This window comes from Leptinotarsa decemlineata, unplaced genomic scaffold (assembly GCF_025532065.1).
Source record: "Leptinotarsa decemlineata unplaced genomic scaffold, Ldec_3_MD MMD2_tig00078360_RagTag_RagTag, whole genome shotgun sequence".
NCBI lineage: Eukaryota > Metazoa > Arthropoda > Insecta > Coleoptera > Chrysomelidae > Leptinotarsa > Leptinotarsa decemlineata.
This window is the reverse complement of record NW_027412727.1, coordinates 2,134,585-2,206,673: the sequence shown is the minus strand read 5'-3', so window position 1 is coordinate 2,206,673 and position 72,089 is coordinate 2,134,585. Positions and strand designations below refer to the sequence as shown.

General features: G+C 36.6%; 1 protein-coding gene across 1 annotated transcript; it reads right to left on the bottom strand.

Annotated features, from left to right (window-relative positions):
• Window positions 1-33,870: 33,870 nt before the first annotated feature.
• Window positions 33,871-64,378, bottom strand: LOC141487070 (uncharacterized). The gene is made up of 3 exons (XM_074185873.1): window positions 60,467-64,378; window positions 59,710-60,403; window positions 33,871-33,912 (listed from the first exon to the last, which is right to left on the bottom strand). Exons 2-3 carry the CDS (start codon window positions 60,397-60,399, stop codon window positions 33,871-33,873), a joined length of 732 nt encoding a protein of 243 aa, XP_074041974.1. The 5' UTR covers window positions 60,400-60,403; window positions 60,467-64,378.
• Window positions 64,379-72,089: the final 7,711 nt, after the last annotated feature.

Sequence of the window (72,089 nt, the reverse complement as noted above, 5' to 3'; positions counted from 1 at the left end):
TACTCATCGTTATAAATGAACTAGTTTTAGAAGAATATATTGATAAATATCCGATAATGTCTCGAAGGTACATTAAAAAACATTGAGGAAATGACAAGAAAATCGAAAAAGTATACAGTCCCATATTTGATGAGGTATCTTCAAAATGGTACCTAGGCCAAAAGAAAAACGATTTTGACAAGCGTATCGGATACATGAAATTGGCTGGGTATCACTGTAAAGAAACACCCGGTATATAAGAACTGTTATTTCTCAACATGCCATAAAATTATAATGATGAGGATTTGAATGTATACAAAAAGATTTTGGATTTATCGAGGGCTCACAAGAATTCCGCTGGGCATCTAAAAGGTACTCAGAGATGCAAGTACACCAACATAATCAAACCATTGTTTCCTACAGGAGGAAATACTTGTAAAATTTGTACTGGGTTTTTTCAACCTAAAACGCCTCTTACTGCTGCGATGACATCATGCCTACCCAAAAAGTCACCTCTTGCAATGGCATTCAATACAAAACCCATTGAATACATTTACGATACCAACGAGCTATGCGAACGTCTCCAATTATTGATGCAGGAAATAAAATCATTGCCATTTTGAATGAACTCAATGAGGCAAAAATAATTCTTTGAAATACACTACGTTCCCCAATACATTATCATTTTGGACGTAGCGACAGCAACAGAAAGTGAAAATTGCCAACGCCCTCTGGAGGAGGTTTGCTGTATCACACCTCAGATAGTAATATTCGTTATGGTGATGTGAAATTGTGTCATGTGAAGAGCCCCACCACTGATTATGATGTTCCTAATAAAAAGTATGTAGATTGAACCGACAGAAAATTTGATTTATTTATATATCAGCTAGCTAAGCAACACGAAAAAAAAAATGACCCAAAAAATTTACAAACCGATAAATTTAAAACTTTCATGAAAAAACATGAAATGAATCACTTCAATACGTACAGCATCACTAAGGCTTCTATGGCTGAACGTACCATTAGAACGTTGAAAGAAAGACTTTTCAATTATTTCAGTCTTAATGGTACCTGGAAATGGTTGAATGTCTTGCCTGAAATCACAAAATCCTACAATGATACGCGACATTCGATGACGGGCATACAACCTTCAAAAATTACCAAAACCAACGGAAAACAAATTCTCAAATCAACATACTTCCATCTGAAAATAGGTGGACAGAGAAAATTCAAAGTCTGTGATGTTGTACGAATCAGTAGGGCGAAACACATTTTCGAAAAAGGCTATACGCCCACGTTTGTTTGAAGGTGATTGACAATGTTTCATGATGAATTTCACTAGTTTGGACTTCCATTGTCTAATATATAAAATGATTTGAAATCCTTGAAACAACTAAAAAAAAAAGAATTAAAAATGAATAGCTGAGAATAACAATTATTTTGAGCAAAAATAACCTGAAATGAATTAATGGCGGAATGAAATACAAGTAAAAATAGAGCGATTGAATAAAAATTAAAATTAAAGAGATAAAAATGCAAATAAAAATAAAAAATTGAGAGATTCCAAGCAAGGCACATTAGTTTACGACGTCTTGATTGTTAGTATCCACAATCGTCTTAGAGTGATGACTGGACTGATTCCTCCGAAGGATGACTATTTATGGGTCGTTCGAGTATTTTCACTTATCCCCTCTTTCCATTTTTTTCGCTTCATTGGTTCAGTGGGATGTGACCGTTTGGCGGGAGTTGGTAATTTTTCGCTTGATGATGAGTTTCTATATGTTGCGTAGTATCTCTACGCTAGCTTGGCTGAATACGTTGTTGGGCAACATGTATGGGGCTGTGTATGATTTGGAGTGCTTAGTAGATATACAACGTATGTTCTGGCGCAAACGGGAGTGGGGGTAACCTATCAGCGTCATCGAAATCGACGCAGGATGGAACGAGTATAGTAGCGATTCAAGCGTGGAACTCCGCCCCTCGGCCCCCTTGGTACTCCACCTAACCTATCGGCCCCCTTGGTACTCCACCTAACCTATCAGCTCCCTTAGTACTCCGCCCTTGGCCCCCTTAGTACTCCACATCACCGCTCAGGTCCCCTTGTGACTCTTCCTCACCCCTCAGCCCCCTTGTCACGTTCCAGTCACGTGATTTTAATTAAAAAAAGTTTACAGTTATGAGATTCGAACTTGGATCATCCGCGCCGTAGACATTGTCCTTAGCCTCTACACCATCGTAAGATATTGAAATTAACTGCGAATGTTGGGTATTTATAGCGTTAGTTTTGTCGGGACTGAAATTGACTCATTCATTATACTTGACAGCATTTTTATTTTTGATTTCCGTAGAATGTAATCATCATTATCATATTGAAGATAGGAAAATATACTTAGATTTGGGAAATAATTAATATTTCATGTAGAGATGTGTATGTGTGTGTAAGAGCGAGAGGCGCGTGTAACGTAATCGATGCAAAGAGAGATGGAGATCGAGGTTTCACCGGTTGCTAGTGCAAGCAGGTGTTGCCAGTTGTACAATAAATCAATGTGTATGAAGTAATGTAGCGTTGCTGGTTTTGGAATTAATCGTGAACTACTCGACGAAAATTGGAAGCGCGAAAGTGATATATTTTATAATAATGAATCAGATTTAAGAAAAAATATGTCTCAAAATACATCATTGGAAACAAACATGACGTCGAAGTGTACAGGGTGCGTCAAAATATACCATTTAAGAAAAAACATGTCGGTTCAACAGAAGTCTAGCATTCCAACATGCCAAAAGGGCACTACGTCTCGTATCTTTGTTAACCAAGTCAGCATCATCAGGAGAAAGAGGAGATCCAAAAGTGTCGAGAGGTTAAGCGTTGTGGACTCAACGTGAGGGCAATGGGAGAGCGAAGTATTCGACAATGACATTTCAAAATACGTTGTTTGCATAGTTTCGAAGGAAAACGATGTTTCGTATGTCGTTGGTAAACAAACATTAGTAATAAAATGGCATTCAGAGAATACAGACGTAAAGTAGAGGAATTTGAGAGACGTGTCCAACAAATAAGTAAAGATAATCAATTATATGAGGAAAAGAAAATGGTTCTCAAGCAGTTGAATAATTAACACATTCAAGACAAAGTGTTCCAGCCTCAGAGTGTAGAATATGTCGTCAACGATGCTGAAAAACAAATTTTGTACTTCCGACTACAATAATTTCTGTTCAATATGTGAACGTACCGAATGTGGGTGAAATTCCAAGGAAATATGCGTGAAGGCTAGTGTAAACAATGGAAATTGATTCGTTCGACATCAGTCAATGAGGGTATTTGCGCAGGCGCAATTCCAAAGAATACACCATTCAAATGTAAATTGAAAAAGATATTTCCAGATCTTCTTCATTAAAACACAAACTGTTGAATTTGTTCCAGAATACGCAACAAGGCTAGAGAAAACATTTGGATTAGAGTTGTACAACAATTATGAAATTTAATAAAAAAAATGAATATTTTTAATGAGTAAATGTTGTTTCATTTCAAGTTGGTAAAAATATATAATATAGGTATGCAGAATTATCGCTATCACTTATCGATAAAGCCAGACACGTGGCTCATAGTGACGAAACAAAGGCTCTTTGTTTGATTGCATAATATGTCATCACCTATTTTCCTATTCTTATCCAAGGTGACATTGATCACTGTCAATGCCGAATCAGCACCCAGAGATATGCAGTTCTCAAAGCGACGGAACAAAGGCTCTTTGTTTGATTTTGAAATATGTCATCACTTATTTTCCTATAAATACCTCCTGCGAGGTGAAATGATGGGTTGGTTGTATCAGTGATACAAGTGACAAGTGTAACGATTTTATCTGAAAGTAAGTGTTTTTCATGTTCACACTTTATGAATTTTTATTGCAAGATTTTTTAAACGTCTTTGACTTTTTCACAAAAAAAATATTAAAATTTAATGTAATTCAAAGGTGGTGAGAGTTGTTGTTGAATTATCATCAATTTTCCAAAATTTTTTTCAGATTAATATACTTGAGTGTTTTTCTAAACATACTTTTTGACGGTTAACGTTTTTTTCAATTATTTTGTAATACAAAACGGTTCAGAGGTATTTACGTATTCCTTAAGCCAACCCTGGGCAACTATTTTTATCCTACATACATCAGAAGATAAGGAATAACAATTACTGATATTTCTCAATCTTTAATAATGAATAAAAGATAAGAACCGGTAATTGCTGACATTCATTTTTCTCGAATACTATCTGTTACAGTAATTATTGTACCGCACAATTTGTTTTGATGTTAGATGGCAGCCTCATAACCGGGAAACGTGATTATGAATTTTACTCGAGAATCATCCAAGCTGAATAAGAGTTTTTCTCGTATTTTATCTATTTGCCTTTGACAATGCCATATCTTGTCTATATACACATTTATAATGTAGTAAACAGAAGCTCATTTTGTGAGCAGCTTTCTAGTTGAATAAAACGCATAGTGAGTTACGAATAACTTTCATTCATGTTGTCGTTTATTGAGAGAGTGTTCGTATAATTTGAAACATTGTTTTTATATTTTTGGTTTCTCGCAGGTGGATTTCCTGAAATTCAATTTCAGTCGTGGAGAGGAAACCAAATAACAAAATAGCAGATTCACCTGTAGAGACGCCGCAGAAGAAATTGACAGCCAACATCGTGAGAAGCATTTAGAAAATACGCTGTCGTGTTGTTTCATTTGAAATTGTACGAAATTAAGGTTAGTACTGTTTTTTTTCTCTGTTCAATATATGTATAGATTTTGTGGTTGTATACTATATTTTATGTTCGACTCAATTTTTTTTTCATTCATAGATATGATCCGCATAAAGAAGTGTTTTCAATATTTTTTATGTGTTTAGTACTTGCAGAATATGTGTTTCAAATTCGTTACTTTGAATGACACTTGATTTTTCCAATCATAACTGTAACTCGCTCATTTTTCACAATCACTCCATGAAAAACATTACCCCCACTCTTGAATTTTATTTTTCTTTGGTGTATGTTTCTATTGAAGATTGCATTTATTTCAGAACACTACATCAACGTGTGCAGAATAACTTCAGATTCATCTCAACAACTACATCCAAAATCGTCTTAGCAACCTTTTCCACATCGAGTTCAAATCACAGCAGCTTCCAGAACCATCTCAATAGTGTCCACAGAACGAAATTCAATTCTCTGCAGCTTCCAAAACCGACTCATAACACCTAGAATTTCATTTGTGAACAAAATATCGGTGAGTCATGTCAATAAATAAAATCCAAATGGTCGATTTTCCAAAAACCAAGTCGGTAATTGATAATTACCTTTCAGTCATTAGAGATAATTATTCAGAGTATATTGCCAAACAATCTATACAATTTATCAATAAACATATAAGGAAATGCGTTTTAGCTATGAAAAAAAAATAAATTTTCGGTTGGAGAAAAAAAGAAAATAATTACAAAAATTGGGGAATTGAAACGCTTCAAAGTGATTGTCAAAATGATGAATAATAAACATACAGGCTCGGGTTTGAAGCGACGAAGCTCCAGGGTAAAGTGGCAAACTGTTAACAATGTTTTCAATCGTAGAGTAACAACGGGTGTAATCAATCAATTCAACTCATAAAGATCCTAAAAAGTTTCTAGGCGATGCTTTTTCATTATTCAAACGTGAGATTTCCAAAATTTTGAAACAAATGTCATGTCTCAAAGTTAATTTTACATTTTCAGGGGATTTTATTAAGAAATCGAATGATGGGGAAATTATTGATCATAAATATTTCAGTACACCGAATAAAGTTATCGATTCAGGTACGGTCTTGGCTGCTTGGTACAATGAAAATATGGTGGATGTTATATTGAATAAATTAGGCGAATTTGAAGAACAATTGTCGGGGTGGGCTTTGAGTAAAATTCTTCTGTTGGAAGTAGCAATTAATAAATATGTCATTGGTGACGGTTCTTCTTTCATTTCATTGCCACAAGAAATCGCAAGGAAGAAGGCATGCATTAATGTACAAAACAATGACGAAATGTGCTTCTTTTGGAGTATTATTAGCGCCTTGTATCCTGTAGCAAGAGATCCACAAAGGGTGTCAAATATCCACACTATTCTACAGTTTTGAATACTACAGGGCTGAATACTCCAATGGATTTACATCAAATTTCCAAATTTGAAAAACTTAATAATATTTCTGTTAATGTTTATAGTTTGGAATTGAATCAAGCAAAGGAAAAATCATTTTTTGTAGTAGTACCTGCCATACTCACGACAACAAAACGAGACAGACATGTTAATTTGTTATTAACTCAAGACAAATATTTTCCAAAATTGAACGATTATGAGGCTCCACCCATTAATGACGATGACGAGACTGAAATTAAATTCCATTATTGTTGGATCAAAGACATGTCTCGATTATTAAGTAGACAACTAAACAAAAATTGCAAGAAAAAAATCTTTTGTGATAGATGCCTAAATTATTTTTCAAGTCAGCAAAAATTAAATGATCATACTGTTTTGTGCGAAAAAGTGAATGATTGTAAAATTTCCTTTCCTACATACGAATATGTGGAATTTCGAAATTATGTTTATGAACAAAAATGCCTGATGTCTGATATTGCAAAATTTGTTGAATCTAAAATTAAGAATATTGAGCCGATGACAGTGCCTTTGAATAATATCGGTGCTGCAACGACTTGTCATATTTGCGAAAAACCGTTCGCCCCCAAAGATGTTATTGTGTACGATCACAATCATTATATGGGGGCGTTCCGCGGTTTTGCCCACCAGCCCCCTGTAATGTCAACTTTCGAAAATTATTGGTGGTACCCATTACTTTTCATAATCTTTCAGGATACGACAGTCACTTCATTATCAGAGATATCGCAAAAAAGGCTGTGTGAGCATACATCCCTCAAATAAAGAAAAATACATTTCCTCTACACAGAACGATGCTGAAACTAAAATTAAATTTCGATTTATAGATTCTTTTTGATTCATGGAAACATCGTTGGATGAATTAGTATCCACATTGGATCAAAATGATTTGGAAATTTCAAAAAAAGAATTCAGTCATTTAGATGATGAGAAATTCGCTCTTCTCACCAGGAAGGGAGTATCACCGTATGATTATATAGATACCATGGAAAAATTGAACATCACCGAGTTACCATCACGAGAAGAATTCTATAATAAATTAAATGATGAATACATAACAGAAGAGAAATATGCTCACGCACAAAATGTTTGGGAATTATTCGAAATTACAAATTTGGGATCGTATGCGGACCTATATTTGAAAACAGATATTTTATTACTGGCAGACGTTTTTGAAAATTTTCGTCAAAAAAGCATGGCAACTTATGGGTTGGACCCCGCATGGTATTATACTATGCCTGGGTACACGTGGGATGCCATGTTGAAGTATACGAAGTGTAAATTACAAATTTCAAAAGACATTGACATGATTATGTTTGTAGAAAAGGAGATAAGGGGCGGGATATCGGTTTGTTCAAATAGATATTCTGAAGCAAATAATAAATATATGGAAGCATACAATCCCGAAAAACTTTCAAAATATCTTTTATATTTAGACGTCAATAATTTATATGGGTGGGCAATGTCAGAATTTTTACCTTACGACGGTTTTCAGTGGGTGGAAAATTTTGTCAAAGATGTAACTGAAATTCCTGACAATGTCTCAGGAGGCTACATATTGGAAGTTGATTTGGAATACCCTGAGAGATTACATGATTCACATGAAGATTTTCCGTTTTGTCCAGAGCATCAAGCACCACCAAATTCCAAACAAAAAAAATCAATGGGTACCCTGTATCATAAAGACAAATATATTTTGCATTATCGCAACTTGAAAGAAGCATTGAAAAACAGTTTGATTCTAACCAAAATTCATCGGGTTTTGAAATTCAAACAATCTGCATGGCTGCGTCCCTACATCGAGTTGAATACTCGTCTAAGGGCTGCAGCCACCAGTTCTTTTGGCAAAAATCTATATAAACTAATGGTAAATGCTATTTTTGGAAAAACTATGGAAAAAATTCGATTACACAGGGTGGTCAAACTTGTGAATTCCTTAACGGTCATTATGGCGCCAAAAATTTAATTGCGAGCCCTCGATTTCAGAGTCGAACCGTTTTCGATACAGACTTGGTGGCTATTGAATTGAAAAAGACTGAACTTGTTTTCAATAAACCTCTGTACATCGGAATGACAATTTTAGATATTTCAAAAACATGCATGTTTGATTTCCATTACGATTTCATGATGCCCACTCTAGGTTTGGAAATTTGCAAGTTAATGTATACAGATACAGATAGCTTCATCTACGAAATAACGTGTGAAGATGTATATTCAGAACTAATCAAAAATAACCTATTAAAATTTGATACTTCCGATTATTCGCCCGATAATAAGTTTCCAATTCCACTTGTGAATAAAAAAATTCCTGGGTTAATGAAAGATGAAGCAAATGGTAAAATCATCACGCACTTTGCGGGGTTACGTTCCAAAATGTACACCTACAGAGTGCAGGGTGGAAAAGTTATCAAAAAATCAAAGGGAATTCGATATAATGTAGTCAGAAATAAAATTGGTTTCAAAGATTGTCTCAGAAATTTTGAAAAAAAAATATGTGAGCAGTTCACTATTCGATCATACGCTCACAACGTTTTCAGTATCAAGCAGGTGAAAATAGGCTTGAGTCCACACGACGATAAACGAAAATTAATCCCCAAATCATCCGACACTTTACCTTGGGGCCACTATAGCTTGAAATGAGGTTATCATTTGGATTTTATTTCTATTGATGTGATTAATTGATATATTTTGTCCTTGTTTGAATATGACTGATAGGTGTGTGTTACTCTGAGAATTTTCAACAACTTTTCAATTGACTGCAAACAGAAATATATTTGAGTATTTCAGTTTTTGTATATTATTTATTATTGTACATGTACACATTGATATAATTTGAATGAAATATATTGAAATTTTGTATACTTATTTATTGTTGTACACACACGTTGATAAAATTTGAATAAAATATATATTGAAATTTTGGTGTTTTATTCCATCAAATAACTTTTTAAAGCTGTTGTTTTCACCTTATACATTAAATGAAACAAATGTTGCAACATTTTCTCATTTATTACATAAATCATACACTATTTTTTGTTTATAATAAAATAAATATCCACGTAAAGCATTAGCATACAGACTATCTAGAGCTGAGGCTTGACAAAAACCTTCTATGATTTCTTCCAAAGTTAAATTAGTTTTATTCTCACGTAACCATGATTTTATTATATTGAAAACACCTCGATAATAATCACAAAAGTTCAAAGCATCCAGCATAGCGATACGGTCAGAGAGGTGAGTATTCAGGATATCGTTTACATCTCGTTGAAACAGCTCAATGTTCGTGGTGTCCTTGAAAATGGAAACTTACGTATTCCAAAAACACTTTATTGTGAGATTTTCACTAAATTGTTTTACAAAAACGCAACACGTGTTTCGCCATACAATGGCTTCATCTGACGTGTCTTTCAACTAATTCTACACATTCAATACTAAATATATATATAGTTTATGGAGTACCTGAAATCAAAGTACCTGTAAACGAAGTACCTGAATTTTAAGTAGCTGATATTTTACATGAGTTTCTAACGAATTAAATTACCTGCACTTATGTTCCATTTTCACATTTGAAAAAATATATTCAGTAACGGAGAGTTATTGAGTTCTAATTGATCATTCAGTAAATTACCCGAATTCCTGAATCTATTGATTTCTTAACATTCTAGATGATTAAGTTTCAAACTCTTCTCTTCTAAATGTAACACCTCGTACTCATGATTGAACTCGTGTCCTTCTGCTAAAAGATGGTTTGCAAATGTGGAATTGGTCTTTCTATTTACAAAACTACTCCTATGTTCTTTAATTCGTTGGAAAAATGTTCTTTCTGTTTGGCCAATATACAGTTTTGGACAAGAGCCACAAGTCAGCTTATATACTCCTGATCTATCCGACACCAAAGTTTTGTCCTTATTGTTTTTAATAAATTCACTTAGGTTATTATTCGTTCTATAAGCTACTTTTACGCCTTCTTTCTTCAAAAAACGGGCAATATTCCTGTTTGGTTCCCCCACATATGTCAATGTCTTATAACTCACGTTATCGCATAAAAAGCACCCCTAATAGGTGCACCCTGCATATCTTCTAGCATGAAGGTGGCGGGGTTGCTAATATTGACTTTGATAATTTTGAATAATTCCGTAGTCCAATTGGGCGTATAGCCTTTTTCAAAAACGTGTTTCGCCTTACTGATTCGTACAACATCACCGACTTTGAATTTTCTCGGTCCAGCTATTTTCACATGGGTGTATGTTGATTTGAGGATTTGTTTTTCGTTAGTTTTGGTAATTTTCGAAGGTTTTATGCCCGTCTTCGAGTGTCGCGTATCATTGTAGGATTTTGTGATTTCAGGCTAGACATTCAACCATTTGTAGGTGCCATTCAGACTGAAATATTTGAAAAGTCTTTCTTTTAACGTTCTAATGATACGTTCAGCCATAGAAGTTTGAAAGTTATTGTTGTAAAATTCTTTACCTTGATCGGTTTGTAGATTTTTTGGACAACGTTTCGTATGTGTCAAGATATCTGCAAAAGTTTTCGTAATTTCCTCTCCCGTTTTTGATTTCAGTGGTCGAGTCCACACAAATTTCGAAAACCAATCTATGACAACTAGAATCAGTTTGAAATTTCGATTTTGGTGAGCGAACGACCTCATCTCAGCCAAGTCCATCTGCCATAAGTCATCTATTCCTTTGATAACTTTACGGCGTCGAGGATAATTTTTTCTAATTGGTTTATGTAGTTCGTTAACAAGTTGAATCTTGTCTTTGGAAGTCATGACGACTGATGGTGAAGATGTGTGAACCCCGCTCTTTTATTATGGTTTTGCTCGAACTTTATTTTGTATCTTTTTGATTTCCTTGATAGTAGAATTTATTTCGGTAATTTGTTTGGAGATGTCACCTTGAAATTTGGTTAGTTTTTCATTTACTTGGATCATTTGTTTTTCGTGTTTCTTAGCTAGTTGATATACAGGGTGTCCCTGGACTTCCTCTTTTCCTCTCGGGAATGTATAGATGGGGTCAAAATATCACCAGTACTTCATATAACTTTTTTTCCCAAAAGTCTTCGTAACCAAGTTACGGGCCCTCGAAGTTACAAAATGAAAAATGTTTTTCTTTGATAACTTTTCAAGTGAATATTCAAAATCATCCAAATTTTGGTAATTGACTAAACAAATGAATTCCGTCGATGAGCTTTCATGCAGGAGTCAGTTGTTTTGCTACAAAGTCAGGAACGGACTACCCCCGATGGTCCACACCCCAAAACTTTGAAATGACAGATATTTTTCAATATTTTTCAACAAAATAAGGTTACTTGGACAATTTTATGAATAAAAGTACTCGTGTGGAAAGTCGATCGGAGCAACGAGTCTTGATAAAAATGTAGTTCTACTCGACGACATCAAACCCGCTCGTCCACCATTATTTGAAATGAATAATTATCAAAGCAGAAATAATAATGATAACGTTTATTCAACAACATTTATAACAGGAATAATACAAAGTATGCTAAAATGAAGTCGTAAACAAAAAGTACAGTACCTATATGGAAGTTTAAGTCACAATTGTGATAGCAGATATTTTTTCAAAAGAAATATCAAGTTCTGTAGATTCGTGGTGTTTTTAAACTAACAAGCTACTCTACTATGAAATATCGAATTCATTACATATTTTGTATGTACATAATACGTGTGGAATAATCACGTTTCGTGTTGATCAGTTATCTGAATCTCATGAAACTCAACATTCGAATGTTTCAAATTCTTCTTCACAGCTAAACTGTTGAGGAGTTTCACTGATAATTATAATTTTATGGGAGAAATTCTTTAACACGAATCTAAATTTAGCTGAAAAAACGCACATCGGAAAAAATATTTTCTATACTATTAAAAAGCAAACGAATGAACTACAAAAACGGCTGCACATGATCAGGTGAAAAATATCCAGGGAATAATTATGTTCCATTTCTTTCACAGATGTTGACAAAAAACCTTTTAGAAAGTTTTGAATGAAAATGAGAAACTGGAATGCGATTTTGTTTTGTTGAGTGGTGCGTTGTCATATGACTATCATTGTATTGTCAATATTCTATAGGATATTTTGAATTTTTTTGATATGGCCGAACAGTTTACATTCAATGAATATGCAGATATGCATGTATTTTATGGACGAGCATTTTGTAATGCTGCAGAAGCTCGTCGTCTGTATTCCGAGCATTTTCCCAATCGAACGGTACCGTCAAGAGAAACATTCGAGCGTGTCGATCGCAGCTTGAGGGAGACAGGTATGTAATAATTGATAATTAATTTGAGCACGTTGTTTTATTTCGATATTATTGTAGGTACAGTTTTGCCAAAACGAGGTGGTGAGGGCGCTCCTAGGACTGTACGTACCGTTGTATTGGAGGAAAATATTTTGGAAGCCGTCGCTGATGATTCTTCAATGAGCATCAGAAATCTATCAGAACAGTTCCATACATCCAAGTCCACTATTCATAGAATAATTAGGGAACAACTGCTCCACCCATTTCACATCCAGAAGGTACATGCCATGACACCTCAAGATTTTCCAGCACGACTGGAATATGCCAATTGGTTCATGGATAGGCAATGAGAGGACTTTTATTAATCGAGTTTTATTCACTGATGAAGCAGGTTTCAGTAGAGATGGAGTTATCAACTCTCATAATCTCCATATATGGGCCGAAGAAAATCCCCATGGGACATTGCAAACCAAACACCAACGGAAATTCAACGTGAATGTTTGGGCTGGTATCATAGGAAACCATCTTATAGGACCATTCGTTCTACAGGACCGATTGAATGAAGAACGTTATTTGGAGTTCATTCAGAACGATTTGAATGGACTTTTGGAACATGTTCCATTGCAAACCCGAAGAGATATGTGGTTTATGCATGATGGCGCTCCTCCTCATTTCAGTTTGATTGTGCGTGACCATCTGAACCATATTTTCCACAATAGATGGATTGGTAGAGGTGGGCCATATTCATGGCCATCGCGGTCTCCGGATTTAAATCCATTGGATTTCTTTCTGTGGGGGCATCTAAAAAGCCTTGTTTACGCTAAACCTATTCACACAAGAGATGCATTGTTGAATAGAATAACATTACATTGTGAAGCCATACGAAACGACCCTGGAATGCTATTTCAAGTACAGAGAGGATGTCTTCGCAGACTGAGAAAATGTATAGAGAGAGAAGGTGGTCATATCGAGCAGTTTCTGTAGCGGATTTTTCATTTCTGTTTGCTCTTGAGGCTCTTGAGTTTCGTTAGTTAAACGTGTTTGCATTATAAAAATTCGTTATGAACATTTTACCTATCATTTCCATTTTCCTTAAAAACTAATATTTTCGAATAATGGTAGACATCTCAGGATAAATGTTGTTGAATTAACGTTATCATTATTATTTCGGCTTTGATAATTGTTCATTTCAAATAATGGTGGACGAGCGGGTTTGATGTCGTCGAGTGAAACTACATTTTTATCAAGACTCGTTGCTCCGATCGACTTTCCACACGAGTACTTTTATTCATAAAATTGTCCAAGTAACCATAATTTGTTGAAAAATATTGAAAAATATCTGTCATTTCAAAGTTTTGGGGTGTGGACCATCGGGGGTAGTCCGTTCCTGACTTTGTAGCAAAACAACTGACTCCTGCATGAGAGCTCATCGAAGGAATTCATTTGTTTAGTCAATTACCAAAATTTGGATGATTTTGAATATTCACTTGAAAAGTTATCGAAGAAAAACATTTTTCATTTTGTAACTTCGAGGGCCCGTTACTTGGTAACGAAGGATTTTAGGAGAAAAAGTTATATGAAGTACTGGTGATATTTTGACCCCATCTATACATTCCCGAGAGGAAAAGAGGAAGTCCAGGGACACCCTGTATAAATGAAGCAAGTTCATTATCGGTTCCATCCACATACTTTTTATTAGCAACATCCTAATCAGTGGTGGGGCTCTTCACATGATACAATTTCACATCAACACAATGAATATTACCATCTAAGGTATAATGCAACAAAATCCTCCATTGGGCGTTGGCAATTTTCGCTTTCTGTTGCTGTCGCTACGTCCAAACTTATCGATAACCATTTTGAAAATGATAATGTATTGGGGAACGTAGTGTATCTTATAGAATTATTTTTGCCTCTTTGAGTTCATTCAAAATGGCAATGATTTCATTGTTGTGTGAAGAATTTCCTGCATCTCGAAAGGCTAGTAATAATTTGAGACGTTCGCATAGCTCGTTGGGATCGTCCCAATAAATGTATTCAATGGGTTTCGTATTGAATGTCATTGCAAGAGGTGACGTTTTGGGTAGACATGAGGTCATCGCAGTAGTAGTAGTAAGAGGTGGATTAGGTTGAAAACACCCAGTACCAGTTTTACGACGATTTCCTGCTGTAGGAAACAACGGTTTGATTATGTTGGTGTACTTGTATCTCTGTGTGCCTTTTAGATGCCCAGCCGAATTCTTGTGAGCGCTCGATAAATTCAAAATCTGTTTGTATACATTCAAATCCTCAGTGTTATAATTTTCTGGCATGTCGAGAAATAACAGTTCATATATACCGGGTGTTCCTTTCCAGTGATACCCAGCCAATTTTATGTATCCGCTACGCTTGTCAAAATCGATTTTCTTCTGGCCTAGGAACCATTTTGAAGATACCCCATCATATATGGGACCGTATACTTTGTCGATTTCCTTGTCATTTTCCCAATGTTTTTTAATGTACGGTTGAGATATTATCGGATATTGATCGATATATTCTTCTAAAACTTGTTCATTTATGCCTGACGCAACGTTGTCGTCTTGTTCGTCTTCTGCATACCCACTAAAGACGTTTTCATCATCATCGTCATCCTCACCTGTACCTGCAACATGTACGAGGGATTGGAATGGAGTCGTTTCAGGCTCTTCCACTGTCTCTTGTTTGACTTCGGTTTTTGCCTCAGTTTTCAATGGGGTACTAGCTGACTGTGTTGCTGTTTTATTAGCTATTTTCCTCAATGGAATAGACAGAGGTTTGAAAAATCTTTACAATGACTCATCTTCTTCGGATTTGCCCAATTTCAGAGCCAAATATTTTTTTCGAATGATGCGTGCAATTTCGTTGATTTTATTCTTTCGAATAACATCAACTTCTTTGCTCAACGGTTTCATGATGGTGAATGATACTACATCACACACTGTGTATACTTATATATTTGTCGAATCCTTGACGATAACGTCCACCATTCTTATCGAAATCTTTCATTATTACAACGGTTCCATATCGATGTTGTCAACATTCGGCACACATTCTCTTGAATTCATCGAAAGACATGTCGGGAGAGACGTGTTTATCGAATACATGTTTCAAATTCATTTCATCCTGTTTGAAAAACACAATCATATTGCAATTGTCTCGTATCAATTGTTTGGGGATTTTTGAATATGTCTGACAAAGATAGGCGGCGTCAATGTTCTTATGCCTACATACAGAATAATATTCGCGAATTTTCTGTTGGCCATCACATGCGACATCTTCGAAAATGAATATGGAATTTGATTTGGCTTCGTGAGGGCTTATGATATCCTCATTTTCCCTGAACGGATAATATCCCAACCCCTTGACTTTACTGAAAATTTCTTGAACCACTTGATATTTAGGTTGATACAATGATTTTGAATATACGTAGATATTTCCCAATTTGGCGCCATTCGGGTGGAATAGCAATGTTAAGATAGCGTTTGTCTTTCCACAACCACTCCGCCCATAAATTATTGCACGAAACGAATTGGGTAATAATATACCATGCTTCCCAACTACACTACTATTGTTGGCTTCATTCAAAAAGTCCAAATTTTCAATAGGTAATGTCTTGTCTTGTTGAACGACTTTCTTGATGTGATGCTGGATAATGAGTGCGCTACGGTTATAAATAAAAACATCACAGTCATCATCCAATCATTCTCAATGTTGACTTACTCCGGTGCAGGTGTCGTCAATTCGATCATCAATAAGCTCCCGTTCGAATTGCATCTACCTGGTTATCAGTTTTGCGGACCAGGCACCAAATTGAAAAAGAGATTGGAACGCGGTGACACCGATGTAAATCCTTTGCCTAACCACTTCACATATACTTTATTTTTTCTTCTTTTCAACACCTTCTCAATCAGATATACGTCAGGATTCTCGGTTCGTAATAACTCTCCTCCGTAAAAACATCCTCTAATGGGTTGTTAATTCATATCTTCAAGATTATAGGTTGTTGAGGTGGTTTTATTAATTTTAACAATCTTGAAGAGCTCCGTAGTAAAGTTCGCAGTGTAAGAATTTCGAAAAATATTTTTGTACTTGCTTATACGTACAATATCATTCAATTGGAATTTGGGTTTATTTTGTTTTCCTTCAATTCAATTGATACCTTTGAATTTCAATCTTGTTGTTGAATCAACATTGATGGGTGCTATACCTATTGTACGATGAACTTTATTGTTATATCTACTAGTTATAATTGGAAGAATATCAAACCATTTGTGGTGACCTCTCATCGAAAATTCCTTGTAGAGCCATGCCTTTATTGAACGAATCACTCTTTGTGCTAAGGCCGCCTTCTTTGTGCTAAATGTTGAATAATGATTGATATTATATTCTCGCATGAGAGATGAGAAGCTTCTATTGAAAAATTCTTTCCCTTGATCGCTTTGTATAATGTTTGAGGGAAAATTTGGCTTCCTTCAGTACATATTGCATTAGTTATTGTACTATCTGATTTATCTTTATCTGCTACAGTCCACAGATATTTTGAGTAACAATCAGTCTCCACAAGTATATATCGATATCCTTTATTACTTTTTGCATTAGGTTGTAGTTCAGCTAGATCCATTTGCCATAGATCTGCAAAATCTTTGATGGCCATTATTCTTCTGCGAAAATCACATCTTGCAGGTCTATATAATTCATTAACAACTTGTCGTTTGACATCACTTATTTCATTAGTCATTTTATTTCAATATGAATAATGAGAAAAAGTGATGATGTTACTGCATTGAAAGATGATGTGACAGTGATCATTACTTGTGGATATATTAATATATTATACCTTCTTTACGTATTTCTTCAATTATTGAAATGATTTCATTGTCATGTCCAGTATGTCCAGCTGACTTCGAAACTACCAATAGTCGTAGGCGAGCAACTAACTCTTTCGGTGAATTCCAGTACACATAATTCACAGGTTTAGAATTATATGTTTTCTCCATTTTCTTTCGTTGGAGTGCTCCACCAATTTTACTTCTACTTCTTATTGGATATTGTCGTCAGTCAAATAGAGGTTTGATAACTTCACGAAATTTTTTAGAATTTGTGTTTTTGAAACCATTCTTCAGATGATATTGTTTATATGGAGCATTGGTTATTTTCAATACTTTGGAATATACTTGACGAGTTTCTTCATTTGGATTTCTAGATTTTACATTAATCAAATGTTTCATCAAAATATCTTCACCACTTTCATTCATGCCAGGTGAGGTGTCAGGATCAGAGGATTCGATGTGGGACGATGATGGTGTTTCGAATAGAGTTGTTTTCATATCGTCTTGAAGTGTGCTCGTGTCACTATTCACAGATGATACACTAGCAAAAGATTGTTTTCTTCCTATTGGAGTACCCATGGGATAATTTGAAGTAGATTGAACAGTTCCATGATTTGGTGATAACACTGGTGATTTAGAAGTAGCGTTTGATGATAAAACATTCAATGGTTTCATTATAGGCTCATACAATCTTTCAAGTGTCGTACGATTTTCAATATTATCATTCTTGATAGAGTTGAATTTCTGCCTGACAGCTTCTGTTGTATCTATTAGTCGACGTTTCAAATTCATTTCACTGTTTTTATTTTCAGAATCATTTTTCGTATTCATATTGCTTTTTTTGAATTTTAGCTCAATTCGCTGATGAAGTGACCTCTACAATATTCAGTGATCGAATAAGTTTGAATAACAAGATCATGAATATATAAAACTATCGAATCCTTTGCGATATCTACCTTCATCTATTTTTCTGTCCTCATCAATGACTAGAAATCCATATTGGTCCTCCCAGCATTCAACACACATCAATTGGAATTGTTTGAATGTTACATCGGGTGATACATGATCTGAATAAATATGGTGTGAATTCGTCTCATCTTGTTTGAACATTATGATGAAATTGGTATTGTCACGCACTAATTGTTTGGGTACCCGTGAATATGTCTGTGCGAGATAAAAACAATCAACATTTTCATGACGTCCCATACAGAAATATGATCTGATAATATCCTGCTTTTCACATATCACATCATCGAAAATGAAAACAGAATTAGGCTTAGCATCATAGGGTTCCACTATTTCTGTATTATTGCTGAATGTATAAAAACCTAATCCTTTTATAGGTTCCAAAACATTTCGCAAGTACTGATATTTAGGTTGATTGAGTGATTTCGAATAGAGATACACATTTCTAAATCTCAGTCCTTGTGGATGTGTTAATAGCGATATCATTGCATTCGTCTTTCCACAATTTGAAGGTCCTATAATGAGTCCTCGAACTGATGATGGGAGTAGTGGACCATCTCTGAATACCCTTTGTCCATTCAATCCACACCCAAATTTCTCATCTAGATTACCTACAGCGAACAGTTTTTTCTGTTTTACAATGCGCATCGTGCCGTGGTTGGAAACTATATAAATGTTATTAGCTTATTTACTTCAATGTGTACCATCAAACGATACGGACGTATTGAAAGTGATCGTGAAATTGAAAGAGGTTGTGGTTTCGTTAAAGATTTAATAAACAAAATTCCTTTCGGATCACATCTACCCGGAGGTTATCAATACTGTGGACCAGGTACAAAACTGAAACAACGTTTAGCTCGCAACGATCCTGGAATCAATAAATTAGATATTGAATGCAAAACACACGATATTCAATATTCTAAGCATCCATCCTATCTTGCAGCAAGACATTTACACGACAACGAACTTGAATCCTGCACTTGGTATAGGGTTGAATCGAAGTGTCCTTCGATTTAACCGCAATAAAACCATGGAGGTTGTATCATTGAGCAAACGCGAAAGTAGAATATACCTCAAACCGTACCGTAAAGGTTTAGGACTATATTTGAAACCATACAAGGATAAAAACAAAACAAAAAACTAATTGAACCCCTACCTCAGAGGCCTCTCACCGATCTCGATCTCAGTTATTATGCACAAAAAATGAAAATTCCACATTTTCGTAGTTTTTTATGCGTGACAGATTACCCTCTTCAGGTCCAAGACAAAAAAAGACAGCTATTGTTAATTTAGATGGAATAAGTGGACCACGAACACAATGGGTGACATATAAAAAATGCGGAGAAGAAGACGCATATTTCGATAGTTTTGAAGATCTACCCCCACCATTGGAATTGACTCGATTCTTTCGAAAATGTTCGAATGTAAAAATCAAATATGATCGTCAACAGAAATTGAATACAGTTCTCTGTGATTACTTGTGCTTACAGTTTCTCTCTGAATGATTTTCCAAATAAAAATGGATACAACACCAAAACTGGATCGGGAGACTATCAAGGGAATGGGGTTTTCACTTAGAATATTTTCAAAATATGGTACCTTGAAAAAAATGGATAAAGTGATGCTTGCAAATATGCCTAAGGAAGTGATACTTGCATGTGTTGCACATGAGATTGCATATGTTTGGAAGAAGTTACCCAAACATCTACGAGGTGACATCGATATAATGAAACATAGATATTGTTATGAACAGCACCCCGATGAAAATTTAGATTCGGATGTTAATGATGGTCCTATACATCGAAAATCTATGTGTTGTATTTGTAATATAGAAGATGTGAATATTGGTATCAATAAAAATGATATTTATTACGATGCAACACCTTCGAAGGAGTGTAAATTGTCTTAAATGTGCTGTTGTTGTGCACGACAATGAATTGAAATGTGTTTCAAAATATTCATCAGTCATGTCACGAAAGTTCGAGCTACAAGCTGTCGGGACAAGAGCCTTGAGTGCGGATTTTTTCCCACCAGTTGAATTGGATAGGAACAGCCGTTATGTATTAGAACTTTTGGGATTCTATGGATGCAATACAATCAATAATATAACTGAAGCTAATGATTTAGTGAGTTTCAGAATAGGTAATGACAACTCATCGATACTCCAAAAGTTTACAATTGAAATTCCAATTGATGCTTACGAAATAGAAGAGATCAATGCCGTCATAAAGAAACATATCATGTTCAGATTGTTTCATGATAAAAAACCAATCGATATCGTTGCAGATGATATTTTCTATCTACACGTCAATAATAATACATTCAAATGTGAAATACGATCCAAATATGAAATTGATCTGACACATCCAAATTCTATAGCAGAAATGATGGAGTTCGCTCATGGCATATTTCCACTAAATCAGATACATGAATCCTCATCACTTATCAACATTACAAGTGTGAGACTTATCCGCTTAGATTGCAATATAATATCTGGTTCATATATGAATGGTGAAGAATCCCACATTCTCTTCTCATTCGATAGTGATGTTGAACCTAAATACAATCTTACTGAAGAACCACACAGTATTATATATATATATATATATATATATATATATATATATATATATATATATATATATATATATATATATATATATATATATATATATATATATAATATATATATATATATATATATATATATATATATATATATATATATATATATATATATATATATATATATATATATATTTATTTATATATACAGGGTCCTGCAACAGTGGCGCGGTGTTCTATATCTCTATATAGGAAGCAGATAGGAATCTAATTTTCTATAATATCACCTTATCGCTTGAGCTCGACAAAATAAAAATATTGGCGGTCACACAGGGTGTTCGATTTTTTCTGGGCGGATCCCAACTGTGTCTTTTTAAATGGCAACCTATATTTTTTATCGCTTTTTCGGTTTCTTCATAGAAAATAAAATAAACTTTATGTATATCTGCACTTCGAAAATATTGACGGTTTTCGAAATATCTAGCATGACAGGTTTTTTTTTTCCAATATTCGTCACTCGGAATATTTGAAATTATAAAGTGGTGCCAAGTCCAGTTGAAATTTTTTTTTGGTCGAATATTCTACATTGGTGACTCTCTCAAACGATATATCTGAAATCGACCTGTGATATACAGGGTATGAAAAACCGATTGCCAAATATTGTAAATGAAAATTTGCAAAATCTTCCTTAGATTAAATGGAACACCCTGTATATTATTGATCCATAAGAAGAGCCAACGAAACCTCTACAAATTTCATTAAGTATTCCCTATGGCTAAGTTCAATAGTTTTTCTTAAATGAGCATTTCTTTCGAAAAATGGTCATTTTTTCAAAGCGAAATCCATTTGACGACTGATAAAAATATACGAAAAATATCTTGTTTCAATTTTGTACATTAGAAGGTGTCCAAACAAATATTTTTTAACGAAATAAATGTATGTACCTATCACTTTTTGCTAAATGGAAAATTATTTTTTCATTGGATGCAGAATTTCACTCATAAATCGTGCAATATCAAACCAAACAAGTTAAAAGAAAGAAACATTATAAATAACTATTTTTTTCATGTTATTATATTCATTCAGAGCTTGAGTTCTAGATATTCAAATTAGTCAACTGGCAAATTACAAAACTACAAAAGGGAGAGTTTAATTAAGGTTGATAATGAAACTTTTATAAAATATGTTCAACATGTCTTCCATTTTCTTGAATGCAGGGCTGAAGTCTATGTTTGAAAGACTGTTCTACCCTGCGCAAGACAGCTGGTGTAATGCTGCGAAAAGCATTCGTTATTCTAAGTCGCATATTTTCGGGAGAAGTTGGTGGCTCAACGTAAACCATATTTTTTATGTATCCCCATAAGAAAAAATCTAGTTTCGTCAAATCTGGTGATCTAGCGGGCCACCGTACAGGCCCATTCCGTCCTATCCATTTATTGGGAAATACTTCGTTTAGATGATCTCTCACTTCTGCCGAATAGTGAGCAGGTGCACCATCATGTTGTAACCACATTCTATTGCGGTAAACCTGGTAAATCATTTCGTAAGAAATTGAGATACATTGCACCATTCATATGTCCCTCAAAAAAGTATGGACCAATTACATATTCTCCAATGATGCCTCCCCAGACATTTATCGACCACCTATGTTGATAATCCACCTGTCTCAATAAGTGAGGATTTTCTGTCTCATAATAATGGTAATTATGTCGATTTACAAATCCATTTCTATGGAATGTCGATTCATCCGATCATAAAATATTATTGAAAAAATATTCGTTTCGACGAATTTTGTTCATGGCCCAATTGCAAAATCTCACTCTTTTCTCGAAATCAGCATACAGTAGTTCTTGATGTAACTGAACGTGTTATGGATGCAAGCGATGTTTCTTCAATACTCGTTGCACTGATCTCTCACTTATATCCACTATTTCCCCAATTTGTCGTTGACTCCTACTAGGATCTTCTTCAACAGCAAGAAGAACTTGCAATTCATTATCTTCATTAGTAGCTGGCTTGATGCGCTCATGTTTGGAATAATTAATAGATCCAGTTTCAACGAATCGTCCCAAGACCTTTCGGAAAGATCTTTCATCTGGATGCCTTCTATCTGGATACCGTTGAGAATAAATTCTACTTGCCAATAAACAATTCCTGTCTGATTCACCTTATATGAAAATCATATCAATCAAATCACTTTTTGATAACAACATTCTGATGAAATTATACCGACAGTTCAACTTCACGATTGACTAAAAATTTCAATATTCATTTGCAGCCAAATATTTTGTTCTGTCATTTGCCAGACTACTTGATTTCCAATAAATATTTCATTCGCTGAAAGGTTGTTTTATACCGAAAGAATATGGCACAAATTCCGAGATTTTTGAAATTATTGTAACTATTCAAGAACGTCCATTTTGTGGTGTAATTCGCAACTTGTTTATCTAGCAACAGGTAATTTTAGGAATGGGCGATATTTTAAGGAAAGGGTATTTTTTGTATATTCTTATCAGTCGTCAAATGGATTTCGCTTTGAAAAAATGACCATTTTTCGAAAGAAATGCTCATTTAAGAAAAACTATTGAACTTAGCCATAGGGAATACTTAATGAAATTTGTAGAGGTTTCGTTGGCGCTTCTTATGGATCAATAATATACAGGATGTTCCATTTAAAATAAGGAAGATTTTGCAAATTTTCATTTACAATATTTGGCAAGCGGTTTTTCATACCCTGTATATCACAGGTCGATTTCAGATATATCGTTTGAGAGAGTTACCAATGTAGAATATTCGACCAAAAAAAAATTTCAACTTGACTTGGCACCACTTTATAATTTCAAATATTCTGAGTGACGAATATTGGAAAAAAAAACCTGTCATGCTAGATATCTCGAAAACCATCAATATTTTCGAAGTGCAGATATACATAAAGTTTATTTTATTTTCTATGAAGAAACCGAAAAAGCGATAAAAAATATAGGTTGCCATTTAAAAAGACACAGTTGGGATCCGCCCAGAAAAAATCGAACACCCTGTGTGACCGCCAATATTTTTATTTTGTCGAGCTCGAGCAATAAGGTAATATTATAGAAAATTAGATTCCTATCTGCTTCCTATATAATAATATATATATATATATATATATATATATATATATATATATATATATATATATATATATATATATATATATATACATATATATATATATTGTATATATATGCCTGTCAGTCCAGAAGGTCGTCAATTGATTCACAACATCACAGTGCGTATTTTGGATGACAAAAATAACCTTATCGATTTTGGAAGTGAAGGAGAGATTTTTATTATTTTGGAATTGAAGAAAATCGAATAACTATCGTTATGGGTTTCATTTACAATAGACAAAATCGTATTGAACAATCCCAAACCAAAACGAGCTGCACTATCGAAAAGAAAAGTGTGCATAAAAAGAAAAGTGTGCATAAAAAAAAGCTCATTCCACAAGTGTATGCTAAACAGTTAGCACATAACGCTATGTCTGTGAGTGATCTTGAATTTTTGAAATCGATTGGATTGGAAGTGAGAAAATAACGATGGTGCTCGAAACAAACAGTGAAAAGTTAAATATATTCGATAAACCAGTGCTCGATCATTCTGTCATAAGTTTGCATGAGCACATTTATGAGCCCTATGGATCACCACTATTCAGGAATTCAGATGAAATTAGAATTGTAATCAATAATCAAGATGTTATACTAGATATTGCCGAGAGCTTCATTAACATAGAAGGTAAATTCACCCCAAAGATATGGCATAAACATACTATCTCTCGAATAAATGCAATTGGATTTCTCTTTGATGAAATTCGTTACGGAATGGGTGGTGAACAAGTGGCTCCTGTTAGAAAACCTGGAATAACATCTACGATGAAAACCATTATATCATTTGGACAATCACATGCTAACACATTATTGAGATCTGGCTGGGGACTTTCACAAATGAAACAAGATATCTTGGATACAAACAGTCATGTTTCCAGTAGAAAACTACCACTGAAATATTCGATGGGGTTTGCTGGAGATTACAACAAAAGTATCTTGAATGCTAAACAGGAATTGATTTTGATTATCGCTCGATCATTCAAAATCTCATATATAGGTGAGGTTGATGCTGATTTGGAAAGAAATAAAATCGAATGGAAAATGAAACATATTGTACCAGATGATAAACATAAGCTCAAACTTTTGAGTAGAATAAACAAAAGCGGTCTGAATGCCAAAATCAAGTTGGCTTATCGCATGTGGGACCTCTATGAACTACCATTATTACGTGGAACTTCTTCAGACATATGGGCAATCGAAACAACTCTGGAAACTCCTCGTTTTGTCATCATCGCATTCCAAAGTACTACCACATCTGAAGATAGAACACAGGATATTACAAAATTCACAACTGCTGATATCAATAGTATTCGAGTATACTTGAATTCTGAAGTTTATCCATATGAGCGTTAGAATTTGAATTTCGATAAAAAACTTGATGCTCCTGCTTATTATTCATTTGAGAGTTTCCAGCGAAGTTATTATGATAAAGATATGAGTGAACCTCTGATGGACATTGGACAATTTAGAGAGAATCCACTATTCGCCATTGATTGTTCCCATCAACCGAATGCATCAAAATCATCAACTATTGATATAAAGATTGAGTTTGAAACGAGGAAGACCAAGTTTCCAGACAACACTAAAGTATATACATTAATTTTGAATGATACAGTTTTAACATACAATGCATTGGATGGTTCAGTTCACAGCAGATATTGATACTCTTCAAATTATTGATACTATTTCATTTTTCAACTCTATCATGTACTGTTTCATGATTTTTTTTCTCATTTGTAAGTGACTTATATCATGTATTGTAATTTTTCCTAATTCATATATATATATTTATATCATATTTAATCTTTTGTAATCATTTTCTATTGTATATAATGGAATTTGAATAAATAAAACATGAAAAATAATACAAAGTTTGTTATTCGACATAATTTATGAATTATAGGAACATTCAGACTATCTAAAATAACTTCTTCCTCATAGTCATCAGTTTCGCGCCAATCTTCAATGCCCTCTCGATTTTCATCATTCAATTCAAAGTGATGAATAATTCATTCTGGCAAGTATGATTGGAGGCTATACAGGAATCTTCTCAGGTTCAATTCAATCATAACCTCACAAAGTTGCCACAATTCCAATTCATTATTCAAAAATTTGTAACAAATTTCAGCACCACTCCGATAATTCTCAGCATCACGAAGATATAATTAGATTTGTTTTTCATCATAGCATACACTCATATCATAATTGCTTGCATGTTCGGATCCATCACCCAACACCATCAATTCAGACGACAAATGTAGAACCGATGATTTGAGATCTACAACATCGACCTAATCTTGACTTGCATACTGCATCCACATCTTTGAATGGTGGTACTGAAATCAAATAAAAAAAAACAATTAGCAACCTCCAACTTGTTTCCATGATATAATACTCACATTCCCATTTTATTTGTACTCATAAGCTGAGTGTATTTAACTGAGTTAGTAATGTTCATATTTCCATATAATTATCATCTGAATTATCTAATATATGAATATTATTTGAACAAAAAGAAATTCACTATACATAATTACCATTATTAATCAATCATATTGAATTTGACTAGAGTTTGACTCTGACCTAAATACACCATCGTATATTCACCACCCGATGACTTGATACAAGTTATATCGTCATCACTGAATTGCAACGAAATATGTTTTGGTAGCCATGTTTTAAATAATTCATCATTGCTCACATCTTCCAAAGTTAATAAAATTGATTCACCAAAACTTGTAATAAGTTGACATATTCTTAATTATATATACTTCATCAATTGGTTATGATGATAAAGCCTTTGGCTCTAGTATTTCAACCTCCTGTACAATCAAATTATTGATCGCTTCGAGAGAGGTGAGGGCAGACCGATGAATACGCATTACTCAGCCACACGTCGTGGAATAAACATCTCGCTTTCTCACCGTTGAACGGTTGCTGCTGCTGTGACGTCACACCACTACTAACTTGGTGGGCTCTCACCGACGAAACATTCATTACTTGGAGGATCTTCGAATTATGCAGACGTATGTTTGTACATAGACAAGCACATGATGAAACACTGTACCGCGCATTCTCTCACATACACACACACCCACAAAATCTCATATGAAAAAAATTCTGAACGATTCATGCACCAAGACACTTCAAGGTCACATCGCCTTGACTTCATTAAACAAGAACAAAAAAAAGCAATTAATACACCATAGTGGTGAGGTGAGGCTTAGAACCGGAAAAAAATTCTGAACCATCCATGCACCAGACACTTCAAGGTCACATCGCATTGACTTCACTAAACAACAAAAAAAAAAGCAAATAATACGTAAAAGCGGGGGGGGAGGCTTAGAACCGGCTCAAATCTCCTACTGTCAGAGGCTCAACCAAGAAATCAACGATATTTTGTGTCTTTTGCAGTTTTCAATGTCGAATTTTGTACTGTTTTTAATCAGGATTTTCATAAAGATCATTAGTATCATTTCTTATGGCTATATCTTGAGCTTTCGACTCATTTAAATGTATAGAGATTTGTGATTTGAATTCATTTGTTACCAATCTAGTTTTGGTGATAACAAATGAGATTGTCTTCTCAGCATAATGTTATATTTTGAAGTGTTTCTCTTTGTTCTAGATACATTTTTGAGTGAATATTCCTCATTCCACAGCCTGACTGCGTTAGGGTCAGAGGCTCAACAAAGAAAGGCTTCTACTGACAAGACTCCCGATATTTCCAAACTATAAGTGCACTAGCAATTATCAGACCGTTAACACTTTCAAGGCTGTTACATTCACCTTCGCAGCTTATTGAATTTCACCAGAATTATGTGGCAACTTCTTTAGTGTTCGCTAATCTATCACTGCCTGAAAGGTAGCTACTTCTTATATCTACATCCAAAGCAAGAAAGCAGTATACCTGTTTTGAAAACGGGGAAATAAACTCTGATGTTAGATATAAATAATTCTTTGTATCATAGTGCCTTCAAAGGCGATGATGACACTGAACGAGGACATAGAAACGAGCATTTCTACAGGTGTATCCCTTATAGTGAGAAATTTTCCCGTCAAGTTGTAGAGTCAGGACTTCTTATGCGCCCTGAAGTTCCAGCATTGCAGATGGGAGTGTGATAGATAGTGATGACACTTTTGTTGGAAATATTGAAATAGAGTCATATAAAGAAAGTATAAGACACTACTGATGAACTAATAAGCTTGAGTGATTAGATACGAGTAGTAATGCGGAATAGCACTATGTTCAAATGCAGAGTGACTGTCATGTGAATGAGAATTTGACCATTGTTTATGATCTCATGTCAACTCAGATTTTGCATACAGGCGATTGCATTTTGATAAGAAGCATTGTCTTGAATTGTGTTCTGGAGTCATTCATGTTTTCTTCGATATTTTTCTTTCTAATATGAATGATGAATATAGTGCCCATTGTGTTTGATTAGTCTGATTGGACTTTGCACCGTTGTCTCTGTCGTTATTCTGAATCTTCTATTTTTTACAATAGATTTTGTTATGCTTCTGAATATTATCCAGAACGAATAATTAAAGAAAGTCAAAATAAAAATGTAGGTAGGTGATATCAGGTAATAATCTGTACTATAATCTGTTCAGAAATGAGAGAGACTACAGCAGTATATCTATACTAGCTTTTGCCCACGGCTTCGCTGGCGTTAAGGAGTATTATTATTAATTAGGAATAGTTTTTGCGGCGTTACTTTTGTTAAGCGTGTGAAAAAATTAGGGCCTGAAAAATTTCTTTGTACACAATATTCTTAACTAATCTGTCATTATGCGCTATAACTAACAAGCTATTGGGTGAACTTACTCGTGAGCAAGCAACATAAAAATGTCAATGAGAGAAGCAATGATCTCTCAAGTCAATACCCGCAAATTTGAGAGTATGCCCCTGACACTTGTTTATTGTCATGACAAAGCAGACTTTCAGGGGAAACTGTATTTGTTTAAATTCGAACAAGATATCAAGGTATTGATGGGATTCGTGATATAAATACAGTTTCCCCTTTCGCACACCCAGTGGCTTCCACTATATTGCGATGTAACGCTTTCATTTGCAGTCTCGTACCGTTACAAAGTTTTGGTGGTTTTGAATTTCGCAACAACATAATTGGAGTGTCCACACGCAGAATTATCTTATGACAAGGCAAACCTGACGGTTTCAATGACTTTGAAAATTCTACAGCGTAATTAGTTGTGTCATCTATATTAACCACAGTATCAATCGAAATATAGAATAGTAAACATAAAACCATACGCTCGGATGTGGGGAAATCGAAATGGGCGTTCCACAGGGATCGGTCTTGGGTACAATTCTATCCATTTTGTTTTTGAATCGTCTTGATGCGATAATTGGTACTGCTGATTATAGTGCGTAAGCAGACTTTTTATTGTTTCTGTCCCATACGCATAATGACTACCTACGAACGAAATGTATTGGAACAATCCATGCAGTTTCATCTTTTTTCAATAGTAAGAACTTATTTTTTGATATTCAAATAACTCAGATGTTAAGATTTCACTGACGCCAAAAAAATATTGATGATTTTGCAGTCAAAATTGGTGAAATTACAATGTAGAATACACATGTAGAGGTTAGGTTGTTCAACACCTTTCTTCAATTCGATAAATTTGAGTAACTTGATATTAGAATACCATCCAAGGCGTCTATACTCATCAACATTCACCTTCATATACAAAATTTCATCGATACTCCAACCTGAAAATATATTTTCTCTTCACATTCAATACAATACAATATTGTGAATAAATCATATACTTGAATCTCGATTTCAAAATTATATTGCATTGGGAACCACATTCAAATCTTTCGATCGTTCAATAACTAGATTGGGACTATAAAATGTTTTTACTCCTGAAAGCTCCTCAGTTTGGAGTACCTCCATATTAACCTTCACACATTAGTGGATCACCTTTCATTGAGTAGTTTCAGAACTTTCTTCTTCAGTTAATTGAAGAATGTGAGGTAATCCACATGGTGGTTTCCACTATTCACCCTGTTGCTCACAATTTTACATTTAAATGCTGTACGTATAATTTTAACACTGTCCCCATATTGAACATCTGCATTTGTTGTATGCCGCAAAAATCTCCAATGTACATTCAACTGATCATTTACAATACCCATAGTGATTTTTTTTCTATCCATCAACAATATTTTGTGTCTTTTGCAGTTTTCAATGTTGAATTTTGTACTGTTTTTAATTAGGATTTTCATAAAGATCATTAGTATCATTCCTTATCGCTATATCTTGAGCTTTCGACTCATTTAAATGTATAGAGATTTGTGATTTGAATTCATTTGTTACCAATCTAGTTTTGGTGATAACAAATGAGATTGTCTTCTCAGCATAGTGTTATATTTTGAAGTGTTTCTCTTTGTTCTAGATACATTTTTGAGTGAATATTCCTCATTCCACAGGCTGACTGCGTTAGGGTCAGAGGCTCAACAAAGAAAGGCTTCTACTGACAAGACTCCCGATATTTCTAAACTATAAGTGCACTAGCAATTATCAGACCGCTAACACTTTCAAGGCTGTTCACCTTCGCAGCTGATTTAAATTTCACCAGAATTATGTGGCAACTACTAGAAACTTCAGAGTGTAGGAGTGATAAGTGTTCACTGATCTATCACTGCCTGAAAGGTAGCTACTTCTTATATCTACATCCAAAGCAAGAAAGCAGTATACCTGTTTTGAAAACGGGGAAATAAACTTTGATGTTGTATATAAATAAATCTTTGTATCATAGTTCCTTCAAAGGCGATGATGACACTGAGCGAGGACAAAGAAACGAGTATTTCTACAGTATCCCTTATAGTGAGAAATTTTCCTGTCGAGTTGTAGAGTCAGGACTTCTTATGCGCCCTGAAGTTCCAGCATTGCAGATGGGAGTGTGATAGATAGTCATGACATTTTAGTTGGAAATATTGAAATTAGTCATACAAAAAAGGTATAAGACTGACCACTGACTAATAAGATTGAGTGATTAGATACGAGTTGTAATGCGGAATAGCACTATGTTCAAATGCAGAGTGACTGTCTTGTGAATGAGAGAAGCAATGTTCTCTCAAGTCAATACCCGCAAATTTGAGAGTTTGCCCCTGATACTTGTTTATTGTCATGGCAAAACAGACTTTTAGGGGAAACTGTATTTGTTTTAATTCGAACGGGATATCAAGGTATTGATGTGATTCGTGGTATAAATACAGTTTCCCCTTTCGCACGCCCAGTTAATACAGTGGCTTACACTATATTGCGATGTAACGCTTTCACTTGCAGTCTCGTACCGTTACAAAGTTTTGGTGGTTTTGAATTTCGCAACAACATAATTGGAGTGCCCACATGCAGAATAAGCTTATAACAAGGCAAACCTGACGGTTTCAATGACTTTAAAAATTCTACAGCGTAACTAGTTGCGTCATCTATATTAACCACAGTATCAATCGAAATATAGACCTTTTCTTCGCTCTCAAACGACATGAGCAGGATATCGTTGATAGCTGCTGCTTGATCGTTCCTTGGAGTAAGTATGGTACGCTCACATATCCATTCAATAGGCTTGTCATGTATATGAATGATGTCTGGATAAACTTTAGACAGGAATTCTTGAACCGTAGTAACAACTGTGCACAATTCTTTCGGGATGTTATCATTCCATTAAACGATGGAAAATCACAATTACCGATTTTCAGAAGGAGATCTGAAAATCTACTAGCAGACTCATCCCCGCCCAAATGTGCTACCATAGTTTTAGAGAGCTGGGGCCACAAATTAGATTTCTCAATGCACGACTCTACTTTGTCAGCTCTGGTTCCTTTTGGCACCAGTGGTAGAGTCTGCCGAAAGTCTCCGGCCAGCAAAACTGTAACGCCACCCATTAATTTTGTATTACCCCTTATATCCCTTAGTGATCTGTTTAAGACTTAAATACCACCTTTATGAGCCATCGTTATTTCGTCCCATACGATTATTTTTGTACTCTTAAAAACTTCAGCAAAATCACTTTGTTTGAAGATGTTGCGAATGGGAGTCTCGGCAGTGATTGAATTGAGTGATAACTTAAAAGTAGCATAAGCAGTTCGACCACTTTCGAGTAATGTAGCAGCTATGCCGGATGACACCACAGCCAGGGCAATGTCTTGAGTACTTCTTACTTTCGCCAAAAGTAAATTAATAAGGAAGGTTCAACCAGTTCCACCTGGAGCGTCTAAGAAGAATATTCGACCGGCATTTGCATCTACACTTGTGATAATTTTATTGTGAACTGTCTGTTGCTCGTCATTCAAGGATGCTTCATTTTTTCTTACTGCGTCTTCTAAGGCAACTGTATCGTAACTGGTCTCCTTCACGTACTTTCAATTTTCAAAATGTATTGATGTTATTGGCTGCGGTAATCCATACTCTTTAAGAGAACGGCCGCCTTATGATAATACGGCATCATGTAATACCGACAGGCATTTGTTAAATATCAGGTCCGATGTGCTCTACATCCCCGTCACCTTGCCTTTCTAGTTGTTTTTTAAAGTCTTCAGAAAGGTATTCTTTGTATTTCTCTCAAAGACATAGGGGGTCAGAAACCTGGCAGAAAAATAAAATGATGACGAAAAGCTATCGAATCGTATGCGGTGTTCGGCAAAGTGCTGCCTCTTCAAGAGCTGAATCTAAATGCCGATCATCTTCGAGTAGACCTAGAGTTTTGCACGCGGATTGGAAAGTGGGATATAAGTGACCATCTATAGTTTTCAATGTTTCAAATGAAATTGGGCCTCTGATCTCATGTAGAAGCATTCGAAGGTGGTAGCATTCTGTATTGTTTGGATGAACAGTATAAACTCTACCTAGAACGGATTCTTTTTTGACCCCTGACAACATTCACTTCTCTCTTCCTCCTCTGATACGATCGCTTGTTCCAAACGTAATACGCAGGGACTTCCGAAAAACGAGAGGAGTGTAGTTGTAGGAGAATTACTCAATTTGTCGCACAAGTTCTGCGCATCAAAATAAATTCTTTGTCCATTTTCTGAATGGACATCAAGGTGCACTACAGGAGGAAAACGCTCATGTATTGGAAATCAAGAATTCGCCAAACTGCTTCAGCTGTACTTATATATCGACCACTTGCCGAGGTTGCAACTTGATCCTTCCCATCCTTCCCGTTCTCTAAAGTAGGCGTAGCCTGATCTGACCCTTTATTAACATATTTGCAGCCCTCCCGAGGGGTCTTCACCTTTTCGTGATGGGAGTGCTTGCGTATTGTGATGAAGTTACAGGCTATGTCGATGGTAGCATAGCTGCTGGTAGGGTCTCCCATGCCGAAGAGGCCGTAACAGAACAGTCAGACCAAGAAGGACCTAGGCCCAATCCAAGGTGTTATGCGACCCGTGCCAAAGGATTAATGGTACCTGAGCCTCATCAGGTATCACTTACGGAGCCTTTGGGATACCAGGCGACCTCCCAAAGTATCTAGCCTTACATCCATACAGGGGGCACCATGGATGTGGACAACCCTTTCCCCCATACTCGTGAGACTTGGATGGATACGACAAAAATTTAAATATCAGAGGAGGACTCTTTGAGCGACTCCTCGCAAAATCAGACTATCCTGGAGGTGCAAACTGACCAGGAAAGTCATAGTCAAACGGCGGGAAACACCAGCCCCGCCGAAAGCATAACTGCAGGATTGACGAAAGTCGAACTGCAGAAGAAAAGGACTTCCAAAGAAACTGGGACCTATAGCGAGGCTGCTAGGGGCTTGAGGGTGGCGGTCACCGACTTGCGACACCCTGAGGTCACCCTGAGTCAGGGTTAAGCAGACCTGATCCAGGAGGGACTTGTCCGCGAATTGGACAATACTCCCTCTGGTATCCTCGAAAACCTCCAATTCAAAAAAACTCCATTCGGCGCAGGGGTCCTATGGATAACCTCTGCGAATGAAGGAACAAAAGAATGGCTCAGAGGAAGCATTGGAAATTTGGGTAATTTTTGAGAGAGGGCGGACTTGACCGTGGTCGAGGCCAACGAACTCCCGAAAAGACCGAGAGTCCTAGCCTTCATTCCGGGCCAAAAAGACGAGGAGGCTGCAGTTAGGACACGCCTTAGTAAGCAGGATCCTGCCCTGGGAGTGGAAAACTGGATCCTCCTGAGCAGAAAAGTGAAAGAGGAAGGACAAATCCTGGCCTACTCCACGAATGAAAGTTTCTTCAGGGCCTTGGAGGGGAACATGTTTAAAGTCTACTATAAGCTGGGCATGGTCACCTTCAAGGTCCTGAAGGGTCTTAACAGCAATGTTGAGAGTAATACAAACAAACCTGCAACATAGTAAGGGGGCATCGGCTGTCCTTACCAAAGTGATGGGGGGTTTGATATTGCTCTCATACAAGAACCCTGGGTGTACAGAGGAAAAATAATGGGATTGGGGGCATCAGAGGGGAGTTAATTTATAACAGAACCTCAGAGACCACAAGAACATGCATAATTATCCGTAAAGGAATAAATATACTGCCGTTGAGTAATTTGTGTTCCAGAAACTTGACGGCAGTCAAAATAAAGATTGCTGGCGGAAGCACCAACACCAACGAAAGAGGTGAGCACTTACTACAGTTTATCGTGGCGAATAACTTGGACATTTTAAACATAGGCAATAAACCTACTTTCGTAAATGCGAGACGTAGTGAAGTGATAGACGTAACGATAGGAACTTCATTTGAACTATGTTCGGAAATGTGTCCGATGAGGAAAGTTGTTCAGACCATCGACACATAAACTTTGAAATCGGAGGGATTTAGACCTCGATCCTAACTTATGAAAATCCCCGGAAAACAAACTGGGGAGCCTATACGGTGGACCTGGAAATCTGTTTAGACCGCATGAATTTTGACATCAGAGATTCCATAGACCTAGAGTTGGCAGCAGATTGATTACAGGGAGCTATCATCTCTACGTACAACGAATATTGTCTCATAGTAAATCAGAGATCAAACAGGAATGTGCCCTGATGGAATGAAGATCTGGAGAGGATGAGACAAAAAACTAGAAAAGCCTTCAAATGTGCGAGGAAATCAGGTTAATGGGACCAATACAGAAGGTCCCTAACTGAGTACAACAAAGTCTTGAGAAAATCCAAGAGAGATACGTGGAGAAGGCAATTTGAGGAGGTTGAACAGACCCAAGCATGTGCCAGGCTCTACAAAATACTCTCGAAGGAACCTCAGGTCTCAATAAATAATCTGAAAACAAATACGGGGGAGTATACAAAAACCGGAGAAGAGACTATCAGAGAGCTTTTCCGGGTACACTTTCCCGGGTCAGAAATTACAAATCTAACACCGGGCGAATTCAGAACTGGAAACCCCGATAAAGGCATCCAGGGAGGACTGGCAAATGACAAAGAAGGTGATAGATGCGGAGAAAATCAAATAGGCTGTAAACTCATTTCAACCCTATAAGTTACCGGGACCTGATGGCATATACCCAGTAGTGCTTCAAAAGGGACCGGAAGTACTTTTCAAAAAATTGTGTATACTTCTCAGGGCAAGCTTAGCACTGGGACACATACCAAAACTTAGAGGACACCTGAATAAAATGGGGCTATACAACGGAGACTTCAGCTGCAGATTGTATAACGAAGGGATAGAAACTCTACACATCTTATGCGAATGTGAGGCACTGAATCACAGCAGGCAGGCAATATATGGACGTACAAAATTACGCCCAGAAGAATATGACGAACATCCAACACGGAACCTGTACAAACTAGTACAGGGAACGAGACTGATGGAATGTGTGTCATGAGAAGATGAGAGAATAAACGCAATAAGCCCAAGAGGCTGCAGTGTTTTCTGGAGACTTGGACTAAATGGACAAGTCAGACAGCTTACAAGATACAAAAAAACATATTTGCAAACGTATTTGATTGACTTCACTGAATGGCAATACTCTTCGTTCACGTGAGTGTTACATATTCTTGATAGAACTGGATTATAAGGAACCACCTAACGATTATCTATTGTAACACCCTTGATATTGACAGGGTATCCACCGTCATCCAGAGAACGTCTCCTGTACTGCGGATAATCATCATCACCGGTTTGAGTTTCCTTAATAAGAGCCTTATTGCTGCACGAATTATTTTTCATGCATGTAGAATTTCGGTTCGAACTTTCACAGGGGCCATGTATCATATAACTTTTAACAGTTCCGTTAAGCTCAGGATCACGATCGGGGTTAGGTATTTCAGCACAGATAATATTGTCAATTTGATCTGGAGTGACGCGATATTGAAGCCATGAAAGTATATGAATATGAATATGCCATTCCGTCGAATACATATAGCATCTCACTTCACTGAATATTTTTTAACTTTAATCGAAAAACACGCGAAATGATATCGTATCGATCATGAGATTTTCGTCCTGAAAGTAAGTGCTCATTTATGTCACTCCAGCGTGGGTTACATGTAAAATCAATAAAAAGGCCGGGACGACCGTAATGTCTAACATAGTTTATGGCGTCTTGCGTTTTTTCGTGCATGTATCTTGGTCCACCAGTAAAAGATGATGGAAGTACTACCATTCATCCCAGCTGATTTGCTTCAGTATCTTGCCGTCCAGTTGCATCTTTTGGATGAATATAATTATCTGCGCGCAATTTGGCTTGATTGTTTTTTATGTAGTTTAGTCTTTCAGTTTCAATTTTTGCGTATTCATTCACCAAATATTGACTGAAAAGAGCGCAATATTCAACCAAAAAGTTATTTTCTCCTTGTCTGATCATCATTCTCTATGAATAAAAACTTACAGCAGAGACGTTTTTTTTTCAAGGGCAACTTAGTTGTGGCATCGCATTGTGGTATGTTGATTGAATAGCCATCATCCCTCCAGCAAAACATCAACGAGTACTGCAGCGCGTCATAAGCTCGATGTATCTCACTGATATGCTGAAGTGAGTTACTTCGGCTTCTTCTTCGGTCAAAATGCTGATCGACCAATACAACAGCCACTATATTTACCGTTGATGCATTGAATCTGCCTCTGTGTCCTCTTTGTGGTTTTTTATCTGCATGTTTTACGACCTTGAATGACTCTGAAGGCGATATTTTATCAATGGCTGTTTTTGGACCTTTTATTTATGGGTTCACCTCATGTAAGATAAGCTGTAATTGTTAGATTAAATTTGGTCTCAAATCAGGAAATTTTGAACATCGAATATTAACTTCTCTATCATCTCCACCGACGAAATAAATTTGCAGAAACTGTGCATCCTGCCCAGGTTCCGGTAATATACTACCAATTGATTGATGTACTTGTTCTTGAACTTTGAAAGTTGGTGAAAAACCGCCTTCCTTTATTTGTTTTCCACCGAAGGAAGTCATTTGAAAACAGGCATTATATTTTCGGCGTTACACCACTGACACTTGTACGCTATAGAACCTGAGACTACACTGCTGTCAGTTCCATGATCAATATCTGGGTCATACGCCAAACCCGAAAGCAACTTGCTTCTCCATACACGCTGAATTGTATTTTCCCTATACCGTGACTGAATCACTCTATGCACATCGGTATTCCTGGCCTGATATAGTGCAGCAGATTGCCTATGTTTTTCAGAGTTTGCAGCCTAGTAGGTAGCGACAGATTGCCTGTGTTTTTCAGGGTGTGTAGCCTGGTAGGTGGCGACAGCTTGTCTCTGTACATCAGGGTTTTTTTTTCTTATATTCAGACACAGGTTTACGGTGGGATTCAGGTAGAGTCTGTCCATATTTTTTGTGCCTTTTTTATTTGCTTTTTTCGTGTGTAATTGGTAAACCTTACTCTAAGTTTGTTTTCCTTTTTTTTCTATCGATGTCACAGACTCAGATTGGGACAATGAACCTCTTATTAAATTTTCATCATAATTTATTGAAGATACAATGGGTTCACGCTCTGAAACAGGTACCTCCTGATAACCCTTATCAACTTCAAGTTGCGAAGGTGTATTAATTCCAAAATCATGTTTTGTGTTGCTATCAGAAGACAGGCATCAGAATGCCCGATAGGTACTGATAGGTTCAAACTAATACATTAACATCCTCCATCATCCCCTATTTTATCCCCGTGGGGGTAGAATTGATCAAAATCCTTTCTTAACGAATGCCTACGTCGTAACATCTACCTGCATGCCAAATTTCAGCCCGATCCGTCCAGTGGTTTGGGCTGTGCGTTGATATATCACTATGTCAGTCAGTCAGTCATATATATTGTTATGATATTTATTATTTATGAGAATCTTGACCAATGAGACTAGTTAATGAGTTTGTTCATTTAAAATATAGGTTAGATACGTTACCTCAGTTAGAAATGTCTTATCTTTTGTTCTCAGTAAAATGGTTACGCTTACAATGTAACAACTAAATCATTCCTTAGTTGGTTTCCATTGAAATTCAAATGTCACAATCCAGTATTGAAAAGATCAGTCACCAGAAATATATTTTCCCGAAAACCAAAAACAAATTAATAAAACCATTTAGATCAATATTAGAAAACAAAACAACATTACAATTTATTCAAATTATTCAAATCAATATTTTGAAAGAGTTTCAATTTGTGAAAGGAAAAACACTCAGTATATGAAAAAACCATGTAGCTAAAATATTGTCTAGCCTACTAAGTGAGAGAATTGAAGAGGAGCTCATGAATTTTGCCAAATGCAAATTTCAAAAATTAATTTTGTAAAATACAGAACATGAATTGTTATAAAACAACCAATATTGTGAATATTAGATATTAGAGTTTGTTTATGAGTACGAATGGTAAATAAACTAAGTGTAGTTTGAGTGAAGTGCCAAAATTTACAAATTAGAAGGTTTTGACAGCATCTAGAATTTTCCAAAAATTGGTTGCCAAGGAGATGGGGAGTTTGTTGAAAGGGGAAGCCAAAGGAGTCGATGATCAACGCTGGAACGAGAAGCACGTACAATTTTTGAAAGTTTGAAAATTGAATTAAAATTGAGAATTGATAAATCAAACTTATTAAAATACATATAGATTCAATTATAAACAAAAATATATAGTGGAAAGCAGACAATTGAACTTACCATAGTATCAATTGGAAAAATTGGAGTAGAAAGAAGAAACATCCAGATCAATTCACCGCACCAAAAAGAAAAAATTCAAGGTATTTAGAAATCATTTATAAAACTCAAACCGCCATCACTGAACCTGTTTGCTGATAGAAGGAATCCAGGAGACACATTTCAATTTCTCAGTGTTTGAAAACTCACTGAACATTCATTCACCATTTCAAAACACATTGAGAACGATAACCATTTGTAAAATTGATATTAATGATTAATTTATAAACATTCACTGAGCAGCCATTTTAGTAATCTGTCATAAGGCAGAGAACGTTGTAGCATTTTAGTTTCAACAAGGTTATACCACAGAACAGCAATTATTATAGAGTGGTACTTTGTGGTGTAATTCTGTTCATGATTCAAAATTTGAGATATTTTTCGCAGGTGTAGGTAGGTTAAGGTTAAGGTTGATTGTATTGGTGCCATAGTTTTGAAATTCAATATTATATTTATTATCCTTTTTTAAAATTTATTCGGCAAAATATTTTTGAAAACAGACAAGACCTTTCCAAGAACTCTACCTGTAGAGAGAGAGAGAGGGCGCTGCATGCTTATAGAGATCCGACTGAGCTAATCAAGGTAAGAAGTATCTGTAAGATAAGGTATCTACCTGAGGAGTAATATTAAATTTGATTGAGCAAGCGATAAAAATCATAACTCTGGGAATAAAATTCAAATAAAAAGGGGAATTAATACAAAAACAAATTATATATATATATATATATATATATATATATATATATATATATATATATATATATATATATATATATATATATATATATATATATATATATATAACAATATAACAATATATATGTTATATGCATATGGCTGACCTCTACCATTCATCTCCAAGGTGACCATCTCAAGAGCATAGCTGAATCAACATCCGGCACCTACGCAGTTCCAGAAAGATCCCAGGTGCCGTTTACTGTTCTTTGTTCACCCAGACGCTTACTTCATGATATTTTTTCATATAAAAAACGTCCTGCGTGGCGTAATAGTTTTAGTTGTATTCTAGTTGTCATACTGTTACTACTCAACTCTGGGGATACAGATCTGTTTCCCCTGTTCAATAAATATTAATTTTTAAAAAGTTATTTTTCTCAAGTGAGTTATAACAAAATTGGCGCAGTCGGTAGGATCCTTCAACACTATACGAAACAAGGAACAGCCTAACCGATAGTGGTGGATCCTAATCCTTCAAGGAAGAACCAACAACCCCAAGCCACAGGATCATAGCAGGACGGTCTCTTCAACGGTAGAAGAACAAGCGCACGCTAACTTCGCCGGAGCAACGCTAGTGAAGCCGGATTTCATCCTCCATGGACATCCTTTGGTAAGCAACAAACAAAGAATCATCTCGATTTTTAATATAATTGAATATTTCCATTCTTGTGTGTACTGTTCTATTTTCAAAAATGCCCAACACAAATGCTTCACCCAGTGCACCCCCACTTGAACCCTATAAATTGAGTGAAATTTTTTCAATTGTCCCAGAATATGACGGTGATCAAATTTTTCTTAATACGTTCATAAGTGCGTGTAATACCGCTTACCGCATGGCAATTCAAGACCAAAGAATTTTACTTATTTTACATATCAAAAACAAACTCAGAGGTAAAGCAGCAGAATTAATAAGTTCTTTCAACCCAGAAACTTGGGAAGAAATCAAAATATTGCTAAACCAATATTTTGGTGATTCTCGAGATTTAGCCTCTTTAATTCAAGACCTGCAGAGAATTTTCCAAATGCCAAATGAGTCTCCTCTTGTTTTTATTAACAGACTTCAAACTCATAATGCAAAAATGCATGCGACTATACAAAAACAACCGCTCACCGCAGAAGAAAAACAAGCCCAACAAAATCTTATCGAAACCATGACGCTAAACTCGCTATTAGCAGGTTTAGAGCCAACAATCGGACAAATAGTAAGAGCAGGAAATCCACCCTCAATGCTCGAAGCTGTCCAGAGAATTAAGAGAGAATTACAACTCTCTTACTTCCAACAACAGAAACTCAATAAAAATATGAATCTTAACCAACACAAAAAACCACAAAACCCTACACAACAAAAATTTTGTAATCTCTGTAAACGACAGGGACACCTCCAAACCGAGTGTAGAGTCAGACAGATTCCCCAACAAAATTTTCAAAAACCCATGCTCCAACAAAATCCATCGAGCCAACAACATTTTCAAAAAACAAATTTTCAAACGCAAGGTGTCAGACCTAATCAACCCGCATCAAATCAAAATCTAAATAGGCCATCGTTAATTAAACAAAACCCAAACCAACAAAAACCATCGGCTATACAACCCAATCCTTATTTTAATCGAACAAACACTCAAAGAGCACATTATCTCAATCAAGGCATAGATAGTTATCAAGAAAATTTTAATGAACTTTCTGAAAACCCCTACGAATACGAAGACTATGCAGCCAGTTTTCCAACATATCAAAATTTTCATGAAAACCCGAACGTTGACTCTGTTGATTACCCGCAAAATCAATTCAATCAGGATTTTCAATTTGGCTCAACAGCAGCAGCCCCTCCTCCTATCAACCCAACGTCAGAAATTCAGACCCAAATACAAACATTGAATTTGGATCCCAACCTGAATTTTCCAGAGCAGAAATTCGTATAGAAAAATCATTTATGCTTAATTCAAAAAATTTATATTATATCATGGATGCCACAAAAACATTCAAAATTCTAATAGATAGTGGAGCCGGAATTTCAGTATTTAAACCCAAAACTGTCGAAAAATATAGAAATAGCTCACCAGAAAATGTTATGATTCAAGGTATTACTAACGAAAGAATTCAAATAACCGAATCAGTACTAGTGCCCTTTTCAGACACTGACCCCCACAAAATCTACATACACAATCTTGACATAGACTTTGACGGACTTCTCGGGGCTGATTTTTTGGAACACTATCATTGTGTTGTTGATTTTCAAAACAAACAATTAATAACTGATTTCAAAACCATACCCCTTTTCAAAGTGATAGACTCGAATAATGTACCAGATTCTTCCCAAAATTGTCAAAATTCAGAAAAGAAACACCAAGTTACGTTGGACCCAGAAACATCAACCGCAGAACTTGACGATATTTTTGAATACGACCCTGACAATTATGCTTTTGAAAGTAAATTTGACTACTACCAATATTTAAAAGACTTAATTCCAAATACTATAGAAATCGAACCTCGGGCAGAAGGAATTTTTAAATTAAAATGTCATCTCTCAAATACTGATGCTATACTGGTAGCTCAGAATAAAGAAAATGTTCGTTTGCCAAACGCCTTAGTAAAAGTAAATGAAAATGGATAATTTTTCACTTCAATTATAAATTCAAACGCTATACCTAAAGTAGTAGAATTTTATAATCTGGATATTGAACCAATTCAAAATTTTACCTTGAACCCCATAAACGAAACAAAAATCGAAAAAAATTATGTAGATAGGGAATTTGAAATAAAAAAACAATTACGATTAGATCATTTGAACGAAGAAGAATCCGAAATAATTACGCAAACTTGCTTGGAATTTTCAGACATCTTTTATTTGGAAGGTGATCGACTCACATTCACAAATGAAATAAAACATTCAATCGACACGAAAGATGCAAAACCGGTCTTTACCAAATCATATCGCTACCCTCAAATTCATAAAGAGGAAGTGAAACGACAAATAAACAAAATGCTAGAAGATGGAATTATACGTCCTTCTATTTCTCCCTGGTCATCTCCAGTGTGGGTTGTACCAAAGAAAATAGATGCATCAGGAAAACAAAAATGGCGTGTAGTTGTCGACTATAGGAAGTTAAATGAGCTTACTGTAGATGACAAATACCCTCTTCCAATGATATCGGACCTTCTGGACCAACTTGGCAAATGTCAATACTTCACCACCTTGAACCTTGCTTCTGGTTTCCACCAGATCGAAATCGATGACAAGGACATTCCCAAAACAGCATTTTCGGTAGAAAATAGCCATTACGAATTTCTTAGGATGAGTTTTGGCCTCAAGAATGCTCCATCAACATTTCAAAGGGTGATGGATAACATTCTTCTCGGAATCCAGAATGAGCGATGTCTTGTCTATATGGACGACATCATCATTTATTTCCCTACCATTCATGAGCACATTTCCAGACTAAAAGAAGTATTTAAAAGACTCCGCCAAGCCAATCTCAAAATCCAACCAGATAAATGTGAATTTCTTAGAAAGGAAGTAGCATATCTTGGACACGTAATAACCAAAGACGGAGTAAAACCAAATCCCGACAAAGTCGATTGTATAATAAATTTCCCAGAACCTCAAAACCAGAAAAGTATAAAATCATTCCTCGGATTAGCCGGATATTATAGAAAATTTATCCCAAATTTTGCTAAAATATCAAAACCCCTCACGAAACTACTTCAAAAAGACACACCTTTCATTTTTAATGATGAATGTAGAAAATCATTCGAAGAATCAAAACAAGCACTTGTTTCAACCCCAATTCTAATATACCCAAATTTCGAAGACACATTTCTTTTGATTACAGACGCAAGCGCATACGCTATCGGAGCCGTATTATCCCAAGGCCCTATTGGCAAGGACCTACCTATTGCATACGCATCGCGAACTCTCTGTTCCGCAGAATCAAAGTATTCCACGATTGAACGAGAGCTATTGGCAATAGTATGGGCAGTCAAGCATTTTAGGCCCTACCTTTTCGGTAGAAAATTTAAACTAATTACGGACCATAGACCCCTAACTTGGCTATTTTCCATAAAAGATCCAGGAAGTAGACTCGCAAGATGGCGTTTAAAGCTTGAAGAATACGACTATGAAATTATATATAAACCCGGAAGAATAAATAAAAACGCTGACGCACTTTCAAGAATCAAAGTTGATTCCACAAAAGCCTGTCTCGTTTTTAATACAAAACTAATACCTTCAGGTACCTTCATTTTGCCAACAAATGAAGAACTAGATCTTGAAATAATCCAAGATCCGGTACAAGAACCAGAGGAATCCGAAGGAAACCCTGAAAACCCTGAAAACCCTGAAAATATTGAAAACCCTGAAAACTTCGAAAACCGTGAAGGCGATCAATCAGAATATACACCAGAACAGATAACCGAAGAGTTCACAACATTCGTAAATTTATACAAAACAACATCTCTGATTGATTATTCAAAAGTCGAGTATTCCAATTGCCAATTTCTCGATAAAGAAAATAAAAACATTATAATATTCCCTAGACAAAAGGAATTGAAAGACTTCCACTATAAAATCTTTGAGGATATTCTTGAAGAAGATTACGAATTCAGAAATCTCAAAATAAATATTGTATCAAGCAAAACAATAAAAAACAGAAAATATTATATAGTTCCTCTCACTTTTGATCCAGAATCGGTGATTGAACACTTGTTTCTCACCCTGTATAGAAGTCAAAATGATTTAGATCCCTCTAAAGTATATTGCATTGAAACTAATCCTGAACTTCCCATTTTAGAAATTCTATGTTTCATTTTTGCTCAAAAGGATATAAAATTCAAAATATGCAATAACATCATTACCACTCCGGATAAAGATCAAATCCCGATCATAATTGATCAAAATCATAACGGAAAAAGTAATTTACATTGACAAAAATCTGTCGAAAAAAATTTAAACAACCCATTAGTCATAACCGAAACGCCTAAAACAGCTTTCGAAAGAATAAACATCGACGTAGTTGAAATCCCAACGAAAAATTACGCATTGAGTATACGTGACGAACTGACAAAATTCACACAAGTGTATCCAATCCCAGACAAAACAGCAAAAAATATTTCAGATACCCTACTTTTATTTTTCCAGCACTATGGAACCCCATTACGAATCCATTGTGATTACGGTCGAGAATTCGATAATGCCCTTCTAAGAGACCTTTGTACCCTTTTTGATATAAAGCTAACATATTCTAGTGTCAATCATCCCCAATCCAACGGATCTGTGGAAAGATTCCATGCAACATTATTAGAAATGATTAGAGCCCATCTGGCTGAACACCCAGATGATCACCCTTTTAATGTATTACCATTCGCGGTAATATGTTATAATAACTCTGAGAACAAATCTCATGGATTTACACCCCATGAATTAGTTTTCGGACACACGGCAAGCAGGCCTCCAGAAAAACTATATAATCAAGAACAACTTATTACAAAATACGTGAGAGACCTAAATAATAGACTCTCTCATTATTACAAAGTCGCACGAGAAAAAATCGAAAGGAAAAAGGAGAAAGCTAAAATCCGTTTCGACAGAAATATTTCTGAAGAAAAACCCAATTACAAAGTAGGCGATAAAGTTTACGTTAAGGAATCGCAAATAAAAGACAAATTGCAAAATAAATTCAACGGCCCATTCATAATTGAACAACTCTTTCAAAACTCAGCAATACTTCTAAATGTGCAAACAAATCAAAGAACAAAAGTGAACTTTGATAGGATGAAACCGTATACTGAAAATTAAATTTATTTTCAGGTCACTCCTACTGCTTGGAACAGTAGCGTTCCCTGTAACCAGTCCATACAAAATCGAAACAATCAACAATACCGTAGGCGTATATTATCATGAAAAAGGTAATATTATTCTTACAGTAGGGTGCTAATGCCGACTGAACGCCTCCCCCCACCCCTTTTGACCTTGAGACGTCACACGACCTTGAATGACGTCACCTAACCTTGAACGTCGTACACGTAGTATGAGCTTGAATGCGGTGTTCGACCTTGAGTGTGAGGTTTGACCTTGACGTTCGACACTTCGACTACCTTGAGCTTGCTCTGTGGCATTGCATGTTGACCTTGAATGAAATCGTGACGTGCACAGAATATAACCTTGAACAGTGGGGTTCGGCGTTGCCCCCTCCCTTGTTGGTAATTCCTATATAAGTTCAGAATATCATGCTTCCACATTCAGTTTAGACACTCTAAAATACCCAAATAGGTAAACAGAAGTATTTGTCGAATTCCAAAGTGAAGACAACGAGTATCAACCCATCCGAGAGGGCGTTTTCGTCAGTGAGGTGAATATATATTTTATTTTAATTAACCGTAATTTCACTATATTTATGAATATGGATAATTTGAAATTTGACATTGAAAAAATTAATTTTTCTATAATTCAACAAAGTGAAGCTTTAGAGCAGAAACCTATAAACGCTCTGGTTATTGATAAAGAATATAAAATTGAAAAAATGTCAATGTATTCCACACGATATGGTAAATCAATTCAAGTAGTTTTATTGGATGAGGAAAGTGATACTCCTTTTAAAGCATGGCTTCCAAAACGTGTCACAGAGCAATTACCAGAAGACTTCATTCGTGAAGTGAATTCATCCAAAGCCAAATTCACACTTACTTATATGGGTCAAAGTTCGCAGGATTATCCTGGTGCTAAAACCCGATCATTGATGAAATTCAATGTTTTAGATTGAACATTTTGAAATTATGATTTTTTTTGTAAATAGTGAAAATATGGTAGATTAATATAAAATATGTATCAACTTGGTCACTTCATAGACATAGTCAGATTTCAAGTGAGTATTTTTTTTTTATATTATTTGCAAACTAATGAATGCCATTTATGAATTTTCAGAACTCACCATTCTATAAATATGTGGATGCAATATTCAGCCCAAGAGTGGCCGGAAGCAGTGGATTTGGATTCCGCCATAAGAAAAATGGCTTGGGAGATGGCTGATCTGAGTTTTGATGCTCTACATTCATCAAATTATGATTTGAGTGTATGTTACGATGCTGAAGAGGTGCGAAAACTTTTGGAGCTTAGTGAGAAGTATGAACTCGGTGTGGCATTGTGTCATAAATATTCATATGGGAGTAGAAATTTGGATGAGTTCTGTGAGTTAATAATTGAAGCAGATTTGAAACATTTTCTTCAAGACATATGCACCTACCTACCGCAAAATATCATAGAGAAATATCAATTGGAACCACAGAGTCCCAACCCGCAACTGGAAGAAGCGATAAATGATGGTGTTGTAAATATTTGAAATCTGTTGTATATGTTTGTGAATAAAATAATGTTTCAATCCATATTTGTTTGTATCTAATTGTTTGGTGAATAAAAGATATAACATAATTATTGAGTGTTTTATTATTCATCAATATCGAATATTTCATAGCATATTACATGTCAATCTTATTACAATCCAGTTTGAACAGAGCCATTAAGAGCATTATATGATAGAACAGCATCGTGGAGGATGAGTGCATATACTTTGGTGTTTGCTGGAAACTTCACCTTGCGTGTTTCGAATTCTATTTTGATGTCGACAGTGGATGACTTCATAGCTTCGGGTTGATGGGAGCAGTCGATAATGAATAGTGGGTTGTTGCGAAAGCTACCAATATCCATCATCGGTTCACTCATAGTTTTATAATAGTAGCTACGTTGGAAGTTTTCATATGCATAGTAGGCTGATGAGTCTAACTTCTTGTCGAAATCCAGATTCCAACGCTCATATGGGTATACTTCAGAGTTCAGAGATAGTCGAATATTATTAATATTCACATGTGTGAATTTCGTTACATCTTTTGACATATTTTCGGATTGGTCGGTGTTTTGAAAGCCGATGATGATATATCGTGGTCTTTCGAGGCTGCTGGTTGTCTTCACCGCCCATATATCCGAGGATGTATCACGAAGTGTGGGTAATTCATAAAGGTCCCACATACGATAAGCCACCTTCACTTTAGCATTATTACCATTTTTATTTATGCGATTCAATAGTTTCAGTTTCTGTCGATCTTCCGGCACAATGTGCCTGATTCTCCATTCTATTTTATTGATTTCCAAATCTGCATCGACTTCCCCAATGAATGAATTTTTGAATGAGCGAGCTATAATCAAAATGAGCTCCTGCTTCACATTCATTATCTCCTTATTGTAATCTTCAGCAAAACGCATGAGATACTTCAAGGGTAATTTACCACTAAATACATTGCTAACGGGATCGAATATATCTTGTTTATTCACATCGAGTCCCCATCCTATCGGTAGTAGCGAATTTGCATGCGTTTTTCCGAATGATATCATCGTTTTCATTGTGGTAGTTATGCCGGGTTTTCGAACAACAACCACTTGCTCACCACCCATTTCATAGCGAATTTCGTCGAAGAGAAAGGCGAGAGCATTATTGGATAGGTAGCACCGCTTTGTGGCATCAGATGGTGTGAACTTCCCCTCGATATAAATGTAACTATCTGCAATATCGAGTATGAGATCTTGATAATTGATTGGAATTCGCATTTCATCTGAATTTTTGTAATATGGTGAACCATACGGCTTATATGTATGCTCATGAAGGCTGATGAGGGAATGGTCGAACATGGGCTCCTCGAACACTTCCAATTTATCACTTGTGGTGATTGTCGCCATGTTATTACTATTTTTTATATCGCACCTTCAAGCCAATAGATTTGAGAAAGTTCAGGCTACTAGCACTTATTCTATATCTTGACCGTTTGGCAGATATACGTGGAATGAATCGACTGCTGGATTTTCGCTTCTTTAAATGCACATGATCATAGCCTCCACCAAATACATTATGCTGACTCAACTGCTGCCGCTGCGGCAATCGCTGACTATTGAAGCACAACTCCATTTTTAGAAACGATAATCGCAGAATTTATAGTTCCATCAATGAATATCACCTGCTCAGCGTTAGGAAGTAACAAATACTGAGTAACAATTTGATCAACTTCAGCTTTATATTGACTTTTTTCACAGATGATCATCGCTCACCATCGTTTTTGCTCGATCGTTTGAATGCTTATCGAGGGTTGTTTTTTCAAATCAGATTGCAGCGATTTGATATCCTTATCCATATGCTCATACTTTTTTACAAATTCTACTAATTTCAGTCCAAGCGTAATGAGATCTTCCCTCACTGATACGGAATATTTTTCTACTCCATCTAATTTCAAATTAATTTTGTCAATATCAGTATCTAATTCTCCTCTCATCTTTGAGATGTAAAAACCGACATATCCTCGATTAACACAATCCGTACTCTCTTCAGGCTCTGCTATATTTTTCAAACGTTTATTTTCCATATCAAAGTTTCCATCGGTTGTTAATTTGAAACCAACTCCAGGCTGCCCACGCAAAACAGTATTTGAAACTGCCTTATTTCTGCGACCAAACTTATCGATGCTTCCTTTACTCATTTTCTTTATGATACACTAATGACAGTCATCGATGTTCTGAATCAACGTATGAGAAACGATGATTGTTACTAATGACTGTCGTCGATGTTGTGAATAAATATATGAGAAATGATGATTATTATAGCTTTATCAATTCCAATTTGACTATTATTTTTTCACCATTGAAATTGATCAGATTACCATTATCATCCAATATGCGAAGAGTGATATTGTCGAGGTACTGACGACCACCAGGTCGGATTGGCATATAAATAATATTTTGTGGCTCCTTGGTGAGTTTGTAACCGGGCTCTACATCAATATCAAATTCAAAGATGCTATGGATTTCATCGCCATTCGAATATGCTCCAGCTGTGACATTACAATCCACACGAATAATCCTCACCTTATTGATATTCACGGGCAATGTTGATTCATGTATTTCACCACAATTGAAAACATTGTCATCGAACCCTAGAAGTTCAGCAATGCTGTTTTCATGTTTGAGATGAATGTAATATTTCGATCGCATTTCACATTTCAGAGTGTTGTTGTTTGCACGTAGGAGAAATACTTCGTCGATATTTTCTTCAATTCCATTTTCTAGTTGCACTTCTTTGGATTTCATGAATCTTTAAATCACCTTATTAATTTCATCAATTTCATATGCCCCAGGTGGAATTTTTATAATAGTGGGGGGTGAGATAATTGTCTTCGAATAGCCGATAACATTATTCTTAGCATCTACATTGAATATGGAATTGTAGGAGTAGAAACCATGTAATCCCAGACCATAATTACTATTGGTATCCAATTCGATGGGTGGGTAGAAGTTGGCACTCAACTCGCTAGAGTATCCCGACAATGAGAACGTGCGTGACATGACTGACGAATTTTCGATGATTCATGTCTTTTTATTGCTGACAGCAGAAATTGTGGACCAATCGTCGCTTGTTCGGTGGTCTATCCATATCATTATGTGTGACTACATTCACATCATTCACTTTACAATAACAACAAAAAATTTTTCTTGTAGGTGGACCATCATTCATATCGGAATTACTACTGCTACCGCTGGAATCATTGTAATGCTCTTGACAGTACTGATACTTCAAGACATCAATATCATTTTGTAGGTTTTGTGGTAACTTATCCCATACAGATGCAATTTCATGTGATGCACACCCAATCAACACCTCTTTCGGCATATCAGCGAGTTGTTCTTTACTCATTTTTTGTAAAGTGCGTACTCTGGAATATGCGATCAATGAATGACTCATCCTCTTGATACTCTCCCTATCCTGTACTGGTGTTAACTCCATGTCTTGTTCTGAAGAAACTTCAAACACAAATGGCCACACCATACTGTGTTGAATCGTTGTTCACGCTTATAGTTGTATGTGATAGTATTGATAGGATTCGAACCCATATAAAAATAGTGAATCAGTTCTTTGGGAGGGGGTAAATCGCCAAAACTATCAAAATATTTTATCGAAGTTCCCCTTTTTCTATATGCTACCCAATGTGTCCCTTGACCATGTCGACTATCCAAATTTACTATGGCAGATTCATATCGGAGTGGTCCTGATTTTGGTAAATCGTCACGCATATATACCCCCCGAAAATATGGAATCGTCATTTTCTTAGCGTAATAGTTGAGGTCGATATTGGAGAGAGCTCTTTTAGGTAGCAAATTTATGAGTTTTTTGAATTTTGAGGTTTCAAATAGACTCCTAATCCTTTGCGGTAAGGCTTCAAGTAGATACCACTTCCTTGTTTACCTATAGCAATTGCCTCCATGTGTTTATTATGGCGATTTGTCTCACTCAACTGCTCCCTACTCGCTTTTGCTGCTTGAACTGCTTTCGTTATACCAGCAGTAGCACCGGCTAAACTACCTAGTGCTGATAAACCAGCAAAAATTGGAATGAGTGGTAGTATTCCACCAATTTTAGGAATCGGTATGATTCGTGGTGTGCGAATTTTCTTTTTCCCACCTGCAGCCCTCATATATTTGCGTGCTGCTTTGAGTGCAATTTCAGCTGCTCTTTTAGAATTTTTGACAACAAATTCACTTCCACCCGCTTTGTGTAGAACATCACGCACTTTCTGAACGATCCCAGAACCAAAAGCTATCACCTTAGAAGCTTTCAATATTTTTTTAACTTTTTTTTTCTTAATAGAAAGCTTTTTCTTCGGAATGTGTGACTGCTTGGGAGATGAGTCACAACCCATACCAAATCGGCGTTTCCCTTTCATTATATTCGTAACTAGCCAAGCAGCTCCTTTTTCTCCAATAGTAGCGTCTTTTGCTTTGACACGATTCCAAGCACTTTCTGCAATCTCCTTATCCGCTATGTGTCTAGCTGCAAGATTATCGGGGTTCTGTGAATATGCAATATCGTGTTTTTTGCATGCAAAATCCAGCTGATTGACACCCGAATCACCTCTCAACAATCTTTTCTGCAATTTGGTGCCCGGACCGCAATACTGATAGCCAGGTAAGTGTAATTCAAATGGTAGATTATTGATGAGGGAATTGATCAATCCTCTACCAGTTTTATTTGAATGCAATTCAGTAGATCTGCATCGACTCATAACCCCTATTTAAATAAAGGAATCGATGTGGAACCCTGCTTATATAGTCTCCAACTGTCATACAATGCGCATATTGAAGCAGAAGCAGCAATTTTCCATCGATAATTTCGATGAAAAAGTGGGTGGTGGATCGGGAAGCGGTGTCAAACAACGTCACGGATCTTTACTTCCACTTTCTATTCGCGGCCTGATTATTAGACCTTCTAACTGTGGCAAGACAAATGTTATGATTTCTTTGCTAACGCATCCTCTAGGATTACGATTCGCAAATGTTTATCTTTATTCAAAGTCTCTTTATCAACCTAAATACGAGTATTTACGTGAAGTATTATCTCCAATCGAAGGGTTGGGTTTTTACACTTTTGCCAATAATGCAGGTGAAATAGTAGAGCCTTCAGACGCCAAACCTGATTCGATATTCATTTTTGATGATGTTATGTGCGAGAAACAGGATGTTATACGATCATATTTCAGTATGGGTCGTCATAAAAATGTGGATTGTTTCTATTTAGCCCAAACATATTCACGAGTTCCGAAACAATTGATACGAGATAATGCAAATTTTATCGTAATGTTCAAACAAGATGATATGAATCTCAATCATATTTTTTCCGACCATGTATCACCAGATGTAACATATAAGCAATTTCAAGATATGTGTGCGAGATGTTGGGAAGATAAATATGGATTTTTAGTAATTGATAAGGATCGAGAAGTGGTAAATGGACGTTATCGAAAAGGATTCGACGCTTTCATATATCTTTGACGTTCTTGAAGAATTGAATCACTTGAGTGCTAGATAGTGGAGATAACACTTCATTATACAAATTCTTGGAGTGAATTATGGAGGGAAAAAATGATGATGAAATATGTTTAAAAAGAAAGTTAATTGAAGCAACGGATGCCGTTCGGAAGAAATTCAATTATATCAAAAGTAGTCGTCTAGGTGATCAATCAGCACTCGAGAGGATCTATGAGCCAATAATAACACCTTTGAAAGTAATATCTGCCAATACTGAAGGAGCATCTCAAATGAATCAAGTGATGCAGAAAACAAAGCCTGCTACACCATTAACAGCCAAAACTATAATTGAAAGTGAGTGGAAACCGAAATTTGAAGGGGCTTCCTCGAAGGATCTTCAAACCTCTCAATTGACAACTTTTGATTCACAATCACCTAATGTATTCGATGATGGTGATGAAGTACAAAAGCATATAAAAAAGTTACTATCAGGAAATCCCTCTTACGATACAGTCTTTGGAGTACACATGAACACTGAAACGGGAAATTTACAAATGGGAGTAGCTGATGTGGAATTTATCGATGAGAAAATTGTGTTTATGAAAAATGGTAAAACTATTGGCTCTTATCAGGGCACTCCAAAACTATATAACTTGATATTCATGAAAGTACCATCGAGAAATATCCCTTCTTCCGATATGACCACATATGGTGATATACTCAAATTAACAAAGGCTGCATATAAATACAATGAGAGAAAACAAGGTCTTCTATCGAATAATTGGAAGAAATATAGAGAAATAATCCTACCATTATTATCCAATGGAAACCCTAGTAGAGAAGGTGCTGGCATGATCAAAATACCCACCCAGAAAAAATATATCAGAAATAAGCATACAGATTATGTTTACTGAAATGAACTCGAAGAATTGATTGATCGCCTTCGACTACTTTGGAGTTCACGACTGGCTGGACATACCGGACATGATAATGAAATATTAGCCATAATTGAGGAATTACGTGAAGAAGGATTAGTCTATTGACCGCAATATCATGAACATGATGTGTGAAACTGGCTCAGTCGATCACAAACGATCTAACTATGCATACCACAATTGATAAATTTGGTCGTAGAAGAGGTGGTGTTAGTAAACCAATAGTTGGAAGATCTGGTGTTGGATTCATTCTCACACCAAATGGTGATTATGATATTCAGAATAAGCGGTTTCAAAATGTTGGTGAACCTGTAGACAGTAAAGATTCTGTTACTAAAGGATATGTTGACGATCACATTAGAAAAGTCAATGAGACAACTCTGAAGTATTTCCAAGAATTCATTGCATCAACGCTGCGTAACATCGGAAAACATATTGATTCAAAACATAATGAGGTGCAAATAATCATTGACAAAAATGCACTCATCACTTCTGCATTAGCTGATCAATTGAGTAATGTGGAAAAGCGAACTGACGTAATAGCTAAGTTGGTTGATACTTTTACTGAGCGAGTCATTGAAGTTTAATAGTCAATCATTACACTTGCACCTGAACAGTAGAAAAGTGATTCCTCAATTTTATCATCTTGAAGAAGTCTTAGAGCAGTAATATGAGTAATGCAAAATGGCAGGTTGTGAAAGAAATACACAAGCCGGCGCGTCGAAATTTCCCCCGTCGGAAGACAATAATAAAGGGTTTTTCTGACTTGTGGCAGATGGATTTGATGGAAATGCAACCATATTCTAAAGAAAATGAGGGATGTAGGTACATCCTTATAGTTATCAACTGTTATTCAAAGTTTGTATGGTCAAGGCCGTTGAAGAATAAAACTGGTGATTCAGTTACTGCAGCTATGGCAAGCGTGTTGAAAGATGCTAAATATACTCCAAAAAATTTACAATCTGATCATGGTACTGAGTTCTATAATTCGAAATTCTCATCGTTAATGATGAAACACAACATCAATCATTACTCAACATTCAGCACAAAAAAAGCTGCAATTGCAGAACGAGTAATCAGAACATTGAAGAGTTGGCTTTATAAGGAGTTTTCACTTCAAGGTCATTACAAGTGGTTGAATATTCTTCCTAGAATTACTCGTCAGTATAACAACAAAGTTCATCGTACGATTGGTATGAAACCTGCAGATGTGAAACAGTCTACTAAATTGTCAATGTATGCCGAATCTAAGAGTCCACATGTGAAACGTAAAAAAAATACGTTTAAAATTGGGGATAGTGTTCGAATCAGCAAATATAAAAATGCATTCGATAAAGGTTATACAGCAAATTTTACAGCTGAAATATTCAAAGTTGTGAAAGTTAATAATACAGAACCTATAACTTATGCATTAGAAGATGTGAATGGGCAACCAATCAAAGGCTGTTTTTATGGGCTGGAGTTGAATGAAACGAAAGATCCCAATACGTATTTGGTGGAGCGAGTTTTAAAAAGAAAAGGACATCGCCTCTATGTAAAGTGGCTGGGGTTCTCTGAATATCACAACTCATGGATCGATGAAAATTCTTTAGTGTAATGACATTATCATGATTGTACTCAATATTAGATAAAAAATAAAAAAATAGTGTATTAAAATTGTTCTATTTATTAAAAACTAAATAGAATAATAACCTTAGAAATGATGCAAGTAATATGTAAACTATTGGTTTTATTTTTCATAAATTCAACATATTGAAATCACTTCAAGATGTGTATGTTAGCATAAGATTTCCATGAATCCTCCGTCTCTCTATCCGCTCTTCATGGGTTAGACACCAGCACTCTCGAAAGTGGACATCTCTGTTGGGGTGAAATTGGCCGACATTCTCACACAATTGCCAATTATTTCTTCAAGCACTGCATAAATTGTTCCAACAATCCACACTATATTCACCACATTGTAGACATCGTTGGACTAATGTATCGCAAGTCGCTACACAATTTATGCATATATTTCTTGAAATGCCCATATTATTACACATAATCTCTTTCGAACATTCTCTGCACTGCTGGCGGTAGTCACTTACTTCTAGAGTTGAACCATTTATCCTCTTCCGAAGTGGGTCTGGATTCCTTGCCACAACACATCTACGACACAGGCCGGTACATGGGTTGATATATGTTTCAGGCCAATACCCATGGCAGTTGTAACACACTATATGTTTGCCAATTTTGATTGGAAAGCCGCGTATTGTCGGTTTTGTATCCCACTCTTTAGGGAAAGACATATTCACTGATAGATGTACAAATATTCAATCGATGAATTTAACTACACTCTCACGCTCCCATGTTTCCCTCTTATAAACAGGTACCGTGAAGAGTGGGGTAGAGTGGAGGGAGCTACCACCACCACTGTCAAAAATCATATAAAAATCGGTGAGTGATTGTAAACTTCAGTCAGTATTCAAGTATCACCACAAGAATACATTAATATGTCTGCCCAGAGAGCTGCTGTGTTAGCATTATTATCTCAGAGAGATATTAATAACCATGAGCTGGTGGAAGAGTTTGAAGACGTTGGACAGATAGTGGGTGTTGACGAAGAAAATGATGGTGGAGATATGCAGTATGAGGTGAATGAGCAAGGTGCAGAAGGTGGCTTAAATATCGAAGACGATGAGGCAATTGAGCAAGGTGTTGGGGATTTAGATATTGATGATGATGAAGAAGGTCTTGTTGAAGAAGAAGATGAAGGTATCGCAACAGATTCGACTCACGAGACTGACGACAGCGGAGTAGTTATTGGCAATGTTGAGTGGTTGAATATCACTGAGACATTGGATGATCCGTTAGATTTGTATTGTGTAACGGATAGCCATGTCAGGATCAAAACGATTGACGGTAAAATAGAGAAGTTGTGTTGGTGTTGCTTCCGCTTTTATTCTGTGCGGAATAACAATGGAGGGTATTATGAGCACGTCGACATTCATTACACCGCCCGCTTCATGGAGATGGGGCAAACATGGTGTAAAGCATGTGATAGGCCTTTGACCAACTTTAGGAGAATAGCCGTCTGTATCATATGTAACAACACCCCACCTCTGGAGATGTAACCGTGGACCTTCGGGTCAACAAAAAAAAAACAGCCCTTTTCAGGGCTACATTATTTAAACAAAGAGTAGATATCTCATAATGAGATTGCAACAACACCCCATCTGCGGAGCAGTTACCGTGGACTTTCGGGTCAACAAAAATACAGCTCTTTTCAGAGCTACAAACAAAGTGTAGATATCTAATAATAAGATTGATCACTCAGTCAAAGAAATAGAATATTTTGAGTGTCACATAATCATACGAAGAGTAGTTTGTAATATATGTATATACCTCTAAAATGTACATCCATATACATATGAGGTATGCACAAATGTGTTATAGAATATGTAAGTTCTCTGAATATCTTATCTTTGTAAAATAAATCACATTGAAAAATGATTGTTTAAGCGTCCGAGTGGATTTGAATCTGTTTGATAACATACTAGCTCTCTCTTATCTGAACAATTGCAGAATTCATGTCAAGATTTGGAAATATAATTTTCATAAGACAATATTTCAAATTCGAGGGGTGTTTATTCAGAGTAGTTAATAAGAGTAATTGGTATTGTAATTCAGAATATTTATTTCAAAGGTGGAAAGGAGAGAGGGAGGTAGACACTGCCCCAACCACGCAGTGTCTCGTGTACACCAACCAAACAAAATGTGTACTCCGAGGAAGGATAAAGGATGGGTGAAATAGGGAAAAAAATAGGGAAAAAAAAGGAAAGGATTACAAGTCGTCGTCGTCGTCGCTGTCATCGGGTCGGGGGAAGTACTGCCACATCACCGAACCCTCAGAAAACGCCATTTCCTCCGCAAATGCGTCGTCGTCCCAGAGATCGTCATCATCATCCGAGCTGCTCGAGTCTTCGGAGTGGTCTTCGGTACTGGTCACATGCAGTACCTGGACCGAAGATGTGGAAGGGTGATGAGGCGTGGTGGTTGAATCGGCCTCCATATCTGGATTCTCCATATCAGAATCCTCCAACTGAAAATCCGGGAGTGGCGCTGTAGGTTCTTCCGCCTGGGGTCCGGTCGTGGAATCGGCTTCCTGGTATGTTGACATGCTGACGATAGCTACTCAACTGAAGATCACATTGAGGAACTCCTACATTTATACTCTTGCACAGGAGGGGGTATAGTGGGAGGCGGAGTGGGGGGGGAGGTGGGGGTCGCAAAAAACGCGCCCCGGATGCAAGTGGTGGATGTTGAGCGCCCCAGGCCGCGAAGCGGCCTGCTGAGCGATCTCTTCACGATCGCGAAGCGATCGCTTCGCGATCGCCTATACAACCTTTCCCTTCGTTACTTATCCGAATATACATTGCTTGAAATTTCTTTATGATACGAATTTTTATCAACATTATTAAAATAATGTTCCAAAGATATTCAAAGATAATGATTAACTGTTTCCATTTTCTGATTAGTTCGTTTTATAGCGAAACAACTAACGTTTCACCGCAAGGGTGTACCGATATAGGCCTATTTTTTTCACTACTACCAAATAGAGTGGTTAGGTTGAATGCTGCTCCATCCACGCAGCATTCCGTGTGCACCAACCAGGTACTATGTGCACTCCGAGGAAAACCTAACCTAACCTACCTGATCATCATCATCATCATCTATAATGATGATGTCAGGTTCGGGAGAATCAACCACCACGATGATATTTGGTGGAGCGATTTGATGATCTTCAAGCCACAGTTGATCCACAAGTTCTGGGCTGGCAAATTCATCATGTTCAAACTCATCTTCGTCTGAGGTTACATCTTGTTCTTCATTCAGCTCTATTGTTGTATCTGAATACCCATCGAATTCATCATCGGGAGATGTTGAATCAACTACAGCAACTTGAATGTCACCATAGGACCAATTCTCTGGTGGGGCAAAATGAGGTTCACTGGTGGAATCAGCTTCCCGAATAATTGGTGTTGCTTGATTCATGATGAACGAACAAGTTGAAGAATATTGAGAATACAATCTTATTTATATGATTTGAAGAAAGTGGGGTAGAGTAAGGGAGGGGGAATATGTGAAAAATAAAGACCCACTAGGTTATTTATTCAAGTATTGATGTGAGAATTGGGGAATAAATCCAATATAATATTCATTAGATTCATGATTTTAGGTATTTTTACACATTCACATAAATGAAATTTGTTTGAATAATGTTGAGAGAAGTAATGATGAGAGAAGTGTCAAAAGGTTTTAGAATTATACTCAGAGCATTACTAGAATCACTTTTATTTATTCTCTAGAAAAAATAACTATTTTACAATTCACACACTTTCAAATGATGGAAATTCTATACAATTATTCTATTTAACTAATTTTATTCTATATACTACATGCGACTGAAAAATGACTAGAATGAAGGAATAAATACTGCCCCAACCACGCAGTATTTTGTGTGCAACAACCAAAATAGATATGCACTCCAATATTCCTTATTTTATTTTTTCATACATAACATAGACTTTATTAAATAACCTTAAAATTAACATGCAAGTTTTTATTATATTCCTAAAATTACTATTTTTTTTATTCTAAATATACATCTAACTTAAACTAAACAAAAATATATTTACAAAAGGGGTTAGGTATTGAGGAACCCCTGGCACATGGCATCCCATTCCTGAACAAGAGGTCCATATTTTTGGATGTAAGCCAAACTCTTTCCTTGTTGCGACTCTTCTTCTTGAAGTTTCGCCCTAAGCAAAGAGAGTCGCTTCTCTAATTCCACTTTCTGGGCCTCGATGGTGGAAATTTCCGACATCAAGGCCCTTTTTCTGGAATCAGAACCATCCACAACCTTCTTCTCCTTCAAATATCTCTTTTTCACAGACTGTGCATAGGTAATAGACTCTTTGAGTTTATTACCCTCTACCACAGTCTGTTAAAGGACATTTTCCGGGACAACCTCTTGTTCGGAATGCTCAACACGTACCTGGGGGGTGACTGGAGGGGGCGACGCATCCCGATGGACCTGGGGGGTGACTGGAGGGGGTGACGCATCCCGATGGACCTGGGCGACGACTTCCACCAAGTTCTGCATCTCCATCACTGGAAGGGGTGCTGTAGGCCAACCAACGTAAGGTGATTTCTTTTCACATTTTTTGCGAAAAGCACTCAACTTACCACCCCTCCCACCTTTGGCTTTGGATGCCTTCACAGGTGCGGACTTCTTCACAGGTGCGGACTTCTTCACAGGTGCGGACTTCTTCATCTTCTTGGCCCTCTTCACCGGTTTCTCGAACTCATCCCCTGAATCGATGGGCGATAATAGTTCGATGGGCGATAAGAAGCTTTGAAGATGCGATAAATCCGCCAGAGACTCGTCCAGGTCCGGGTTGTAGACATTCAGTAAATCTTCGATTTGGGGTGCTGACGAAGAAGTTGGTCCACTGAATGTCGACAAAGTTGGTGGGGGGTCAATCTCCTCCTCGGGGGTTGGTTTGAAGTCCTCGAAAAAGAACTTCAAGTCAGGAGCCGCCACTTCCTGGGTGGAAGTCATCCCCGGTGGTGGAATGGGAGCCGCCACTTCCTGAGTGGAAGTCATCCCCGGTGGTGGAATGGGAGCTGCAGCTGGTGGTGCAGCTGGTGGTTGTACCATGATGTCCTGTAGGACAACCACCCTCCTCCGCTCTACATCCTCCAACTGTCTCTCACTGAGAGTGGTAATCGGGGTCATCAGAGCATTCCTTAGAAAAGACATGATTCTAGAAAGAGAAAATGAAAATATTAGACAATATAATATAAAAAGTATGGAAGTGTGTACTTACATCAAGCTGCTTGGAATTTTCAACTAAGTTGGCTGGCAGGTATCTCAGGTTGGCTGGTTCTTTCGAAGGAAGACTGCAATCGAATGATGAACTGTGGCCTCCTCCTCATGTTTTATAGCCGTATGCTCCCTACCACTTCGGGTGGGAATGGGAGTGGGGGTGGAAGTGGGGTAGGATAATTCGTTTGAAATATTCGACAAGTATGAATTTTACAATTTGTTGAACAAACCAGATAATGAGTGAAAAAATTCAATTACTCGATTGCTCTTCCAATAAGGCAATGAGTAAATTTAATTTCTTGTCACTTATACTGTTTTCATCTTTCAGTACATTCAAAAGAATTCTTAAATTCTGTTCGGAACTTGTCTGATAGAATTCAATATCGTTGTGGCCCCAAGGTAATGTCTTGGTGGTATTAGGAATGATGAATCGCTTATCATCATTATGTGATAGCGCGACTTTATTGCACATCAACGTGTAAATCTCATGTAAATCACTCCTGAATACATTCATCTTTCTAAATATTATACCACCTGTTTCAACAATCCTAATGTAATCTTCAATTGAAATTTGATTTTTTATAACGGATTTTTTAATACCTTTTGCTTTCTTTATTTCATCAGACACACTTTGTACATGATATGCTTTCGCACCGGTGCCATGGAAACTGATGATGGGATCACTCGGAAGTTCATCCTTCATATTTCCAATCACCGATTTGCTAACTGGCACATTGAATTTATTACCCAACCTATAGTTAGAAGTGTCAAATTTGTCAACATTTGCAATCATAAAATTATAAAAATTATCCGTCATTATTTTCAGTATCAAAGAATCCGTATCGGTATAGAGAAGAGAAGCTTGTGGTCCGTAATGTTTTTTGATGACATCATAGAAAAAATCATAAATGACTGTTTTCGACATATCCAACATACTGAACCCTAAATACAATGGTTTATTATAACAAACCTTAACTTTATCCATATGTATGACGACAAAGTCTTCCGAAAATATGGATAATGTTTTGAAATTGGGACGAGCTATCAAAGCATTGGCACCCATACCTCTTCTTATGGATTCCCAATGTGTAACAATTCGAATGTCTCTTCTATTGTTTACATTTTCCATCGTTTTGCCAAATATGGAATTTATATTCAATTTGAAGTAACCCTTCTCAAACTTATTGGTAGCCTTATTTCTCAAATTTGTATTTAAATCGATATATTTTTTCAGCCACGGTGACTGATTGAATCTGAGAATTCTATGAGTTTTCATCACCATCAAACCATTACGGACCGCTTGTTTCAAATTCCTATAATGAACGATATATTTCTTTTTATCATTCAAATTAGGAATAAGTTTGGGTATTTTGGACTTTGAACCAGGTGGTATAATACTTTCAACCAAAAATGGTAAATCCGAATGTAGATCGTGTAACTCGACAGGGTAATGCACATCTACTTCAAGTATGTATCCTTGGGGGCTATCATCTGGAATACTATTGATATCCAACTGACATATTTCACTGGCGGTCAACCAAGTGAACCCACCAAAAGGTAATGATTGAGACATGCTATGACCATACAGATTTGTTGCATCCAAATACATTATGAAAGATGAAGGTTCTTCGGGATTATAATTTGGAAGAAACTGATTGTTTGCAATATGCTTTCTCTCCGAACACTGGCTTACACCACCACGTATACCGTTTTGGAGAAAATGCACCATATCGATATCAGTTAATAATTCCAAGTTGACACCCGTATACTTCAACATAGCATCCCAAGAAAGACCTGGAGAAGTGAAATAGTGAGCAGGATCCAATTTATATGTATCTAAACTCATATTTCTAAAATTTTCAAAAATATCGCACAACAGTAGAACATCAGATTTAAGATATATGTCAGAATATTCACCCAAATCTTGACAATTGAATGTGTTCCATACCTGCTTTACTCTATCATAATCCTCATCAGAAACATGTTTTTCATTTAATTTATCATAAAAGTCCACCTTTGATGGTATACTAGAATAATTCAATTTATCTAAAGAATCGATAAAACTGTACGGAAAAACACCTTTCTGCCTCATAAGTTTGAATTTATCCTGTTCCGGAAAATATTTTCTTGTTTCCACAAAATGTTTTTCATCTAAATTGTCACCTAACTCTTGAAGGGAAGCAGCCATAAATTTAAAACTATCGATGAACCTTAATTTCAAAAACTTATTTTTCATCACTCCATTGTGATCTACTATTCTCTCCATAATTATATGTTTCGTGAAGGAAACATACTTTTCTTTAGTTTGAGCAATGACATCAACTTTTGTTTTGTTTGTGCATAACTCTTTTATGAACAAATGACAGTCATACCCACTGAGATTATGAAAAATTATGGGTATAAAGTTGGGCAATTTGAAATTGAGGTTACAAATACTATGTGCAGCTCCATTTCTTTTTTTCCCCGTTAGATGGCAGTGGTCACGCACCTTAATATCACCATCACCAAATGGTTCTCCACATATACCACATGTGGCGGCAATATTGAAATCATGCTCTTCCTCATCAGTCAATGGACTCATTGGAATGACTTTCTTCAAATATTTGTGATAAATATTGGTGACATCAGCCTCCAAGTTTGACACAAACACTTTAGCTGCATCAGCACCTCTATATAGTACAAATTTAGATATAGAATCATCAAAAGAGCACTTTATGAGGTAAGAAAAAGCATATGGTTCATGAAGATATGTTCGATTTGTATAAGAGTTAGCAGGATTTGGCTCATTAGTATGCACTGGTTTCAGAATAGATTCGAAATCAGCATATACAACGAATGGAACCCTCAACTGTTTCTCGATATTTTCAAATTTCAAAATATTCTCAGGTACCCTTTTACCAAATTTATCAACCCTGAAATTTGTGGATGGTGTCGTTGTCGATATGTGATTACAATCATTCAACTGATGTCGCAATAAAGTTCGTTCATTATCAAAGTACAATAAACAACCATCACAAAAATACTTTTTATGACCACGGGCAGATATTTGTGATGATACTAGTCTCGATAAATCCTTAATCCAACAATAATGACTATTACCAGAATCATCTGTAATAATCAACAGATTAACATGACTATTTAATCTACGTTTAGAATAGTGTAATGGACCCACAACTTCATATTCAATTCTACCATTTTTAAAAACATTTTCCAACCCATAAACATTGATAGAGCAATCGTTCATAACCTCAAACTTAGGAATATCTTTCAACTTAACTGGAAATTCCATACCTGCTACATTCAAGACGGTTGAGAAGTGGGGGTATGATGAAATTTCATTAAGTTTCTGACTGGCAGGGTATAAAGCTGAAGTCACAGCCCACGCAAAGCAGCACTGATCTTGATTAAGAACATTCACCACACTTTTCTTCAATTCGATGAACCTTGGCAATTTGATGTAAGAAGACCCTCCGAAGGGGCTATACTTGTTGATATTCACCTCCAAGTACAAAATTTTCTCAATGGTCCAACCTGAAAATATGGGTTTTCTCTATAAGTCCATCATCATCAACATTTTGACTAGATCACATACCTGAATCCCGATCTTGAAATTCCGCTGCTTTAACAGTTAAACTATCTGCAAAACTGCTATAAACCACATCCAAATCATTCGATTGATCAATTACTTCATTGGGACTATTAAATGATTTGATGTCTGAAAGATCCTTAGTTTGCAGACTGTACCGCCCAAACACTTCCATGTTCACTTTCATGCATTTATGGATATCCAACACTTCTTCGAGTAGTTTCACTACTTTCTGCTTAATTTCATTGAAGAATGTTGGGTAATCCATGTGGTGGTTTTCACTGTCCACTCGGTAGCTCACAATTCAACACTTGAAAGCTGTATTGACAATTTTCACACCTTCCCCATATTGAACACATGCATTTGTTCTGTGCTGCAACGTCCTCCGATGTACATTCATCTGATCGCTTGCAATAGTCAAATTGCAGCAAACGCATGTTTGCAGTGTTGGAAGTGCTGAGGGTGTCAACCGTTGCCTCTTCGATGTTGGAGGTCCATCACCATTTGCGGGTGTGCAGGAATCCCGCTGATGACGACGTAGGTTGTCACTACGAGTGAAACTTTTTTACAATCAACGCACGAATACATCTTGTATATAGAAATATCTACCGTACGATAAGGAGAATTTGAAATGAGTGAAACGTTCACACCACACTCCTTATAAAAGCCCAACTCCTCCCCCCCACCATAACCCAAATGAGAGCTACAAGGTCAACATTCAATGCCACAGAGCAAGCTCAAGGTAGTCGAAGTGACGAACGTCAATGTCAAACCCCACACTCAAGGTCAAACACCGCAACGCCGAACCCCACTGTATATTCTGTACACGTCACGATTTCATTCAAGGTCAACATTCAATGCCATGGAGCAAGCTCAAGGTAGTCGAAGTGTCGAACGTCAAGGTCAACCCCCACACTCAAGGTCAAACACCGCATTCAAGCTCATACTACGTGTACGACGTTCAAGGTTAGGTGACGTCATTCAAGGTCGTGTGACGTCTCAAGGTTAAAAGGGGTGGGGGGAGGCGTTCAGTCGGCATTAGCACCCTACTTCTTACGAACGACAAATGGACGCTACTCGTCAGTAAAAACATTTCCCAAATCAAAGAAGCCTTTGATAACAACGTTAAGATTCTAGATTCAATATTCAGCATGACCTCGATTTACGGTCAGAGCATGAGCACATTTCGCTCTGAAGTCAAAACGCACACCGGGCTTATCTTACAACTAGCTCAAGCGTTGAGAGATAAGTTTCGTGAAATTGCAATGGATGCAAAACACCCTAGACGAAATAAACGTGGTCTCATAAATGGCATTGGATCTATTTTTAAATCAATTACTGGAAATCTTGACGCTTCAGATGGCGAATTTTATACAAACTCAATAAACAGGCTAAATAACGATGAACATCAATTAGAGAATTTATTAAAAAATCAAATATCCGTTACTACTTCTTTAATTCAAAATTTCAATACAACAATAAGAAAACTGCAAATTGATGAAAAAACATTTAATGAAGACATTCGAGTCATAGAAAAGTCAATAACAGAACTGAACGACAGAATAGCACAAGTGGAAGCAAAATTGAAATTTATAGAAATTTGTGAAAAATTTATGGAAAGCTTTTTATTTATTCAAGAAAACGTTGATGACGCCTTGGATTCAATCACATTTGCAAGATTGAATATTATTCACTCGTCAATCATAACACCTGATCACTTAATAAATGCACTACTAGAAATTTCTCAAAATTTAAGAAGAAATAACCTTCCTCTCCAACCAAAATTGGACAAAATAGCTCAATATCTCGAAATAATTGAACTAGAAGCTTTTCAAACTGAGCACAACCTAATATTTGTACTCAAAATTCCATTGACTGAACCTCCAATTTATACCCTATATCATGTGTACCCCATTCCAATATTTGATGATAGAACAGGGCTACATCATATTTTGCAAATTTCACAACAATATATCGCGAAAGACGATGACTCTTTAATGTTCATACCAATCACGGATATGAGTGCGTGTAAGACATTGACATTCCAAACTAAACTGTGTTACAATATGTTCGCATATCCGATTGACCAAAACTCAATTTGTGAAGCCCAAATTTTCAAGTACATGAAAAACGTTCCAACCAACTGTCAGAGCTCCTTATTTTTCAGTCAGAATTATAAGGTGCACAAAATTGAAACGAACCTATGGCTAGTGATACTCTCGGAACCTTTACAAGTGACTATAAACTGTCCCGAAAAGAAAGTGAAAACGGAATTAATAAATAAAAACTCTCTCATAACCCTTGAAACGGAATGCAGTGCCTTTATTGGAGTAACAAAAATTCAAGCTGATTCCAGATTTTCGAAATATTCAAATATCTCGTATGGATCACATCCAGTCTTAATACCATACGAATGTTGCAATAACCTACCGGACAAATCAAGTATTCCAAAACTGAAGCCATTGAAATTGAACGATTTGAATGTCGATGATTTGGAAATTGCCAAACACAAACTTGATTCATATTCTAAAACCTTGGATGATTTAATAAATCAACCATATGTAACCAAACATAATTCTTGGTTTACATACTTCACCATTACGCTAATTATTGTGCTAATAAGTTTCACTAGTTCGGCCTTCCATTGTCTACTATATAAAATGATTTGAAATCCCTGAAACAAGTAAAAGAGAATAATTAAAAAAAGAATAGTTGAAAATAACAATTATATTAAGCAACAATAAACCTGAAATGAAATGATAGTGAAATAACCTACAAGTAAAATTACAATAATTGAATAAATAAAAATTAAAGGAATGAAAAAAGAAAATAATAAAAATAAAAAGTGTAGAGATTCCAAGTCACGTTAGTTCACGACGTTTCGATTGTTGGTATCTACAATCGTCTTCGGGTGATGACTGGACTGATTCCTCCGAGAGATGACTATTTTATAGGTCGTTGAAATACTTTCACTTTCTCTACTTTCCATTTTCCGCTTCACTGATTCCGTGAGAGTTGACCGTTTTGGCGGGAGTTGGTCATTTTTCGTTTGATGATGGGTTTCCATATGTTTCGTATATCTACGCTGGCCTGGCTGAATACGTTGTTGGACAACATGTATGCGGCTTCCTTGAATTTTCTTCTGAACCAATGTTCCTCTCTGTGCAAGATCTCAGCTTGGGACCACTCGATGTTGTGTTGATGGGTCCAAACATGGTCTGCTATTCCTGATTTGCTGGTTTCTCCTAGTTGTGTGTGCTTCTTGTGCTCGGCAATGCGAACATTCAACGGCCTCTTAGTTTCACCAATATAGGATTTTCCGCACTCACAGGGTATCCGGTAAATGCAATTCTTGGAATCGCAGTCCGCGTTTGGGGGCCTGGTTTTCGTGAGGCTGCTACGGATAGTGTTACCGGATCTGAAACAGGTTCTAATGTTGTACTTGGAACCAATTCTTCTTATCTTCTCCGATAATCCTCTGATGTAGGGAAGTGCAAGCACTGGTTGTGACGGCTTCTCTTCCTTGCGAGGCTCCTGCTGTCTTTTAGCCAAAGTCTTTTCTACCATCGCTTTGGAGTATCCATTCCGCTGAAGATCATTTTTGATGATGTCTAGTTCCTTGTCCAGACCTTCCTTTGTATTACAGAGCCCAAAAGCACGGTCTAATAGAGTCTTGATGATTCCTCTTTTTGTCGATTGATGGTGGTTGGATTCGTGGTTCAGATACTGTCCCGTATGAGTGGGTTTTCGGTATACAGATGTTTCCCACTTAGTGTCGGTCCTCTTCCCCAAAACGTCTAAGAATGGCAATTCATTGTGGATTTCCTTCTCCATTGTGAAAGTGATGGAAGGTCTCACGCTGTTGATGTGTTTCAGAAAGGCGTCTAGTTCAGTATTCCCATGGTTCCATATTATGAAGGTTTCGTCAACATATCTCAACCAGACTCGAGGTTTCTTGTGGGCTTCTTCAATGGCCAGAGTTTCAAACCACTCTATATATATGTTGGCTATGACTGGTGAAAGTGGCGATCCCATTGGCAGTCCCTCATCTTGTGTAAAGAATTCGTCCTTCAATTGGAAATAACAGTTTCGTACACAGCATCTTAGTAATTCCATAATTACTTCTATAGGTAGATTCGTTCTTCCTTTCAGAACGATTCGAAGAAATAAGAAGAGAGACATTGGAAGACGATCATGGACCAATCTTTGCCAAGATTGAAAGCACGTGCTTGAAGATCCGCCAAGACATGGAGAATACCCACAACAGAAAGTGGGGGAAGTTAGTGAGGAAACAATGCCCAAATACAGACCGAAAACAGGACAACTATGAAGCCACCAACGTCATCAACATGAGTTCCCGCCCGCTCACGGGAATAGAGGAATCCTTGTTGAGGAAAGGCCTGAATTTTGCCATTACGCCAACATCTGTGCCCACTTTGGAGATAATTACTGCAGTGGAATCCACCAGTTCCCTCATTGACCAGACCGAGGCAGAAGAGTTCAGATGGAAAATTAGAGAACAGTTGGATCGAGAACCAGTTCCAACATCTAACATCAGCAAGGAAGAACGTAGATCTCTGAACGGCCTACGTAGAGACAACACCATCAAGATCCTACCTGCAGATAAAGGAAACGCTACTGTGGTAATGGATACCGTTCTCTACGAACATAAGATCGAAGAGGTTCTACAGAAGGGACGATACACAAAGATCGTACGGGACCCTACTGCATCAATCGAAAGGAAGTTGTACCAGATTTTGAAAAAACACCAAGTCTATTTTTCAGACAAGGAAAGATCGTGGCTAACACCACACCACAGTAAGCCCCCTCACTTGTATGGTCTACCCAAAATCCACAAGAAGGACGTTCCACTTAGACCGATCATCAGCTCCAGAGATTCGGCTACTCAAAACTTGTCTAGATTTTTACTTCCATTAATACAACCATTACAAGGAAAACCATCGTCTTTTGTGAAGAATTCAAGGCATTTTGTCGAACTACTAGGGTCAATTGAAGTCACACAGGAAGATCAACTAATTAGTTTCGACGTGGAAAGCCTTTACACTAACGTTCCGGTCGAAGAAGCACTCCAAATCATACAGAGAAAGCTATCCGAAGACGGGAACCTGAAAGAAAGAACGAATCTACCTATAGAAGTAATTATGGAATTACTAAGATGCTGTGTACGAAACTGTTATTTCCAATTGAAGGACGAATTCTTCACACAAGATGAGGGACTGCCAATGGGATCGCCACTTTCACCAGTCATAGCCAACATATATATGGAGTGGTTTGAAACTCTGGCCATTGAAGAAGCCCACAAGAAACCTCGAGTCTGGTTGAGATATGTTGACGACACCTTCATAATATGGAACCATGGGAATACTGAACTAGACGCCTTTCTGAAACACATCAACAGCGTGAGACCTTCCATCACTTTCACAATGGAGAAGGAAATCCGCAATGAATTGCCATTCTTAGACGTTTTGGTGAAGAGGACCGACACTAAGTGGGAAACATCTGTATACCGAAAACCCACTCATACGGGACAGTATCTGAACCACGAATCCAACCACCATCAATCGACAAAAAGAGGAATCATCAAGACTCTATTAGACCGTGCTTTTGGGCTCTGTAATACAAAGGAAGGTCTGGACAAGGAACTAGACATCATCAAAAATGATCTTCAGCGGAATGGATACTCCAAAGCGATGGTAGAAAAGACTTTGGCTAAAAGACAGCAGGAGCCTCGCAAGGAAGAGAAGCCGTCACAAATAGTGCTTGCACTTCCCTACATCAGAGGATTATCGGAGAAGATAAGAAGAATTGGTTCCAAGTACAACATTAGAACCTGTTTCAGATCCGGTAACACTATCCGTAGCAGCCTCACGAAAACCAGGCCCCCAAACGCGGACTGCGATTCCAAGAATTGCATTTACCGGATACCCTGTAAGTGCGGAAAATCCTATATTGGTGAAACTAAGAGGCCGTTGAATGTTCGCATTGCCGAGCACAAGAAGCACACACAGCTAGGAGAAACCAGCAAATCAGGAATAGCAGACCATGTTTGGACCCATCAACACAACATCGAGTGGTCCCAAGCTGAGATCTTGCACAGAGAGGAACATTGGTTCAGAAGAAAATTCAAGGAAGCCGCATACATGTTGTCTAACAACGTATTCAGCCAGGCCAGCGTAGATATACGAAACATATGGAAACCCATCATCAAACGAAAAATGACCAACTCCCGCCAAAACGGTCAACTCTCACGGAATCAGTGAAGCGGAAAATGGAAAGTAGAGAAAGTGAAAGTATTTCAACGACCTATAAAATAGTCATCTCTCGGAGGAATCAGTCCAGTCATCACCCGAAGATGATTGTAGATACCAACAATCGAAACGTCGTGAACTAACGTGACTTGGAATCTCTACACTTTTTTATTTTTATTATTTTCTTTTTTCATTCCTTTAATTTTTATTTATTCAATTATTGTAATTTTACTTGTAGGTTATTTCACTATCATTTCATTTCAGGTTTATTGTTGCTTAATATAATTGTTATTTTCAACTATTCTTTTTTTAATTATTCTCTTTTACTTGTTTCAGGGATTTCAAATCATTTTATATAGTAGACAATGGAAGTCCGAACTAGTGAAACTCATCACGAAACATTGTCAATCACCTTCAAACAAACATTGTGCTAATAATTCTGTACACCTTTTGTAAATGCAGAAGAAGACGTCGCAGCAGCCTAGCAATTGCAGATGTCAACAACCCACCACCGCCTCCAAGACCCTTCAGGCCTTTTAAGCGCTTTACAAGTATGTTCCCAAGAAGAAGACCTAGCCTTCAAGATGAGATTCCCGAGGACGAGGAAATCACATTAGACGATTACTAATATATTTTTTATACTTTACAGCCCAAAAGTTGCTTCATAAGGAACCAACTTTTTTTGGTAAAGGGGAGTTGTTATATGCCCATGGCTGACCTCTACCATTCATCTCCAAGGTGACCATCTCAAGAGCATAGCTGAATCAACATCCGGCACCTACGCAGTTCCAGAAAGATCCCAGGCGCCGTTTACTGTTCTTTGTTCACCCAGACGCTTACTTCATGATATTTTTCCATATAAAAAACGTCCTGCGTGGCGTAATAGTTTTAGTTGTATTCTAGTTGTCATACTGTTACTACTCAACTCTGGGGATACAGATCTGTTTCCCCTGTTCAATAAATATTAATTTTTAAAAAGTTATTTTTCTCAAGTGAGTTATAACATATATATATATATATATATATATATATATATATATATATATATATTTTTTTTTCCTTAAAGTCTTCGTAACCAAGTTACGGGCCCTCGAAGTTACAAAATGAAAAATGTTTTTCTTTGATAACTTTCCAAGTGAATATTCAAAATCATCCAAATTTTGGTAATTGACTAAACAAATAAATTCCTTCGATGAGCTTTCATGCAGGAGTCAGTTGTTTTGCTACAAAGTCAGGAACGGACTACCCCCGATGGTCCACACCCCAAAACTTTGAAATGACAGATATTTTTCAATATTTTTCAACAAATTAAAGTTACTTGGACAATTTTATGAATAAAAGTACTCGTGTGGAAAGTCGATCGGAGCAACGAGTCTTGATAAAAATGTAGTTTCACTCGACGACATCAAACCCGCTCGTCCACCATTATTTGAAATGAATAATTATCAAAGCAGAAATAATAATGATAACGTTAATTCAACAACATTTATCCTGAGATGTCTACCATTATTCGAAAATATTAGTTTTTAAGGAAAATGGAAATGATAGGTAAAATGTTCATAACGAATTTTTATAATGCAAACACGTTTAACTAACGAAACTCAAGAGCCTCAAGAGCAAACATTTTCTTAGTCTGCGAAGACACCCTCTCTGTACTTGAAATAGCATTCCAAGGTCGTTTCGTATGGCTTCACAATGTAATGTTATTCTATTCAACAATGCATCTCTTGTGTGAATAGGTGTAGCGTAAACAAGGCTTTTTAGATGCC

Excerpts from the sequence above, each read along its gene's own strand:
- LOC141487070 (XM_074185873.1), bottom strand. The coding sequence starts at position 60,399 with ATGTCTTTTCTAAGGAATGCTCTGATGACCCCGATTACCACTCTCAGT. Across the intron at positions 33,913-59,709 it reads TGGTGGAAGTCGTCGCCCAG|AGGTTATCCATAGGACCCCT; the intron begins GTCCATCGGGAT and ends CTTCATTCGCAG.